At 44.8% G+C, this 71755-nt stretch overlaps 3 protein-coding genes and 2 long non-coding RNA genes across 5 annotated transcripts; 4 read left to right on the forward strand and 1 right to left on the reverse strand.

Moving 5' to 3' along the window:
- Positions 1–2846: 2846 nt before the first annotated feature.
- On the forward strand, positions 2847–9737 carry LOC111841775 (potassium channel subfamily K member 13-like). Its single transcript, XM_023807761.2, has 2 exons — positions 2847–3499; positions 7279–9737. Exons 1-2 carry the CDS (start codon positions 3166–3168, stop codon positions 8190–8192), a joined length of 1248 nt encoding a protein of 415 aa, XP_023663529.1. The 5' UTR covers positions 2847–3165; the 3' UTR covers positions 8193–9737.
- A 9247-nt stretch (positions 9738–18984) lies between these two features.
- psmc1b (proteasome 26S subunit, ATPase 1b) lies at positions 18985–25656 on the forward strand. The gene is made up of 11 exons (XM_023807768.2): positions 18985–19071; positions 19878–19931; positions 20417–20513; positions 20705–20829; positions 20918–21103; positions 21350–21478; positions 21790–21886; positions 22287–22476; positions 22696–22847; positions 23184–23338; positions 25373–25656. Exons 1-11 carry the CDS (start codon positions 19069–19071, stop codon positions 25505–25507), a joined length of 1323 nt encoding a protein of 440 aa, XP_023663536.1. The 5' UTR covers positions 18985–19068; the 3' UTR covers positions 25508–25656.
- A 5531-nt stretch (positions 25657–31187) lies between these two features.
- On the reverse strand, positions 31188–35742 carry LOC111841765 (uncharacterized). The gene is made up of 4 exons (XR_002837752.2): positions 35687–35742; positions 32838–32977; positions 32189–32254; positions 31188–31784 (listed from the first exon to the last, which is right to left on the reverse strand). It is a non-coding gene; the product is annotated as an uncharacterized lncRNA (long non-coding RNA).
- A 61-nt stretch (positions 35743–35803) lies between these two features.
- On the forward strand, positions 35804–44623 carry calm1b (calmodulin 1b). Its single transcript, XM_023807743.2, has 6 exons — positions 35804–35953; positions 40672–40702; positions 40797–40940; positions 42428–42534; positions 43003–43138; positions 43691–44623. Exons 1-6 carry the CDS (start codon positions 35951–35953, stop codon positions 43717–43719), a joined length of 450 nt encoding a protein of 149 aa, XP_023663511.1. The 5' UTR covers positions 35804–35950; the 3' UTR covers positions 43720–44623.
- Positions 44624–50705: 6082 nt separating this feature from the next.
- Positions 50706–52644, forward strand: LOC111841753 (uncharacterized). The gene is made up of 3 exons (XR_002837747.2): positions 50706–50785; positions 51111–51233; positions 52003–52644. It is a non-coding gene; the product is annotated as an uncharacterized lncRNA (long non-coding RNA).
- The last annotated feature ends 19111 nt before the right edge of the window (positions 52645–71755 follow it).

Genomic DNA, 71755 nt, shown 5'->3' on the forward strand with positions numbered 1-71755 from the left:
GTGAACCTCTGCCCTCTTCAACAAAAACAAACTAATATTTATATGCAAGACAACCGGAGGAAATCTTTCAACCCAGCTCTGCACTCTACCCTATGCTAATGCAGCTTTGTTCTGGGGCTCAGGAACACTGGCTTTCACTATATTCACCAGAGACGTCGATGAAGCGGACCAAACTGTCTGGTATTCTTCATGAATATTGGGCCCTTCCGCCTCCAGCAGCCGGTGTGTGCTTCTCATACTGTCTTGTGTGTGTTCCCTGTGCCGTCCTGTGTGTGTTCCCTGTGCCATCCTGTGTGTATTCCCAGTGCCATCCTGTGTGTGTTCCCTGTGCCGTCCTGTGCGTGTTCCCTCTGTCGTACTGTGTGTGTTCCCTGTGTCGTCCTGTGTGTGTTTCCTTTGTGCTCCTGTGTGTGTTTCCTGTGCTGTCATGTGCCATCCTGTGTGTGCTCCCTGTGCCATCCTGTGTGTGTTCCCTTTATGGTCCTGCGTGTGTTTCCTGTGCTGTCATGTGTCATCCTGTGTGTGCTCCCAGTGCCGTCCTGTGTGTGTTTCCTTTGTCGTCCTCTGTGTGTTCCCTTTGTCGTCCTGTGTGTGTTCCCTGTGCCGTCCTGTGTGTGTTCCCTGTGTCGTCCTGTGTGTGTTCCCTGTGCCGTCCTGTGTGTGTTCCCTTTATGATCCTGTGTGTGTTTCCTGTGCTGTCCTGTTTGTGTTCCCTGTGTCGTCCTGTGTGTGTTCCCTGTGCCGTCCTGTGTGTGTTCCCTTTATGGTCCTGTGTGTGTTTCCTGTGCTGTCATGTGTCATCCTGTGTGTGCTCCCAGTGCCGTCCTGTGTGTGTTCCCTGTGCCGTCCAGTGTGTGTTCCCTGTGTCGTCCTGTGTGTGTTCCCTGTGCCGTCCTGTGTGTGTTCCCTGTGTCGTCCTGTGTGTGTTCCCTTTATGGTCCTGTGTGTGTTTCCTGTGCTGTCATGTGTCATCCTGTGTGTGCTCCCAGTGCCGTCCTGTGTGTGTTCCCAGTGCCGTCCTGTGTGTGTTCCCTGTGTCGTCCTGTGTGTGTTCCCTGTGCCGTCCTGTGTGTGTTCCCTGTGTCGTCCTGTGTGTGTTCCCTTTATGGTCCCGTGTGTGTTTCCTGTGCTGTCATGTGTCATCCTGTGTGTGTTCCCAGTGCCGTCCTGTGTTTGTTTCCTGTGCTAGCAGGTAGTGCAGTGACTGATTACATTTATAACCCTAAAGGCAGCCAAATTGCTGTAGCATAATATCTTGCTGTGTCAATGGCTAAAAATGCAAGTTATTTTGGACTGAAAAAATGTCAGCCAACCAATGTGAATATAAACGGTGCAATGTTTAAGGAGGTGCAGTGTTTAGCTTTAAGTATAAACTGGTATGATACAGATCAGGTATGTGTTGGTTATTTAAGGCAGCCAATTCTACAAAGACAAAAAACGAGAATTGTGTCATAATAATCTTCTTATTGCATATAGTTTTGAAAGCATCAGGGCCGCCATTAGGCCTATTTTGGGGGACTTTAACCCCCCGAAAGAAAGAAATATGTATTTATTGGCTTACATCACAAATAGGCTTTTATATAGGCATGCCAGTACCCCCTCCCCCCTCCAAGACTCTGCCCCCCCATACATTCGTCTCTAACTACGCCCCTGCTCGTCAATATTCTCTTTTTGATTACACACGTCTTTGTCTTTGTGTCTTTGTTTAAGAAGGGAAGTTTACGTACCTTATGATGTTTGGTTGGGCTGATTTTAAGTAGGCTAAATGAGAAAAAAGACAATTTATTGATTAAAAATAGCGCCTACTACAGTAAATGACATTTACAGAAACAAATTATTTGGTCTGAAAACACGAAAAAAAATATATGGCCAGTTGAGTATTTTTTTCAATTTAGATTCTTCATCATTTCTCTAGTCTGGAATATTTTGTTCTTTTTTTCAGGAATGCGATGCGCGTTACGTGGCATCAAGGCCACTGCAAACATTTAACAAAGAAAAATCGGAGCATCCTGCTTTTTCCCCCAAAAGCCGACGTCTGGTGGATTAGCACCTGACCGGCTGCAGAAGATTTCCCGAGTGTTTGCAGTTGATTATCTTATTTTGCAATCAGATTCGAACAGTCTCAGGGTTAGTGCTGCTCTCTGTCGGCTAGAATCCGATCTCAATCCACTTAAAGGGGTCGAGGCGACAAGTGGTTGATGTCTTGCTTTCAGGTGTCAAAACGTGATATGCGGGACAAAGTAGAGAGAGGCAGGACTTTACGGAACGGTACGGAGCGCTGGCAGTTTTAACAAGTAAACAGACAACCTGTGCAAGAAATGGAAATTATAAGCAAACTACCGGTGATCACCGTGCTTCTGCTTCCTATCCCTGCAGCAAGGATGACAGATAAACAAACGCCGTTTTTAGATAGTTACAAGAAGAGCTTTTGGAGATTTTTACTGGACTCACGGAGGAAACGCGGTTGTCATTAATGACAGGATTCGGAGCAAATCTGTTCTACGTCGGTAAAGTTTGTCTGCTGTAGCCTATGGGTGGGACTGAATATTCGTTTCATTTATGGTTTATTACCAGCCAAGGTGATGGACCGGAAAACAGCGTTGTATTTGCATCTTTTTGGTGTTGAGATATGAAAAAAATCGCTGACTAGGTTAATTGCTTCCCACAGTATTGATTTTGCGATTACTGTAATTCTTCACACTTTCATATCACAATACGTAAGAATGTGGCGCATTACATAAAAACATTAAAAGACAATTGTAGCATATATAATTTAAACATTAGAATCTAGACTTTTATGGACTAATTGACAAAGGAGAGCTTTAAAAGCTTTTCGATAAATAAACAAGGCAAAAACGCAACAATTGGATTTAATGTTGCTAATCCCTTCCAGCGACGCACGTTGCAACCACGGCAAAGATGTACATGATATCAGACCAAAGTTATTGTCTGTCTCCCCCTCTGTGTATTGCCACATTTTAATTCTCCCCCTGGAGTGGACATGGTCTGGGACAGAGCTATTACTTGGTTGACATCGACATAAAGCAAAAAAAAAGAAAGAAATACAGGTGTCATTTCGACTGGCGAATTCAGGAATGGACGGTGGAGGCTTGGTGTTCAACTTGAGATAATGTGGAGCCACGATCGGATCAGCCCAACAAAATAATGGCTTGTCGTGGCTGCTGCTGCGGGCTCGGTCCATTAAACGAGGATAATGCGAGGTTCCTGATGCTGGCATTGCTCATCATCATCTACCTCCTGTGCGGAGCCGCCGTCTTCTCGGCGCTCGAGTACCCCAGAGAGAAGCAGGCGAAGGAGAGGTGGGCGCAGAGATTCGATCATTTCACCCAGAAACACAACTTGAGCAAAAAGGACCTGGAAAACTTTCTGAGATACTACGAGGAGGCTAATGTCGCCGGGATTCGCGTGGACAGCACCAGACCCCGCTGGGATTTCACCGGGGCTTTTTATTTCGTGGGAACTGTGGTTTCCACCATAGGTAAGCCATGATCCACTTGAGGACAGAGAAAATTGTCATTTTTACTACCAGAAAGTGCTAACACAGGCAATATCATGCCCAGTCGTCATAGTTACACGCTCATTAGCAGGAAAATGGAGATTGCGCTGGACATTAACATTATTGGATGTTTCACTTATAGGCGGGCTGGGATTAAACTACTTAAATGATTTTGTACAAAATACACAGTTGCTTCTTTTAAAAATATTTATTTCATTCATATAGTTGAGAAATTTGAGAATCGTTTGATTGTAAGCTTTCGCTTTAATCCTGTAATTGATGTATTCGAAATTCACACCGACAGAATAAAACTAGACTAATAAGTAAAACGCTTTCCAGTTCGCTTTAAATTTAGGCCTACTTTCAGTTACAAGGGAAATATCAACACAGATCAGATGTTTCCATTTTTACTTCTTGGTTGATGAATAACCTGCCTGTTCACGCAGGGTGTTGCGTTAAGAATCTATTTAAGAATTTCAGAATCTATTATACAAAACGCAAACGTTTGTATAACGCGAATTAAAGTAACTGATAGACATAATAAACACACATGGAATACAATAATTAGTTTAAAGACATTAAATAACCACTTTCAATGTATGGAAATATGTTTACATTTTGTGAAATGTTGGTTTAAAAAATCCAGTAGAATAGATAATATGTAACATTTTTATTTGGAAAACCAGTGCAGGGTGATGATTTAATATGACATAGTCATGTAAAGACTGTATAAAGGACTGTAAGTAATAATATAATATAGGATATGAAACACATTATATATTATTATATATTATCTGTATTTTATTGTTAACCATTAATATGTTATTCCTTATTTTATTAAAGTGTCACCTACTGTTACTGTCTCTGTTAATGCACAGTACACTATGTACTGTGTCTGCAAGTCTAACCATTTCAGTTCTCAATAACCTGCATCTGTTCTGACCAGTGCTTTAACTGAGCCTTGTTGTTTAGAACTGTCACACACATTAGTGCTTCCAACCGGAAGAAATAAAGTTGTTACATATACTTCTCCGGAAAAAAATCAAGAGACCACTCCAAATTTAAAGATAAGAAAGTCTGCATTTTTAAATCCTGGTTTAATCCTGGTCCTGCTGGCAGAAGGCTACATACTGGATGCTTCCAGGCTCAGAGTATCTAAGACTGCAGTACACAAGAATAAGGTGAAGCAGGAGACACCGGGAATAACCAGAAACCAGCCGAGTAGAGGGTGGAAGCAATTTTCTATTGGCAGAGATGACTGTTAACTTATCTGACAGTTTCTCATGAATAGGAAGATGACATTAAATGACCTTCAAAAGGAATGGGAAACATTAAGTGCAGGTGTGAAGTGCACTGCTAGGACAGTTCATGACAGGCTCCTAGAATTAGGACTGAAGCCCTTCATTAATGAGAAACAGGTAAAAGCCAGGCTGGAGTTTGCAACAAAAAAAAAGAGACATTATTCACACACACACACACACACACACACACACACACACACACTCATAAACTGAAAAATAAGTGAAACAAAAAATTGTGCTATGGTCTGTTAATTTTTTCCACAGCTGTACACACACACACACACACACACATGTAGGGTAAACATATCCTTATGGGGACCGCTTATTCATTTCAATGGGAAAAATGCTAACGCTAACTATGACAACCTTAACCCCCACCTTGCCCTAACCATAACCATAAGTAACCAAACAAAATACAAGAGTTTCTGCATTTTTAGTTTTTTCATAGCAGTCACTGATTTTTATAAAATAGAGTTTTCCCATATGGGGACCAGAAAACCGGTCCCCATAAGGGAAAAAAATGTATATTTATCACGTTATGGGGACATTGTGTCCCCATAAGGATAGATAAACCCGCTCGCACACACACACACACACGCACATACACAAAAATCAAAGAGAGTGAAAATGTATGTATCCCACCCAAGCCTCAATCATGGAGTGGTACAACAAGATCACCTCAGGTCAGGCCATGTGTTCCAGTCACACCTTGTGGAGATTCACCTTATTGTACCGGAGCACAAAATTTACAACTCATCTAAGGAGGAATGGACTGTCTGTCCTGAAATTATTATGAAAATTATAAGCTAGCTGTGACACCTCTGTTATGTGGCAATCAGTTTGTGATATTGCTCTGAGACAGTGGTATTGTCACACCCTGCTCCGTACGATCCCGATGTGTGCCACGCCCCCCTCATTACCTCGTGTTCAACCCTGATTGTGCTCGCCTGTGTCTTATTAAGTCTAGCTTGTCTTGTGTATTTAGTCCTCGTCTGAGTTAGTAGTCCCCAGTTCCGTCATTGTATTGTCTCGTTGGATGTCCGTGCCTGTCCGTCCCTGAGAATAAACCCCGTTTCCCTAATTCTGGCTGCTATTCGCCTGCTTCCTTGCTCGCCTCCCCGTCTGATGCTGACAGGTATCTGGCTCTGAATCCTTTTTAAGCCGAGCACTGAACATTGCTCTTTGATTGTGAGGCTCATAACTTACTTTGGTTAGGAGTCTAGCTTTTGGATTTGTGATTTATTTTCAAGTGTCAGTCAGGGCTGCCTGACATATGGAATTTTGCTACTAAGCTTACGGGATTTTTTCTAATTAGCCAGCATCTTGTTCGGTTAGTTTAGGTCTTGGTTAGGTCCTATGTTGGGCGACCACTACCTTATGTTTAGGATTGTTCTGGTTATCTTGTTTTTGTGAATCAGCCCCATCCTGATTCCCATGTCCTGGTTCCTGTTCCAAGTTTGCTGGTCTTTGGCATTTGCGTCTAGCTTTGGTGCCTCTCATCCTGAAGCTGGCCATCCAGTCAGCAGCCCCAAATCCTTCTGGTTACCTGCTTCCTGCAGTGTGCTCTCCAGTGGTTTCAGGAACCATGGAGCATTGTGGGTGTGTAGCCCAGTGCACCAGCTTTAGCTGAGTGGTCTCAGTCCCTGTTGTGACGTCTGCCACTCTAAAATGGACAGTCTGTTTTTCCTGTGGTTTTGTTTAGGATTGATTCACATTCCCAGAGCACCACTGTTAAAAAAAAATAAACAAATGCATGAAGATCCCAGGGGTACCTGTGTATCTGAGTGCACAAAGCCGCCATGCAAAAGCAAATCTTTCTCACGGTCACCAGTGGCAACATACTGCCTGTCGCAGTGGTGATCGGCAGCCGTGAAAATAAACACCGATCATTCTTATTAGGAGACACAACTCTCCGATCTTAACAAGCTAGAGGCTCTCTGCTTTGTGTGTGTGTGTGTGGGGGGGTGAGCTGTGCTGGCAGGTCTCTGGCTGCTCCCTCCCTTTTCTCCATCTCCCATTGGCTCAGGCTTTACCGGTTCCAGCAGCTACATAAGGATGCTTCTTTTCTGCCCTCCTTTGTGAGGGGTTGTCTCAAAGCACCTGACTTACCTCAAAACACCTACAGGCTTCATTCCTCCTTGGAGTCACTCTCATGAACTAACACTAGCCCTTGAAAGAAGAAGTTAAGCTTCCTGTAGGCTAGTGTAGGCTTCCTAGGCAAGATAAATGGAAAGATCTAAAATTAAAGTGTGCACATATGTATGTAATTTAATTCATAAATGTAGTGAGAAAATAAAGAATAATACATTTGTTGAAACATGTTGCTGTATATAGGTACATTTAATGTGTAATCTTTTAGCCAAAGATGAATTCTGACATATAAACGTGTGTGTTGACTCTGTCCAGTTGGTTTCCCAGTAGCCCTAATGTTGACCTTTGACCTTCTTTTTTGTTGCCCAGGATTCGGAATGACAACCCCCACCACCGTGGGCGGGAAGGTCTTCCTGATCTTCTATGGCCTCATCGGCTGTGCTGCCACCATCCTGTTCTTCAACCTGTTCTTGGAGCGTCTCATCACCGTGCTGGCCTTCGTGCTCAAGTCGTGCCACGAAAGGCAGAGGCGGCGGAGAGGGGTGCTGCCTCATGGCAGTCGGCAGGCATGCAGCGCCCCCGATGGCCGGGGCGAGAGCCTGGCGGGATGGAAGCCCTCGGTTTACTATGTGATGCTGATCCTGTGTCTGGCGGCGGTTCTGGTGTCCTGCTGTGCGTCAGCCATGTACTCGGCAGTCGAGGGCTGGGGATACTTTGACTCGCTCTACTTCTGCTTTGTGGCCTTCAGCACCATCGGCTTCGGGGACCTGGTGAGCGGCCAGCGGGCATCGTACGAGAACCAGGCAGCTTACCGGCTGGGCAACTTCCTCTTCATCCTAACGGGCGTGTGCTGTATCTACTCGCTCTTCAACGTCATCTCCATCGTCATCAAGCAGGTGCTCAACTGGATCCTGGGCAGGCTAACCCGACCCTGGTGTGCCCATGCTGGCACGTGTTGCCCGCGTATGGGGCTCCGCCCCCGCCGTAACGCAGTGGGGCCTCGTCGCGCCCGTATCCGCCACAACGTCTCCATCGAGACGGACGCTGTCAATGACAGTGAAGAGACGGACGGGCGTCGCATGTCTGGGGAGATGATCTCCATGAGGGACTTCCTGGCTGCCAACAAGGTGAACCTGGCCATCATGCAGAAGCAGCTCTCGGAAACGGCCAACGGGCACCCGCGGCAGTCTGGCTCTGGATCGCGCCACAATGGCTTCTCCGACGGGGTCGGCGCCCTGGCCATCATGAACAACCGGCTGGCGGAGACCAGCGTGGACAGATGACTCCACACCCCCAGTGCAGTGCAGGTCTGGGCAGTGCAGTGACGGATCGGGCTAGAATTGCAGTGCATCTGTTTGCTGAGTGTCAGCACTGCACTTGTACCCTGACCCACCAAAGTACAGCCGAAGAATCATTCGCCTTTCCTCTCTCCCCTACACGTCCTCCGATTCAGTGCCATAGGCCGCTAGTTTTCCACATTTGAGTCGTGCAGGATGGCTGAGGTTAGGTGCTTCTGCATTGTGAGAGAGTCGCCCAAAGAACTCGTTCACCCTACCAGCACTTTGCTCATTTAAATGCAAGCCAGACATTTTTATGTATCAGATATAATTGTGCGAGCTTTCAAAACAATTTATACTATGCAGCGTAGGCAATGAAAGTCTAAAAGTAGAGAGAAATTATACCTACACATGCAAAGCTAAGCTTACTTGTGATGGATTGTAAAAATACAGAGGGTAAACAAGATATTTCACAACTTTGTTTCTGTAGGGGGAAATGTACAGTAAGTACTTGCTTTATATTAGCCTCTTATATACTGAGGTAGCTAACAGTCCAGGGTCTGCAGTAGGCAAGCGATTAGCTGTTTAGTCTCAGTCTGTCTCACAGTGTGATCATCACTGAGTGTAGCAGTTCAGTTCACTCTTCATTAATGGTGCCCGAGGTGACATAAACGATTCTTAATCTACGGATCACCGGAACAAACCAAGATATCTGTCAGTTGGTCGGTCAGTCGTCGCCTGTTAATTACTCTGTCCATTCAACAGAGACGACCTGTGCAAGTGTTTATTTTTCTAGCTCTCACATTATAGCAATGGGAATAAATGGAATACTCTATAAATACTGCTGGGGAGTGTGATCCAGTGGGGGGCCAGTGGGCTCTGTAGCTGCAGAGGGACTCAGACACTGAATAATGCATCATCCACGAGGAGGACGCCACTTGTACGGCCCCTTTGAAACAGCAGAACAAAGAAGCATCCATTACGCGGTGAAACGCCCACGCCAGGCACCTCTGACATCATAAAAGCCCCGCGGACGGATGCGCAGGAAGGAGAGTGATCAGAGTGGCCCATCGAATCTTCTCCAGCCCCACAGCCCAATCACGCGACACTTGACTTGAAAAGGCGCGAGATGAGCACACTGCAAGTGGAATGTAATGAGACATTCATGAGCAATTGTGCGTGGACTCTGGTCCCTGCATGGGTTAGTGTGCACGCGAGCGTGTGTGAAAACATAAAATCTAATTAGATATTTTTATATGAGACAGCAGGCGATGTGAGGTGTTGCACTGAAATAGCTGTATTTTTACACCTGATGGTTGGTACAGCTACTCTGTCTGTTTAATCCTTGAAAAGCACATCACATGTTACCCGCTTGCACAGGAGGTCTGTTCGCAGAAAAGGCTACTGTATGTCACTTTAAGACGCGCCTGATGATATTTAAGAAATGATCCATTTGGTCCTGCCAGGAGAAAATGCTGGTCCACCTGCTGCTTTAAAAATGATGGTCACCCATAACTCTGTTTTCCACCATCAGTGTTCTCATTCTGTGCATAAATGGCTTCCACAGGGACACCAAATGGAACAGTTCTCCAAGAAATACACTGCAATGCCACCCTCTGCTAGCCTCGTGTCAAGTTTCTTTCCCCCCCGAGCCTTGCTGACACCGTAGAGTATTCCTGCCTTATTCTCAGCATTTATTATGTGTTGACACTCACTTTTTTTTTTATTAAAAAAGTGCCTTTTACATTTCTTATGTGTCAGACACCATGAAATTACAAGTTGTTCACAATCATGTGTTATTGTGAACGGGGGAAGACTTCGTATAAATGTTGCAGTCAAGTTTATCTAAAAAGATTTGTTTGATAAAATCTGCAATTTTTTTCTGCTGAGTCATATGCATCGACTTAATGTGATTGTTGTGGGAAGATGGTTTCAAGAAAGTATTTAATTGTGCAGATCACATTGATTGAACCCATTTTCATGTTTACAAAAAATAGTCGTCAGTGAAAACGGTGACAATGGCTCTGCTTTTAAACAGAGCATAGGTTGTCGACATTTCGTATTGCCTTTGTTAGACTTTTACCAAATTAATTTTCCAGGCCTCCTAAAGTTCAGAGAGTAACAGGTCATTTAGATACAGCCCAGGCCTCCACCACGATCTGCACCCACAAGTTTTCATTGTCACGTCTAGATTGTTAACCATCTACCCTAACATAAGTAAGACTGGCTGACATTGATGTTAGACGTTAGCCAATTGTACTGCTGTAGAGCAAGAGCAGAGGCTTATAGATCATTCATAATAGGTCTAATAGACACGCTTTACAGGAGGAGTAAAACACAGTACCTTTCCTTTGTTCTGAGAAGTTAGAGAATTAAGTATTTTGTTCCATGCCTTCTCCCGCTTTCATCTGGTCAGAATGCATCATATTAGTGAGGGTTCAGCGCGCCGCTTTTATGGGAATTGGTTTGCTAAGGCTGACAGCTGTTGTGCCATTTTATTTTCCAGAGAGAAACACCTTCCTTATTGTCTCAAGATGCCACAAAGAGCTCAGTGAGAAAAGGCACAGTGTAGCATTTCTGCACAGAAATGCACAATCGCACAAATGCATAATATGTCCACAAAGTGGTTTCTGTAGAACAAGCATAGCAATGTTAATGAATTATTCCACCCTAGAATCCAGGAGAATGGATGTCTGCATACCCTGAACCTACATGCCAGATATTGCAGTGCTGAGTCCACTGGTTATAAACCCCGTGAGGTGTATTGGTTTCTCACTTCAAATATTATTCTTTTGCCTTTTCACCAATACAGCCCTGACCAGCCTATAGTCCGCTGGCCTGGCTGCCATGTTGTCTATTGAATAGCAATAAATGCAGGGGAGGGGTTGGGGGGCACAGCAGGGAAAGTGAGGCTTATTAGCACGTCTTAGATATGTGCCTTCATAACTCAAACCAGCTTTCTCTCTCTCGCACACTTTCATTATGACACTGACAAACACACAAACATAGGTACAGGAACATGGCAGTCTCAGTAATAATCATTGAATGCCAAATGATCGCTTAAAGGTGGGGGTATCCATCCATCCATCCATCCATTGTCCAACCCGCTTATCCTACTGGGTCGTGTCAATAAAATTCTCGCACCGCTGAACATCCTGCAGATATTTGGCACATTGTCTCTGATGCCTCCAGCAAGCCCAGTGGAATTCTCACTCATATTCTCTGGTCTGTATAGCTGTTCTTTCAGCATTTTCAGTCAGTCTCTGTACTGTATTACAGCCATTCTTTGGACTGCATCACTGTCAAAGTGAAGATTGTATTGTTGTTAGGCTCTTTTTCATTTTGTGGACTGTTATCATCAACCTCTGGATTGCAGTGCTGTTCGTCTCGGGACAGTGTCACTGTCAGTATCTAGACTTCTAGAGAATGCTACCTTCAGTTTTTGGACAGTGTCACCAACATTCTTTTGGCTGTGTTTCTGTCAGTCTCTGGACAGCTGTGCTGTCAGTTTCTGGAGAGTGTCACCGTCAGTCACTGGAGAGAGTCACTGTCAGTCTCTGGAGAGTGTCACCGTCAGACTCTGGAGAGTGGCAATGTTAGTTTCGGAAAGTGTTACCATCAGTCTCTGGACAGTCAGTCAGTGTTACTGTCAATCTCTGGACAGGGTTACTATCAGTCTCTGGACAGTGTTACTGTCAGTTGCTGGGCCGTGTTACCGTCAATCTCTGGACAGGGTTACTATCAGTCTCTGGACAGTGTTACTGTCAGTTGCTGGACAATGTTACCATCAGTCTCTGGATGGTGATACTGTGAGTCTCTGGACTGCAGTGCTGTCAGACTGTAGAATGTCACCCTCAGTCTCGGGACAGTGTTACTGTCAGTCTTTGGGCATTGTCAGTGTTATCTTTGGACTGCAGTGCAGTCAGTCTCTGGACAGTGTTACTATCTGTCTCTGTGCAGTGTTACCATCAGGTTCTGGACTGCAGTGCAGTCAGTCTCTGGACAGTGTTATTATCAGTCTCTGGACTTCAGTGCTGTCAATCTCTAGACAGTCTCTTCATCAATTTCTGGGCAGTCTCACTGTCAGTCTCGGACAGTGTTACTATCAATCTCTGAAGGGTGTCTCCAACAGTCTCTGAAAAGTGTTACCGTCAGTCTCGATAGTGTTACTGTCAGTCTCTGGACTGCAGTGCTATTAGTCTCTGGATTCTTGTCATTTTCTGCATGGTATCCTTGTTATTCTGCATCACTCGGAAATGGAATCATGCTTTCCTAGTATAGAGTGTCTTTCTGGAAGTGTCTCTCGTGCCTGCAGCAATGAAACATCACTGATGGTCACTCTGATTACACACCTAAATTACGGCCTCTTCAGCTTTAAAACATACTTGTGTAGTCGTGCCTCTGAGAATCCATTAGCATAGCATATTGCAGATGAAGCATTCAGTTATTGTATTTTCAAGTAATTTTCTGCTAAAATTGAGCCCTGTGTCCCTGAGACTACAGTTATTCAGTTGGATAAAGCAGATGCTTAGGGTCAAGCTGTTGATTTGATTGGTTTGACTGAAAAGAATGTTTTTACATTTATGGAAATCAAAACAGAAGATTTATGCATTTCACTGGTACAGAAAGATATTAGCTATGTATTTTTAGGTGTTTAATTCTGTGTTACACTCTCCATCCAGCTTCTGTAACTGGTTGTCCTATTCAGGGTAGTGGTGAGTCTGAAACCTGTTCCAGAGACTATGGGTACAAGGCAAGGAACTATCCAAGATGGGGCACCAAACCATCACAGGGCAAACTTATACACCATTTGGTAACTCAAATTAACCGCAGCATATTTTTGGACTGTGGGGAGAGACTGGAGAAAATCCCATGATGACATACTGTACATACATGGAACTGCAAGCAGAGACTTGAACCCTGCTCCCAGCGTTGTGAGGTAACAGTGCTTGCCACTGTGCCACCACATATACCAAACCATACAAAGCAAATATTCAATGATCATTCAGTTCTGTTTCCCCTGAATGATATCACACAACGAATCTGTTCTAACGCGATTGACACATTAGTACCCAAATCTAATATGATGCAGAATCGCATTTGTGTTTGTGTGATTTTCAGTCGAAGAGAAAATCACTACACGAACTACAATAGGATATGGATGCAAAAACAGCTACTGAAATAAACGATAGTGATGTCTGATTACTGAATAAGTTGTTATTTTGAACTGGATCTTTTCAGTGAATCGGTCGAACTGGTTTTCAGATCTAAAAATATCTAACTTTTTGTTCACGCACACATTGCACAGTCTTAGATTCTAAAAAAATCTAAAAATATTTGCCAAATTATCATATAAAAACATAGCAACACTTTTTAATTCACTTACATTTACTTTTCATAGACTGCATCCATGTTGCCTTCAGTTCCCCTCCACATACCGTAATCCACTGTATATTTGTGCTGTATGCTTGCCCAGTCGCATGCTGGCTGTGGCTCACTACTCCCAACAACCTCTCTGTTAAGAAAGCACTCAAAGCATGCCCCAAAGTAAACAAAGAGCGCCATCTAATGGAGTCAGAAAATACAGCAAACGGTTCATGAAGCTTTAATAATAATAATAATAATAATAATAATAATACATAGCCCACAAGAGGCTCTCACTTAAACTCAAAGCGACAGGTATTTTAGGAACTGTAGCGACCTGGATTGATAACTGGTTAACGGATAGGAAGCAGCGAGTAGTTATAAGAGGCTCAATGTCACAGTGGGCCTGAGTTCATAGTGGGGTACCGCAGGGTTCAATTTTAGGACCACTTTTGTTCCTAATTTACATAAATGATATAGACACCAATATATACAGTAAACTGGTGAAATTTGCAGATGACACCAAAGTGGGTGGTGTAGCAGATACTGAACTAGCGGCTCAGCAGCTACAGCGGGATATTAATTTAATTAGTGACTGGGCTGACACCTGGCAGATGAAATTTAACATAGACAAATGTAAGGTACTCCATGTAGGGAGCAGAAATATAAAGTACAGGTATTTTATGGGACCTACTGAAATAAAGGTAGCTGATTATGAGAAAGACCTTGGTGTGTATGTTGATGCTTCCATGTCTCATTCTCGCCAGTGCGGGGAAGCAATAAAAAAGGCCAATAGGATGTTGGGGTATATCTCCAGGTGTGTGGAGTTTAAGTCAAGGGAGGTAATGCTAAGATTATACAATTCCTTGGTGAGACCTCACCTAGAATATTGTGTACAGGTTTGGTCACCATATCTTAAAAAGGACATAGCGGCCTTAGAAAAGGTGCAGCGTAGGGCCACAAGAATGATTCCTGGTCTTAGAGGAATGTCATACGAGGAAAGGTTATTTGAGCTAAATCTGTTCAGCCTCAAGCAAAGGAGACTGAGGGGGGACATGATCCAGGTCTATAAGATTCTAACAGGTTTGGATGCTGTTCAACCGAATAGTTACTTCAGCATTAGTTCAAATACAAGAACTCGTGGCCATAGGTGGAAATTAGCGGGAGAACATTTCAAACTGGATTTAAGGAAGCACTTCTTTAGACAGCGTGTAGTCAGAGTATGGAATAGTCTTCCTGATAACGTAGTGCAAGCTGAATCCTTGGGTTCCTTTAAATCAGAGCTAGATAAGATTTTAACAACTCTGAGCTATTAGTTAAGTTCTCCCCAAGCGAGCTCGATGGGCCGAATGGCCTCCTCTCGTTTGTATAGTTCTTATGTTCTTATGTTCTTATTTTATTTATATAGCACTTTTCATGCATTTCTTTGTAACTCAAAGTGCTTTACAGGGAGCAGACAAACAAATAAAAAAGAATAGTAAAAACTAGCAATAAAGACATAATAATACTAATCTAAAAAATGACAGCAATTTAAAAATCAATAGTAATAGAAAATAAGACAGCAACACTTAAAACAAAAACAATCAATCAGAACAAGACATAAAAAGTGATACAAATAACACAAATATAAAACAGTGAGATCTAACTAAAAGCCAGATTATAAAAGTGTGTTTTTAGCTGCTTTTTAAAGATATTGAGGGAAGAGGCCTGACGAATATTTATGGGCAGCTTGTTCCAAGTCTTAGGAGCATAAAAACAGAAGCTGCTTCTCCATATTTCTTATATTTTGCCATTGGAATGTTTAACAAGGTGGAGCCTGATGATCTTAAGGATCTATTTGGAATATACTCGGTCAGACACTCTGAAATATATGAAGGTGCTTGTCCATTTAAAGCTTTAAAAACTAATAAAAGTATCTTAATCAATTCTAAAAGAGACTGGTAACCAGTGTAGGTCTGCTAAACTGGGCGTTATATGTTCAAATCTTCTGGCATGAGTCACAACTCTTGCAGCTGCGTTTTGAACAAGCTGTAGTCTTTCAGTTGTTTTTTTAGGCAGTCCTATGAGGAGTGCATTACAGTAATCTAAACGTGAGAAGATAAACGCATGAGTCAGCTTCTTAGCATCTTCCAGATTAAGAAATGGTCTTATACGAGCTATGTTTCTAAGGTGGAAGAAGGCAGTTTTCACAACATTGTCAATGTCTGCCTTAAATGTAAGCTCAGAATCAAAAATAACTCCTAGGTTTTTTACCTCAGTTTTAGTCTGTAGTGCCAGATTTCCCAGACTATTAAGAACCTTTTTCCTCTGCATTTCATTACCAACAAGGTGAATTTCACTCTTGTCCTCATTCAATTTCAGAACATTTCTATTAATCCAGCTAACAATGCTTGCTAGACAATTCACCAGTTTACTTACCGCACTGGGATCCTCTGGTCCTACAGATATGTATAACTGGGTATCATCAGCATAGCTATGGAAGCTGACTCCGTGCTCTGCAATAATTTTGCCCAATGGCAACATATATAAAGAGAACAACCGAGGGCCAAGCACAGAACCATGTGGTACACCAAAATGAATATCATATACTCCTGCTTTTTGTGTTGGCCATCACTACCCTGGACTCTCTGCAATCGACAAGTTAGCTAGTTTGGCAAGTTCAGTTCAAGCAGTTACTAAGCAATTTTCGTGAGACTCATAAGACTCATTATCTTATAATTTATTAATACATTATTATGTCTTATTTAAAATGTACAACAGCTACATAAACAGTAAATACAAAAGTTTTCAAGAGCTAGTTAAGCTAATCTGTGCCTTCTAACAATCAACAGTTTATTACATAGACTAATAATACACTTCATCAATCATGGTAGCAAAAAGTCTGTGCCTAGGCTATATTAAATACAGGCCCCATTATTACCATAAAAAGGCCCCAATCAGATCATGGCCAAAACATATCATTTAAGAGCAGAAGGAAGTCTTAGCCTTACACGAAGCTGATCGTGCAGCCATACAAGAAAACCTTCACTACATCTGGGGTTAAATACAGAAAACCAATTTACGGCGGCTACTGGCTGACAGGCATGAAAAAAATGTAATATAACTCTTTTTCACAGAATGCATATAGCATTTTGTCTGGATAAAGTGCTTTGAAAATGGAAGGGACAAGGTTACAAAGTTACATATAAAATGAAAAATTCCATCCCATCCTTTACGAGCTTCATAAAAAGTAATGCACTGAAAATGGACTTAAAATCAGAAAATAAACATGCATTTATTTTTCTGCATCTAATTATATATAATTTCACACATATACATACAGTATATATGCATGTACGTATGTATGTATGAATTTTTTTATAGGTCTAATGAAACACATGAACAGTTCCGCAGTTTATGTCGCATAAAAACACAAGAAATTTACAAACGAGGGGAGGCCATTCAGCCCATCAAGCTCGTTTGGGGAGAACTTAACTAATAGCTCAGAGTTATTAAAATCTTATCTAGCTCTGATTTAAAGGAACCCAGGGTTTTAGCTTGCACTATATTAACAGGGAGACTATTCCATACTATAACTACACTGGGAATGACAACATGCATTAGCACACAATTATCAATACCATTACAGCTAATGCTTTAACACTCTGCAATTGGTGATATTTTATAAATAGATCATTCAAAAGGGTCATGTGAGTTTTTTTTCTCACAAGGTCCATCACTTCTTTCTTTCTTTCGTGCAGAATGCATAGTTTTTCACTGGCAGAACAGGCAGAGCTTCCAAATACTATGCCGGTCAAAAAGCAAAACCCACAGGAAAATTACAGTCCAATCCCCGCTGTGTCAGCTTGTCAGTGGCGATTAAACCCAGAGACAGAAAAATGACCCTGCCAGGCCCTTCCTCTGCCTTTAATCACTGCCGCAAGCTAAAGCGAACACTGAGGTCTATCGGCGGCTCTCATCCCGACACTTTCTATTGCTGCACCTACATCAGCTGAAACAAAGTATGAACATGAGTTCAAATACAGGTGCACCAACAGGTAAAGATAAAGGTAAAGTCTGACCCTTCAAATAGGGTGAGAAAATGTAAGTAAGAACAACAAAACATAACTAAATGAATCAGATATTGCACGATAGGCTAGCAATTTGATATGAACAACATGAATATGAACAGTCGTGTGTCCGGGGAAAGATTCTAGTGCCTGTCTGGTAAGGAGCTCTCATAATACGACAGCAAATAAATAAATGTCCACGTATCTCATAATCATTATTCTGCTATGAATCACTCCCTGGAATAGAGGGTTTGGGCTACAGATTTGACTTTTCCAACCGCAATTAATATCCCCAGGGCAAACTGCCTTCATTACTGAGTCTGATCTGACATCAGTGTGCAGTCTCAATGAATATCTTAGGCCTACTTGATTTCATACGCAAGAAAGAAGTAATGATTTCACAGCGACCTGGTTATATTCTTATTGTCACGAGATCATTATGAAGTCCATGTAAGTAATTGGGATGTGGATTAATAAATCTGACTCATCCTTGACAGGATACCACCCCATCGCCAGATACATTCATACATAATCCACAAACCACTACAGGCAATTTAAAAACACAATTTCACGTCAGTGCACGTTTTTGGGTTGTGAGAGGAAACCGGGGTACCCAGAGGACCCAAGGTAGAAAAATTAAATGAGTTTTACTGGGAAAATGTCACATCGCAATGTATTTTTAGAATAAATTAAGCCTTTTAAAAAATGGGATCAAAGCCCATTGGACCATACCGTTGCGCACACAATATGCACACATGCAGACCCCAAGTTAAAAACGTCCGACTTACGGAAACCTCGTACATGCAAACGGACTGCCATAAAGCCCATTACATTAAAAAATCGGCTTAAATACAATGGTTCGTAATAACTAACACAGGAACTAGTTTGTGGTGCTCATGAAAAACATCGCTTTAATTCGTTCGTTGGCTCGAGGTACAGTACAGTGCCCTACGTAGATACTTTTATTATTACTGTATCATTATTATGTACCGTATTATTATTTTTCCGACTGGCCTACATTCGACTTAAAGAGAGACTTGGGAACTTGGGAGCTCATTTGTGCTGCCTATACTTCAATATAGGCATAATATTTAATTCTAATACTAATGCAACACAATCCAACAGGACACAAAAATACATGATGACCGTTGTGCTATGCCAAATTTCATGTCTTTTCATATTTGGCAGGATGGTTATAATTAATGCATATATATTGAATATAATTAAAGGTCGTATTTATATAACACTTTAACAGGTTGAAGTAGAATATAAGATATCAAAGAAGTACAGTTTCCAATTAAAAGTCCATATTATTCCAGAATGTCATGCGAATGACAGAAAAAGATCGCCCTTACTGAAAAGTAAAGTTTCGCACGCATTTTTTATCTTGCAAGAGGTTCTCGCGAGTGGCTATGTTTGTCCTACTTTACTCTCCGTAGTGTGACGTATATTCAGCGAGACCAAGAACGATGGTAAGTGAGGCAGCATTTTCTGTTTTCCTGATGATTTGAAGCTATATTTACATCTGAAGTTATTATTGGAAGAAATAATTATCAAATACTATTATGTTTATAAATACGATTATTCGAAATTGGTTGTATGTTGTTTAACAGTTTCAATCAGTCCCGTTCCCTGACCATCTTCCTAACTAACCTGAAACGTCAGTTTTTCTGCATGTTCCCTGCATAGCTACTTAAGTAAGGTAGCTGTGGGATTTAATGTCGTAACATAGTTCCCTAGCTACATGAATGTCATGTTCATGGCCAGTCTGTTCGATATTTGTTGTACTCAACTTGATATTTAATTTCTGTTTATATTTCGCTATTTGTCGACTTTTGCTTGTTGGTTATACTAGCTAGCTAAGTACTGGCGTAGACAAAACAAAGATCATTGGTTAAGCTGACTGTGACAGACTAATATTAACCGTTAATTAAAAAATGCATAGCTAATGTGACGTGTAATTTGTAATAATACTAAACGTTGCATTTGACGTATGTCAAACATTTAAAGCAGGATTTTTTTGTTGGTTGTTCTACCACTAGCTAGTGTTAAGTTGTTGCTAACTCCTTACCCTTGATCTTAAACATTACATTAAAACATATTTTTAGATATCTGCATATCCACTTTGCCTGCAATACTACTCTCTGGCGGGGTTGTGTTTATATTCAGAAACAAGTCTTTGCCTTTCCGCGTTTCATTTACCTTCATCAGCGGAGGGTTATTAATGTGATGGGTTTACTTTCTGTGCGGTATATTTACAGTTTGTGTTTGATTATAGGGTCAGAGTCAGAGTGGTGGCCATGGCCCCGGGGGTGGAAAAAAGGATGATAAGGTATGGTGCCCTCTTTTCCTCCTCTGGTTTAATGACTGAATATTTATTACCATCTATGAAGATTTTATATGAAGTGTTTACTGCATAACTGCATTTGCCTCTTATAATTCTCTGTGAATCAGTTTCCTTCTAGAGAAATCAGGAATCATTTCCATCTTTTCCCAATATTGTCATTTTGGGTTGTCTTGTTCTTTGTATCCCTCTGAAAAAAAAATCTGTAAATAACTCTGCAGTGCTAACATATACTAGAGAGAACCCAATTTTCAGTTAAATGTAAGTAACAGGATTATGGAGAATTTGCTTCTTTTTGAGCAAACCACATTTTATGAAAGGTATCTGATAGTTAATCTTGTAGCATTTTTATTCTCCATCTTAAATTATGCAAATACTACGTGACTCCTTCACTGTCTTGACTTAGTGTGCACGTGCAAGATCCTTTGTACTGTTCAGATGCCAACCAATGATCCCCCCCCCCCCTTTTAAAGGATAAGAAGAAAAAATATGAACCTCCGATTCCCACCAGGGTGGGAAAAAAGAAGCGAAAAACAAAGGGACCTGATGCTGCCAGCAAATTGCCGTTAGGTACATCTCTCTCTCTCTCTCTCTCTCTCTCTTTCTCTTTCTCTTCTATCTCTGTCTTTAATGGTGCTGCTCTGGATGTGTGTAAGATCTTATGTGTAGGCCTATGTGTGTATGTATTCTCTCCTCACCTTTAACACTGTGTGTGAGAAGTGGATTCACTGTTGGGCTCTTACGTTGTTTTCTTTGTGCAGTAACCCCCCATACACAGTGTAGGCTTAAGCTTTTGAAACAGGAGAGGATCAAAGATTACCTGTTGATGGAGGAGGAATTCATCCGAAACCAAGAGCAGATGAAGCCTTTGGAGGAGAAGCAAGAGGTCTGTGCCCGGGACACCTGTTTTGCTTGAGAAATGTCCTTGTGAATGTGGCTGCTCTGTCAACTCCCTTGCCTGACATGTTTCCCAGGAGGAGAGATCAAAGGTTGATGACCTGCGTGGAACTCCTATGTCTGTGGGGACCCTGGAAGAGATCATCGATGACAACCACGCCATCGTGTCCACATCTGTGGGCTCGGAGCACTACGTCAGCATCCTATCCTTTGTGGACAAAGATCTGCTGGAGCCTGGCTGCTCTGTGCTGCTCAACCACAAGGTGCAGAGCACCCTCCCCAACATTGACAGCAGTGGTCATTTTGGGGGAGTAGGGCCCTGAACACCAGAAGCTGAGACTCATTTTAAAAGAAGCAGAACATGCACTGTATTTAGAACCATGAACAAGGAGTGACTTATAAGTCAGAAGAGCCTTTGTTTTAACCCAAATGCTGAGTAATAGAATTTGCTAAGGTTTTTAGAAAGAACAACTTGTGGCTCTGACCCACGTGGCTGCTGTGGTCCACAGGTGCACGCTGTGATTGGGGTGCTGATGGACGACACGGACCCGCTGGTCACCGTGATGAAAGTGGAGAAGGCTCCTCAAGAGACTTATGCTGATATTGGGGGGTTGGACAGCCAGATCCAGGAGATCAAGGTACAGTGTCTGTCACTGTGTGTGATACTGCGGCTGGCGGTGATTCACTCCCACTGTGTGTGATACTGCAGCTGGCGGTGATCCACTCCCACTGTGTGTGATACTGTGGCTGGTGGTGATCCACTCCCACTGTGTGTGATACTGTGGCTGGTGGTGATCCACTCCCACTGTGAGTGGTACTGTGAGTGGTAGTGATCCACTCCCACTGCGTTTGATACTGTGATGGGGAGTAATCCGCTCCCACTGTGAGTGGTACTGCGACTGGTAGTGTATCCCATGCCCACCACCAACTGTGATGTGCTACCCTGCAGGAATCTGTGGAGCTCCCCCTCACCCATCCAGAGTACTATGAAGAGATGGGCATTAAGCCTCCCAAAGGGGTCATTTTGTATGGCCCCCCAGGCACTGGTGAGTACTCTAGTGGTCTCATAGAACCTTTGAAATATTAATCAAGACAGGGTGTAAGCTCTGGATGGGGATCCTGGCCTGCTACGAGTTCCCATTAGTTAGCCTTCCTTTTTGAGTACCTTTAGCGGGATGTCAGTGCAGCTTGAATGGTCTATCAGGTGTTCCAAGTGTAAATTCCTACTTGAAAGGAAACTCAGAAACATGGAGATACTGCAGCAGTTGATGAACCTTGGTTTCTCCACCTAGATGTACAGTAACATCCTGTCACCCAACATATTTCTTTTTTATTTTCGCCATTTATTGCTGTTATTTTCATTATTTTCTCGACTGTGGTCAGTGATGGTTCTGTACCTGTGATGTCATGGGGTAATGATCATGTCATGGGGTAATGTCATCACAGGGAAGACCCTGCTCGCCAAGGCGGTGGCCAACCAGACTTCAGCTACATTCCTGCGTGTGGTGGGCTCCGAGCTCATTCAGAAGTACCTTGGTGATGGGCCCAAGCTGGTGAGGGAGCTCTTCAGGGTTGCCGAGGAGCATGCGCCCTCCATCGTGTTTATCGACGAGATCGATGCCATCGGGACCAAGAGGTGCTCAATGCCTTGATCCCCCGTCAAAGCAGTCCCTCTTACTGAAGCCGGTGCTTCCATAAAGCCTGCATAATGATCCAAATGCTTAGGGGCCTGAAGAATTCTGCTGCTTGGCAGATTGTCTTGGAATTGAACCTAATAATCCCAGCCGTGTGCTGTTTCCTATTGGGTGGAGTTGTTTACGGATCTGACATTCTGACCGGCCTGCCCCCTGCACAGGTATGACTCCAATTCAGGTGGGGAGCGTGAGATCCAGAGGACCATGTTGGAGCTCCTCAACCAGTTGGACGGCTTCGACTCACGAGGGGACGTCAAGGTCATCATGGCCACTAACCGAATAGAGACCCTGGACCCTGCCCTGATCCGCCCAGGTGCAGTCTACCAGACCGCAGACCCTTTGACCCAACGCACACCTCCCACACCAGAGATATGACCATGGTGTACACATCTTGAAATACAGCAGTACTAAAAATAGCCCCTCAAATGCAGAAGTAGAGTGGGGTCATTCCTGTGCACTGGCTTTTGTCTGTGTGTCAGGTGCTAGATGAAACATTCTGAGCTGTAAGGTTCGCTTCACACTCTGATCGCAAGGTACTCTGACTTTAAAAACCCCACTTAAAAAAGCACTAATGTGGTATGTTGCGAGATCAGAGCTCCCGTCCTTTTAGTTACCGTCGCTCATCCCGTTTGTGGGCCCCTCTTTCCAGGACGAATCGACCGCAAGATTGAGTTTCCGCTGCCCGATGAGAAAACCAAGAGGAGGATCTTTCAGATTCACACCAGCAGGATGACTGTGGCGGAGGACGTGACCTTGGATGACCTCATCTTAGCCAAAGATGACCTTTCAGGAGCTGACATCAAGGTATGATTGTGCATAGCTTATCTTTGTTAATTTGTCACAGATAAAGGCCTTTGATTTGGTGTATATATCATAACTATATCGGATACATTATATTGTAAATTGTTATATTTTTATAGTGGGGTTTTTAACTCTACTGCTTTCTTTGCTTCTTCTGCCCCCTAGTGGGAAGTTGTGGCTTAGAATTGAATCACATTAATCTGGTTAAGATCCTCAGATATGATGGACCACCAGACTCTTGTCACACCTGCTGTCTGTTAGACATGTAGCTGGCTGAAAACCCAGATCAATTTCTCACAAAATAATTGTTTTAATGTCCTGAGGAGAGAGAAATTCTTTAAAGAAACATATAGTGAACAGGTCTAGAACAGAAGGCAATCTGCAATTGTTAATTATTAGAATTAGAATTAGAATTTAGTGATCAGTGGTCATTGTCAACACACCACAGCACACAGTGCGCAACAACGAAATGTGATCTCTGCATTTGACCCATATGTGACTTTCGTGACATAGCAGGGGGCAGCTAATTCAGCGCCCGGGGAGCAGTGCTTGGGGACGGTACCTTGCTCAGGGTACCTCAGTGGTGACTTGCTGGTGGGGGATTCGAACCTGCAATCTTTCAATTACAAGTGTGCTACCCTAACCATCAAGCCACCACTGCCCATTAATTAGTAATTTCATCAACATTGCATGAAGATGCTTGTGTTGTAGTAATTTGCTAAGGATGCATTTTAAATGAATACAGCACAGAACAGGTGATGTACTGCGAAAAGTGTTGAAAATGTTTTAAAAAGGTATTTTTGTGTTTGTTACACAGTAGATCTGTTCTTTGATGATTAAATACAATATTGAAATATTTAAAAGATAAATATATAATGCTAGTACTTATGAGGAAATAAATACTTAATAAAATTTGAAGAGCAGTGCATGCCCTGCATCAGTCTATAGACCAGGGGTGTCAAGCTGCAGTCCTGGGAGGCCACAGCCCAGTGTAGCTTAGTTCTTTCCCTGTTCCACCACAAATGATTCAGCTCAACAGCTATATGGTAATTAGCACAAGAAGTTGAATCAGGTGTGTTAAATGAGGGGAAACCCAAAAATATGCAGGGCTCCGCCCCCCAGGATTGGAGTCCATCTGTGCTATAGACTATGGCGCATTAACTGCATCACTCTATAGACAATGGCGCATACTCTGCATCACTCTATAGACAATGGCGCATGCTCTGCATCACTCTATAGACAATGGCGCATGCTCTGCATCACGCTATAGACAATGGCGCATGCTCTGCATCACTCTATAGACAATGGCGCATGCCCCTTTGTCATGGTGTAGATCACAGTATGATCTTTATATCATGGTGTAGAACACAGCATGGGCCCTCTTTCACAATGTAGATCACAATGTGGTCTTTACTAGGGCTGCCACAATGAGTCGACGTAGTCGACGACCTCGACGCTGAATATGGGTCGACATCAATATTTTAAATCGACACATCTTGTTTTTATTTTAACATAATTACATTTATGATTTGTAAAGCACTTCAATTCATTATAACAAATGTTTAAATATCACTATGTAATTATGGGATTAGTTCAAATTATCACGAAACAGAAAGGTGGTTGTACACTGCAACGCACAATGGCGTACCATGCGTCTGGAGAGAGAACACACAGGAGCTATTCTAGATGATGGGCCGCCAGAATAAGCAAAACCACCCTTGTATGCTGTCTATTCGTGTTTATTAAATTAACATTAGAATGGAGAGCTTTTCAATGTCTTTTGTCCTTGTAGCTGCTAAACGCATTCATTATTAACCATAAAGTTGCCTGCCTGCTGCATTAGAATCTGAATTGAATAAGTGTTTGTGAAAATGTTTAGGCTAAAATCTAGGTTTATTCTACGTTGATTGACCGTGCCGGTGTAGATCACTGTGTGGTCTTTACATTATGGTGTAGACCACTTGTATATCTTATGTCATGTCATCTGTCTTTGGGTGATCTGTCTTTAATAGGCGTGTTGCGTTTGTCCCATCTCAGGCTATCTGCACAGAGGCTGGTCTAATGGCATTGAGAGAACGCAGGATGAAGGTCACCAACGAGGACTTCAAGAAGTCAAAAGAGAACGTCTTGTACAAGAAGCAGGAGGGAACCCCAGAGGGGCTCTACCTTTGATATCATTGCCATTTCGTGTTACAACAAAGTGATGCATTAACCCCGAGATCAGTAACCATTTTGATATGTGCATAATATGTTTTGTTCAGTACCAGACCTGATGATGGGCTGTATACTGCTTGGTAGATAATAAATGTCACAACATGAAAGCCTGTAGCACTCGATTCTTTTGCGCATTTTGACCTTTGGATAGCGTCTATTGTGAACTCCACATTTGCATTTATGGCATTTGATTATCAGCATGGTGGCTCAGTAGGTTGCAGTGTAGCCTCACACCTGGGGGCCTGGTGGGTTGAATACCACCACTGTGTTTGTGCAGTTTGCAAGGAATTCCATTTCCATCTCCCTTTCATGCGCCAACAGCCCTCGAGAAAATCACAGGGCCCTGTTTGGTATTCAGCCCTGCAGCCAATCAGCCGTACCGTCGCGGAGGGGTAATCAGCGCTGGAGAGCGCGATGCTGGAGAAGCACCGGCTTTAAGGCCCTCATCCCAGGGAGTGCTGCAGGAGTGCGAGACCCCATCAGAGTGGGGCTGCCCGTCAGGATGCTGCTCTCTTTCTTTTGTGGAAAATGTCTAGGAGGCCGAAACTTCACCACAGTACCGAACTTGCAGGTCAGAGAGCACTAACATTTGCAGAAGAGTTGCCATCTCCTCCTGAAACTGTATCTTCATCAGTGATTAATGTTCTAATTACTGATTAACAGGGTCTGCCAGTTACAAATCAAAGCTTTTCTACCTTTTCTGTCCATGGCATCTAATTACCTAATTAGCCTCTGATCCATCAGCTAATAGAGAAGGGCCTGGTGACCCAGCCTGGGACTGACCTGTGTGCAAATGCAGTGCAGCTTAATGTGATCTTATACCGGCTGGTGGTTAAGTGTGAGCTAAGCAAGTCAGTGTGGAAAGCAGTGAATGCTGGGTATCCAGAGGAAACTCACGGGGAGCAGGCGGAACTGTACACACAGCTGGGGGTCGTCAAACCTGAGGCTGCAGTGCTAAATGATGCATTGTTCAACCGCATGGGTTTATAAACCCCCTAAATAACAGTATCTGAGACCCCTATTTTCTTTGGGGTAAGGGGCAGCGGGTCGGGGGGGGGGGTGATGTGTTGTTGGTCGTTGTCTTCCTCCTCCGCAGATGACACCAATTGCTTTTAAATTTTTAGTAGCATATTCTGCAAATCATACTTTGGGAACCTATTGAATTCCTCTAGTCCAGGGGTCACCCACATGGTATGGTGCCCGTGAGCACCAGGATGCCCTCAAGGACCACACGAGTCGCCCGCAGACCTGTTCTAAAAATAGCACAACTCATCAGTGAGCAGCGTCTAAAATTTTATTTTATCCTGTTGCTATTCTTCTTTAATCACATTTGCATTTATATAGATTTGAAAATGACAATATCTAAAAAAAGCATTTAAAACATGTATATTATACATGAAGTTTAGATAAGTTTAGGAGGGCGTTTAAAACTGATAGCCCTTCATATGGCTCAATAACCGTGAAGTAGCTCTCAGTTTCAAAAAGGTTGGTGACCCCTGCCCTAGTCCTTCTGTCATGGTTTACATTGCATGGCCACTAGGTAGCTCCCTTAACCATTATTTTCACAGAATGTTTTTTATTTCTTATGAACTTTTCCTTCTTTATACTGTGATCCAAAGCCTCTTTGACCCTGTACCGATTCTCAAGAAGAAGCACTGCTGGTGTCTGGAGCACCAGCCAAAGTTGCTTCAGCTGTCCATGGTGGACTTTCTCCTTGAGCAATTACTGAACGAAGCAGAGTCATGCCGCTGATCAAGCATGACGGACACCTGTTGTTTCGTGACAGAGCGATGACACATGACCGCTTTGTAATTATTGATGTAAATTTGCATCTTGTGAATGAGTCAGGGCAATTTTTTCAGGCGAGGGAACAGACCGTGCCGAGGAGCTTCTGGAAAACGGTGCCCCTGGTGGCCAATGGTGGCAGGACGCTTAGATACTCCGCAGGGGCTAATGGTCTGATGGTCCTGGTGCATAAGCGTGAGGTGGGCGACACCCTGGACTGTGGGGGCGCCGGTCTGTTGCAGAGCAAACTCACAACCCAGGACCATGACCAGGATAGGCAGTGGGAAGATTGAGAGATGGATGAAAGATAAAAGTAAACTCCTTATACTTTACCATGTGGAAGTTCACTGATTTGAATGTAATCTATATAAAAGGATTTAGACTCTACATAGGTGGCTCTCATCTTGTATGGGTCATTGTAGATCTCTGTAGGTCGCTACATGAACCAGTCTACCACTATGAATTAACAAAATTGTAAATTAATCACAGACTAATTGCTTAAACTGATCACAAATCGCTTGGCTCCAAATATCCCCACCCATCTTCCACACCTGCTTATCCTCCACAGGGTCACTGTGGGCCTCAAGGCAGGGCACTTACTGGGCAGGATGCCAGTCCATTACAGGGGACACACTGACACAATCACACACACAATGGGAAATGTACAGGCCCCAATTCACCTACTCACATGTTTTTGGAGCGTGGGAGGAACCACACAAAAACACATCTAAATTCTGCACATGCAGAGAGACTTGGGACGGATTCAAACCACCATCCCAGGCGAAGTGGGGCTACAACGTGATCCACTGGGCCACCAGGCCATGCTAATTATAGCTCTAATTAAATAAAGATCCTTTTGTTTTCCAAACTGACCTTCACTCAGTGTTAGCTTTCTGAATATAAAGTACTTTACTGTCAGTTATTAAGAAAGCTAAATTCTGTGGTATAACAGAACTCAAGCTCTAAATGCATAACAAAGCAGAAGGTCTGGAAACATCAAAATGATGATCAGCATCCAATTTTTTTGGAATTATTATTTGCGAGCTTCACCAAAGGACGGCCGTGGCTCCACAGTCCTGCACGGTTTCCCTGGAATTCCATTTCCATCTCCCTTTCGTATGCCAACAGCCCTTGAGAAAATCTCTGGGCCCTGTTTGGTATTCAGCCCTGCAGCCAATCAGCCGTGCCGTCGTGGTGGGCTAATCAGCGCTGGAGAGTGTGATGCTGGAGAAGAGCCCGCCGTAAGGGCCTCATCCCAGGGGGTGCTGCTGCTTTCTCTCCCCCTGTCCCTCTGCTGTGTCCTCAGCTATTACTTACTGATCTCTGATCATCTCTTTTATCCCATGGTTTGAATATGTAATGAACAGAGGACGTATGCAACGGCCTTTTCATCCAAACTGCAGGATGAAACACCTGCTTCATCCTTACTGTAAAAGCAGGAGTTTCTGTTAAGGAATGATGTTAATAATCTGCTTGTGTATTCACCTTAGCCCTCCTTTTTTAATGGGTAGCATTTCCTCCTGATCGCCATTTTCCTTTGTACACGATGCCTCCTTTCATAATCTCATGCCCCAAGCTCACTGCCCTACTTTCCTCTTCTCCTTTCACCCTCCCATCTATCCTTCCTTATATGCCCTCTTTCTCCCTCTGCTGCCCGCTTCCTTCGATTACTCTGTACCTTCACCTCTTTTATCCCATTTTCTCCACCATTATCCACTCCGCTTCCATCTCCTCCCCTCCGCCACATCCTTCCATCCAGATAGTTTTTCTCCTTTGCTCTTCCATCTCTTCATCTCTCCATCTTTGCTCCCTTCTTTTACTCCTTGCTCCCTTCACTGGGGTGCTCCATCTGCTTCCTCCATTTTTTTGTCTGACCACTAGGTGGCTCTTGTGGCTGAAGTTTAAATAAACGTGGTTTAAGAAGAGCCAAACCTTTGTTTTTAACTGAGAAAAAAGGAATGAAAAGCGACACTAATGCAGACCAAGAAGGCAGGAAATCAGTTTCCATCAACACTACACAGAAGGGAATGAATACACATCACAGAGAAATTCCATGTTAAGACTAGTGACCTGGTTTAATTCTCCTGCATGCAAATCACTTGGGCTTCCTTGATAAAGCACCAGAACATCGGTGCATAAACTGGAGGCACGACCTTCTCTAATGTTCTAACTTGGTCATTCTTCAACAGCCCAGAGTCCCCTACCTCATACCCTAAGCATCCTGCCCCAGGCTCCAGGACCTTTGTGACCCTGCACTGGAAAAGCTGTTGTTGAAGATGGTGAGATTGGTGGATATAGTCCTTTCTGCCCAAAACTCTCTCTAGTCAAAATTGTAATAACCACATCCCATAAGGGGTATGGCCGTTCCCAATAGATGGAGAATCTTAGAATCCCATGTCATGTGATTCTACAAGCAATTTATGACTCTGCTTTTAATGCTTTTGGGAAACAAGAAGCTCTCCACACTGTACATATTTGGCTCCTCATCAACACCTCACATCACCACACACAGCAAATAGCTCAGTAACGTATTTTTTTCCGCTGGTGAAATTATTCACGCTTATACGTTTATATACACGAGGCTTTCTTCCTCTTTGCTCATCCTTCCTGTCTGCCATACCTACCTTTAGTTCCCTGTTTATTTAATTTTCTCCTGGCATGGAAAGCAGGAGATGATTGTAAGTGTTTACAATGTATTATGATTATGCTGATGATTAATTTCCATAAGAGTCATATCCTGACTGCCGCTCCAGATTCATTATTAAATTATGGCTTGTCCTGATATTTAGCCACCCTAAGTTCTCTTGATAGTCGCATTAATAGTAGCCATACAGGTTTGTAACTGCTGACCTGATAGCGATATTGTAGCAAAGCAGCCGGCATGATAAGATCAAGCTTCATTTGTATTGCATTTCTTTGTTTTTCTTCCCTTCACTGTCTAGCATGCTGTTTTACGCCATACCTGGATTTCTTTGAATTTTGCTCTGCATTAATTTTGCTTGTAGAAACTCAGTTTTCATTTTAATCTACAGAAACAGTATACCAACACGTTTATTTTTTATAATTATTGCTTATATTATTTGACATATCATCCAGTACTTTGTTCATTTGTAATATATTGTGCTATGGTGTATAAACAGCGTTTAAAATTACTTTGCAGGAAAGCACGTCATTGTCAATATGAACAGGCACACACACACACACACACAAACACACAAACAAACCACATAGTCCTCTACCAGTCACAGGCCAGCCTCCCTTGGATGAGATTCAGTGTCATTTTCTCTCCAGTTCTGCTCCTCCATTCTGTCATCTGTTTAAACCAGCGAGAACCTGATGACCGCTGAGGAATTTGAAGGAGAGGGACCATCTGACATAAACCCTAACACTCCAAAATGCAGAGCCAAGGCTTAACCATCTATTTCTCTGTATACTGAAAGGACCTTCCTCTGGGAGAATGAACCTAATATTGTTCATATTTATTGTTTAAAAAAAACAACATGCCCATGAGCTAGAAATGCAGCAGCTGATCGTCAAATACAGAGCTCAGTATAATTTAGTAAATCCATGATATGACTCATGATGTGTTGCCTTGCAAATATGTTTTACCGTGCCAGTTCAACCACTGCTTCAACATACTGTACTGTACGCCTAAGCCCATCAACTCCACGAAAAACACAAACCTGACCCATATCAGGTGTGGTTTATACTGGGCAAATACTTCAGACTCCTGCAAGTATTTTTTTTTTGTAGTTTTTAGTCTTCATTCAAATGTGTAAACTAAACGCAATTTAATCACAATTTGTAGGGTGACTCATGCACTTATCAATCAATCAATCCATCCATCCATCCATCCATCCATCCTTTATCCTGTACAGGGTCACCGTGAGCCTGGCGCCCACCCCAAAAAGTAGATTGGAACACCCTGCACAAGATGTCAGTGTGCCATATACAAAAGTATTTCATATTTCATATAAATTACTGAATAAAAATGAAGCTTTGAAACCCACATTTCGTGGCTTTAATATGTAATGTCAGTCACTCTCAATTTATCCCAATGACAATGAGCAACTAATGCAAAAAGGGTTCCATCCATTTTCTGCAACCGTTTGTCCTATTCAGGGTCACAGGAGATCCGGAACCTATCCCAGAGGCCACAGGTGCAAGCCAGGGGACAACCCAGGCTGGGGCGCCAACCCATCACAGGGCACACTCATACACCATTCACTCATACACCATTCACTCATACACCATTCACTCATACATGCTCAACTATGGGCAATTTGGTAACTCCAATTCACCTCAGCTTGTTTTTGGACTGTAGGGGGAAATTGGAGTATCTACAGGAAACCCCACAATGAAACGTGAAGAACATGCAAACTCCACACATGGAGCCATGGAACCCTGGTCTCAGAGGTGTGAGGCCCACAGTGCTAACCACTGCATCACTCTGCAAAAAGAATAAAACCAGCAAGTTATTGAAACACATGATCATTCCACCCACAGTCATTTTTCAAGCCCCATTTCTTCCATTACTACTAAAAAGTTACATCTTCTCTAAACACAAAAACTAGTCTTGAGATATACATGCAATTTGTTTTACTGAAGCAAATAAGATGAAAGTCTGCATGACAACCTGTCAGCATGACAACAAGAAATACAGCAATTTAACCAGCTGTAGATAAGAGATCTACAAGAGAACTTTTCCCTTCCATAATGCAGAATAAATTACACTCTTTATAGCAGATAACAGAAAGTGTTAAATCACACCTTTGAGTAGGCTTACGAATGTAAAGGCTCCATTCTTTTTTTAGGCGTTTAATAAGAAAAGCACATGACATTTAGGGAACTTACGTAAATTTTAAAAAGGCATTCACTTTCGCAGATTTCAGAAGGTAATTCTGCGACGATTCTTCACACCTGCATATTTTGAAATGCAGTCTGTCTCAGTTTCAGAGCCAGGGCTCATCTGACTTCAAACTGCACCACCGGCCAGATGGAGAACTGGTAGGTTAGAACTGCAAACCCAGCACTACACACATGTAGCGGCATCAGAAGGATTGGACATGGTATAAATCACGCTTGGGCTAACGAGGAATACCGTCAACCATGTGCAATGAAGTAACACTCCAATGATGCTTATTTGTGCTTCAATATTGTAATGGCTGGACTGAACTGAGACACTCATGGTTAGCTACCCCTGTCCACCCTAAAATTTCTAGAGAATAAATAAAACATTAAAGAAAGACATTAAGGAATGAAGCAACAATGAGGTTTATGAGCATTTTTATACTTTGAGATTTTAGATACTCCTTAGTGTTAGACCCTTTAGAGATCAGCCCATAACATTACTTCTAAAGTGAAAACCAAAGGTAACTAAGAAATGTGGTACGTTTGTGTTTGTAGTGCTCTGGTTTTATTTACGATAAATAGAACAGAGCTATAATTATGAGCTTGCTGACCTTCTGCAGAAACACGTCAGCTTAGGTGGGGGGACACCTACCACCAGGCCGCAGCCTCTGCTTTTTCGCCAGCGTGGCAGAGCCAGCGGCCAGCAGGCATCTAAGAGTCACAGCGGAGATCCGATGCCAAAACCTGTTCCATCGGTCCTCGGGGACGAGAACCATGTGGGTTATAAACCAGCTGTATGACACGAAAACAAAGTTAAGAACTTGTACTGAAAAGTCACTTTATAAATTGGATGTCAAAATGCCCCACTACAGTCCTACAGACTTGAGTATAAACTGTCTTAAACGTGCCTAAAACAGAAGCTTCTGTCTCATTATGTCGAAAGTGTTATATCCTCAATGATTGTGGCTTGTTGTCAAAAGACTCTGTTTTTGTAAATGTTCTGCTACTATAAAGCAAGAGTAAGTGTGAATGTATTTTATGTTACCTATTATTAATTATTATTACTGTATGTGGATGACAGACAGAAATCCAGGAGCCATTACTCTATATCAGTGTCCCATTTGGGGGCTGTGTCACATTACAAAAAGGGTGGGGCCAAAATGGAGGAGGGACCCCTATATGCTGAGGGTCATAAGACCTCTATGGTTTCCCCAGCTCCGTGCTGCAAAAGCACAACAGTCTTTCTAACAGACTGGCCACTCTCACCATGCACGTGCTCAGGGCTGGAGAGTAACTGCACTGCTGCCTGCAATAGCAGCCCCCACCTTCCTAACAACCTCTTCTGTCCTGACCCATCTGACCAAGGGCTTCTCCTCTTGGCGTTTAGTCAAAAGACTCCAATGCTTCACCTGCATTGAGTCTGCAGTGCACCCAGACACACTGGTGCGCTGTTTTTAACTCTTTATTTAATGAGCAGCCTGCATTATTAGTTATTATTATTATTACAACATTCCAGGTTAAATATGTGTCTCAAAAATAGAACAATTGTTATGTTGCTACTATCTGTCACTGAAATACTGTCATGGGAAATACTCACTATGATTCCAGAATACTGTGGCAGTATTTTAGTATAGCATGTGCAGGTATTCAAGCACAGAACTAGATTTAATAGTTGCAACTTGGAATTCTGGGTATTAAATATATTCAAAAACGTTGCCAGATAGGTTACCTGTGTTGTCTCGCTAAACTTTCCTCTGTATCATAATGTAGCGTTCGTAGGACAATGAGTAAAATATCATTTGAACTAGTAATTGTGTGTCTGACTTCTTGTGGTATATAAGATGTAAATGTGCTTAAAGACAAGTTCACACTATAGATTCTTTATGCCCACCGAAATAGAGACGAGAAAACAGAAATAGAAACGTATTATAAAATTAGTCAGATCTTTAATTTTTTAAATCGTTTCAATCAAATGTGTGTTGTTTTCGGTTGTTAATCCAGTGTTCGTCAATGATATTAGTTACCATTAATCTAAGGAGAGTTTAAACTCTCCGTTAAGATTTTTAAAGTTTGAGGCAGTTTCCACTTTACTGTTATGAGCAGAGAATGCTCTGTCCGTAACGAATAATCCGCTCACCTACCACGCGGTTGGACTGAACCCAAAGTATTATTTTTTTTTTATTCAACTGCGGATTCTCTAAACGAAAAACATACAACTATGCGGTTTACAGTAACCAGTATCTAGTCCCCATTGGTCTACGTTCGCCGTCCACAGGTACAGTGACTTCCGTATAGTGCGTCCAAAAATCCATGCATTCACGTAGGAAACCGTACTGAAACAGGAATCGTAACTCCTGGCCAAATAATAAACTCGTAAAAAAATGTTAAAGCGCATGAAACGGCTTTTGTCTTTTTTATGAGGTTACATTCATCCCACTTCCACCTAGCGCCACTGCTTGGCGCATTGCGGGTCTTACACGGCCAATAACTCGCGACAACACACCGTGTACAACATTGCAGGTTTCCTCTGACCAATAGGCTGCGCCGTCACAGAGAGCGTCGCGATGTCTCCGGCGTCAACCAGGAAGTATCCTTCCGCTGATATTAAATAGTGCATTGATTGAGTGAAATTGAATGCTTTACGGAAAGTAATAAATTATTGTTTGTGGTTTCCTACTGATTATACGGGCAAATGTGATATCTTAGAAATCACCCCCAGCAACAAAATGTGTGGTTAGTTGGGCATTGTTCATACTGATCATGCAATTGTTGGCACATATTGCGCAATAGTGGATCCTTAAGAGGCAAATTTATCCCATTTAGCTGCTTTCTTCAGTATGTTACGAGAATATATCCATTAAAAAGATTGACACTAGAAAACAAATTGCGGGCTAAATCCACAATTGTGAAAAGTTGATATTCACGTTAACAACTACCCAGTTCAAATACGGTCACTGCGACATGTAACTGCAACAAGTACACGTTTCTATAATTCATGCATTCAAGAAACGAGTTACAGCATATTCATTTTTGAGCTAATCATGTTTATCGGAACGATGAATAGGGAAGCCTTCTTTTAAATCTTCACTTTCATTGTTTGACTGCAAGAATTATAGTTTTTCAAAACATGAAACCAAAACTCTTGCGTGTTTGATATTAATATTCTATACAATTAATGAGTAGATAAATATATAGCATCTCTTAAATATTCTAACTGGATATACTAGTAAAATTAAAATATAAACAACATGTCATGTCTTGGGTTCAGCGCAACAGTTGACCTCAAGTGTTAGGAACCTTCCTTCGCATGCAGTCACCCCTTATGAACTTTATCAAGGAACTTGGTACTTGTACGCAGAACACGTGCTGTATTGCAAATATTCAGACTATATGAGTTCTCCCATTAATTACATCTGGACATTATTATGCATCATGTTATTCAGCACAGTGTTTATGACAGGTATTTTCGCGATTCGAATGGTTTACCGCAGCGACACTCACTTCACGGAAACGCGAGCCGGAGACAACTTCCGACGTGCTCGTCCCCGCCCTCTTTTGACGGCTCAGTGGGAGGAGCTTCGAAATGGTTCCTGCGGAACGGAAATGAGGAAGTTCGTGATGAGTGGCCGTGCGGCGGAGGAATACACATTTACGGAGATATTGACAGAAGCAGATACACACCTTCAGCCCACGGCCAGAGATTACACTCGGATCCAAGCAGCTGTCTGGTTTGCTTAGTACCTAGAGGACTTAGCTCCACTCGACATGGTATGTATTTTGAATCGATGTACTCTACTGTCATATGGGGATGGGTTTCGAATGTAAGTCATAGGTACGGGACATATAAGATAGGAATTTCATCGAAGAGAAACAAGTGTGATTTGCATGTGGTATTTCTTGTAATATGTACCTGGTTATGTTTTTTACTTACCTGGTGATTTTTTTTTATAAACGTGCAATGGCGATCGCTCAGCGTCGGTCTTATTCTGAAAGCTTGTCGTACTTAAATGAATGTTCAGGGCCATTGGGCTTCGTGAAACGGTGCTTGGCGCTGACAAAATGGAGCTGCGTTCTCCGGTGGATGTGCGCCTTCGCGGCGGTGCTGGGTGGGTGGCTGGCTGCTTCTACGTGGGACGTCCGGCTGTCTCTCTCGGGTCGTAGAGGCGATTGATGCTGCGCCCCTTTGGGATCACCGATCGGATGCAGCGCATTGCCGGGGGGGTGGGGTCAGTGAATTTACCGAGTAGATCTGGCCGGCCTGCTTATTCCCCTGCCTGTGGTGCACTCGGCAGGGCGACTGCATGTACCGCCTCGGGCTGGGCTGGGTTTTTGGGTGTTACGCCTTAAGTCCGCCGACCCGCTTGGATCTCCTGATCGAAGACGTGGACTTTGTTAGACAGCATCACGGGTACCAGCGGAGCCGAGTCCATTATATCACCTTCGCTTTTCATCGTCTATCACACCCCCCTTTTCGATGGAAAATTACAATATATATTATTAATAGGCTACTGATCACAGATGTTGGGGTTTTTTAGCCAATTAAAATTTATGTTTTACTGAGATCTTCCCTCTCATTTTAAATGAAACCTTAGTGCAGCTCAGTCTGTCCCGTCTTCCGCGGTTGGGGTCTTTGCCCACATTTACTGCACCGCCGCAGATGCGGCCGATGAGAGGGAGTAGGGACGGGATCCGGGCGGCACATGGACCTGCGCTGCCCGGTACGCACCGTTTTCGATGGAGGTTTGTAGGTTAGACGGCTTTTCATGGGGGGTAGTTGCTGTACATGGCGTAACTCTGAATGCGTGCTGCGAGCATCATTCGAGAGACTAGACATTGATTTCCGTATCTTAAAATGCAGAGTATGCCTTGTCCACCCTCGCTGCTGTCTGCTCTTATACGATCAGGTGTACTCGTGAACTATACTGTGCTTGGTTTTAATAGTCTGGCTTGATAACACAGACAATCTTGTTATGTGTCGATTTCGCATCTTGTTTGTCGACATGAGTTATAAGGCTGTAATCTCATTGAGGATTATCCCTCAACATGCACCTTTCCGGACCTGGTAGTGTCAGAGTTTATTAGGAAACCCTTAAAACACATTGTAACTTGTAATATATTAATCACTTGGGGATTTGATTTCAAAATGAAATTCTGGTGTTACGTGGCCAAGCAATAAGCTGCTAGAAGCATTTCGACTTTGCAGCCCTCGTTATTCCTAACAGCACTTTTTAGTCAATAGAAGGGTTTTGAGTAAAGAGAAAAACCAGGCAAAAAATGGCTTCTCATTTAAAACTATATGCAATAGCTGAGGCAATGCATACTGTATACCTCATTTTTGGGAAATAATATTTTTTTTTTTCTTTGGACAACATTATTCTGAAGATTCCTTGGCTTCAGACGAATTCAGCCTCTCTATCCTCCCAGTTTTTAAGGATTTCGTACAAACAGAAACTTTGCCCAGGCCATTACCCATTTGGGTGACAGACGTAGTACTTGGGAACCTTTTGGAAGATCTTTAAACATTCTCTAAAGTCACACAGCTAACATCTTACACTTTCATTTGTGTGACCTTTCAGTTTTTTTTTTTTTTTTTTAATTAATTGTCTGGTAACTTTCCCAACTTTGGTCAAATCCATCACATAAAAATAAGACCCATTCAATGACTGATTATTATCCCATTAGTGAGATCTCTCAGTGGCAGATCTGGCCAGAATTGACGTATGAAGATTTTTCAGCGTGATGCTATAGTGTGAAATTGGTAATGGGCTCTAGGTGTTCAATCAGTGCATTGCGTAGCTTTAACGTCTCAACTCCAGTCAACAGAGGAGACTTCTGGCAAAGAGCAGGACAATGAGTAGCCGCTGCTGTTCTGGTTTTCAGACGGGTTTTCTTTTCCCCTAAATGAACTCCACTTCTCTGACTAGCACAGCCACCCGATTGTTTGGGTGACACTTTCAACAGTCTTGTAAAGCTAAATGATTTTTGAAACCTTATCACTAGAACAAGTGAAAGGAATCCGTTTAGCCAGGCATGACTCTAGGGGAAAATGACTCCAGACATCATTGATTGTTGGACATCAGTGCTGCTGTCTTGCAAACTGCTTATACGTGCAGATTCTGTTTCACAAGCAACTTTTAAACTTTGATCTATCTGTAAATATGACAAACAAGCTTATGGATTTTGCTTTTGCTCAAAGCCGTGAGCAAAACTTGCTGCTTGTAGCTGTGTTTGTATTATGTTTTATTAAGAGGAACCAGTCTGAGCTCTCTATGCTTTGTTAGATGTAGTGGTTACTCCGGTCTTTGTTCCTAGTTTAAATGCAGTTTTCCCTTGAAGCCTCTTTTTCTGGCAGTTCTGTTAGGCATTTATGAGGTCAGATTCTATACAGAAAGTAGCATTTCTTAAGGCCATGGGGTCAGCAGCAGATGTGCAGGAGGTTGATCACCCCCAAGAGTCAGAGGTTGGCAATCTTAAGAACCGTGACCCCTCCCCGATTCTGCTTTAACCATTTATCCTCTGCATTGCAAGCCTGAACACTATGGCAGGAAATGCAAGGCATGAAGAATAGGGCACTCTGGAAGGGGTGACGTGCTGTTAAATTTAACAGTAAAGTTGTCTTGTCCTTCTGTTTCTCAGGCATAGTAAGGCCTGTGTTCCTGTCCCTTGACTGTGGGGAAGGTTTTTTTCTTCCCTATCTCTCTTCCTCGTTCACATGGCAGAAATTCAGGCCGATGAGCTGTTCCACTCAGTATATCTTCCCCCCGAAAAATACCTGTGCACACGGTCCGGAGCATAAGCTGTAACCGATGCTGTTTTAAAGAGGTCAGAGGGCCAGCGGGTGTTATAGTGGCACCACATTATACCCCTCACCATGTGCCACATCCTGCATACCCCTGTATCTTTAATCATTTAACACCTGGTGACTCCAGGCTGCAATGGGGATTGGGGGCTCGGGGGTAGGTGGGGGGGGTGGGGGGTGCACCCAGCTGGGCAAGTCGCCAAGAGCACTAAATCACGCATGAGAGGATGGGGAATGGGAGCGTGAAGGAGCGAGATCTGCCCCCTCTCCTGCAATGCAAAAAATGCAGAAACGTGGGGAAGAAATTCCACTGCAAAGACAACCGTCGCCAACGCCTCGTTGTCCGTGTAAGCGGCCTGCTGAAAGAGCAGCGTGTTTGCAGCCTGACGTAATGAGGGAGCAGCGGCGCATCCAAAGCCGCTCGCATTCCTGACAAGTCGCACTCATTTGTGTCGCTTCATGTCTGGATTAGTCATCAGGTAATACCGATTTTTATTCCTTAGTTCCAGCACAGTGTTTAGGCCTAGCATAATACCGAAGTGAAATGAATGTGGGTGAACAGGTGGCCGAAAGACTCATTCCAATTTTGATTTTAGTCTATTTCTCAGCAAAATTTTGGGAGAGAGCCCAGGATGCAGTCAGAGGGATTTTGGAAGCAGGTGGTGGCTCTTCTGTTTGTGTTCCTCAGAAGCGTCTGCCATGTGCTGCCACCCCCCGTCACCAGGGGGCAGCACAAGTGTCATAACGTGGCCTGTAGGGTTACTCTGTCCAGTAGGTGAGGAGCTACCTGCAGGTTATGTCGTCTCGCCTTGGGGTCGCCAACTGGGACTGTGCTTGTCATATGCTAGACCTGTCTCACAAAGCCCAAGATATTCTAAATGGATGTTTTCCAACCCGGTCCTCGGGAACCTCCAGACGGTCCTCGTTCTTGTTCCCTCCCAAATCCCTATGAGGGAGAAATATATCGTGGACAGTCTGGGGATCCCTGAGGCCTGGGCTGAGAGATACTCCTCTTAATGACCCTGGGGGGGTCATTCTCGTTGGTGTCCCATATGTCAAGAAAGCAGAATCTAGGTAATGGTCAGAGTGCAAAGAAAGTCCGGTCTGTCCTGACCGTCCTCTGTGCAGGACCCGCAGTGGCCTGTTTCATGCTGAGAATTAGTGCTTTTTGGTAAAACTATTCATGCCATCTTCTCTGGCCGCAGCAAGGTCATTAAAGTCAAGCACATTCTGATGCTTCTCTCTGATGGTAGCATAGCACAACACAACTGGCTCCTTATTTTCTCTCTATGCCAGGATGGTGACTTATGCAACATCTTCCAGATATGAAATGGTACTTTACACTCTTATCTGGGCCTCTCTGGGCCTCTCGGAACAGTTTATTCATTAATGCTGCTTACAGCTCATAAGGCACTGTGGCATTGGGGTATTAGGTGATGATAGAAACCCTTTAGGCTGATGTGCCCTTCAGTGTGAGCTTTGACCTAATTCTCTCCAGTAACAACATGTAAATCATTTTGGGGTGCCTCTGAAATGACTTTTATAACCTTCAAGTTCAGTGTGCATCAGTGTGCTTTTATTTTAGTTTTTATGCATCTGAACCGTATGGGGAAGACGAGCAGGAAAAGCAAAGGGTTGTCTTGACTGGTGAAATAAGTCCTGTCTCTCTCTGGTTTTGCTCTTTCAGGCTGACCAACTGACAGAGGAGCAGATTGCAGGTAAGAGAACCTATCTTAATGATCTAGTTAACACTTTCGATGTTTGGGGTTACCCTGTTAAACCGTGTATGTAATCATATTCCCCCCTCCCCAGAATTCAAGGAGGCCTTCTCCTTGTTTGATAAGGATGGCGACGGCACCATCACGACCAAAGAGCTGGGCACGGTGATGAGGTCGCTGGGGCAGAATCCCACTGAGGCAGAGCTGCAGGACATGATCAACGAGGTAGACGCAGACGGTGAGTGCCAGGCTGCTCGGTGGCACCGGGGCACCGTTTTTGCATCGAATCTCCGCCCAGTTACCCTGCCCAGACTTACTGTCTGCCAACGGTGGCTTGCTCCTCTGATGTCAACATAAGATACGGTGCTGTGCTATTCTTCAAGAGTCGACTGACAACAGGTGTTCCTGTTGGCTGCCGCCCAATTCCGGATTAGCATAATGAATGCAGCTGACCGATTGGCTGACAGCCAGGATCCCGCCCACTTTCCCCCAGAGTTGGATAGATCCTGAACTGGCCTGGGACAGGGGTACTTGGGTGTGGCTGTCAGGGTGCGATGAGCCTCTCTGACTGCTGCGTGCCTCAGACTTTGCAGCTTACTACAGTCCTGGCAGTATCCATTAGCATTAGCGTTTCTGAAGTGCTTCCACACTGTATGTGGTGCTCTCAGGTGACACAATGTCCAGGATTATCCAGAACATGCGTGACTGTGAGGAGTTTTTTTTTTTTTTTTTTTTAATCATTAAATAGCACTTTCAGGAACGCTATTACCTAGCGAATCAAAACCGCTATGTGCTGAGCTTAATTTGATATGTATACTAAATTTGGAGATGGTTTCTTTTCTAGGTCAATCAAATTAAACATTTGGTCAGTCATTAATCTGGAAGTGAATTGCGTCGTGCACTCGCGTCGTCGTCGTCCTGATGTTTTGGGGCGCTTGTTGTCGAGCATCGCTGCCACAGTAACACCCTTGCGGCATGGCATAAGCCCCGTTTCCTAAACCCCTCACTGTAAGGTGCTTGCTCTCAATGGAATGCCATGTCACATGCTCACCCTGAAACTGGATGGCTGGCGAGCGCGCTGAACATAGTGATTGTTGCCATGGGGATTGGGGTGTTGGGAGAGGGGGGGTGTCTGGCTGTTTTACGTGAAAAGGCCCAAATCTATCCAGCAGTACTCTGTGTTCAGATCTAAAGATTCATCACTTGGATGCATGAGGAGTCCATACTGCTGTATGCCCTTTGTGTGTGAGTCAGAAGCAACCAGTTCCTGTTTTTGCCAGATATGGAGGAATGGGGTGTTGGCCCTATGCTATGCTATGCTTTGCTAGTCATAATGGCTTCTATGAAATCCAACTGCCCCTGGCCTCTGATGGCAGAAGCCCACCCCCTCTCTCCATAAAGTCATTGATTTTGGCAGTACCCAGCTGGGTGGTGCCTTTACGTTTCTTGGAAGTTCCACTCACATGTGGCCTTTTTGGGAGGCAAAGTCCCGAGGACTTTGGCTGAGTTGCGTTGCTCCGTTCTGAGAATCCCGCCACTTTCAACAGAGCCGCCTCAGCAACAATTTCACTGCCAAGCACAGGATCTTAAGGCAAAATCTGACTCTGAGACAGTGAACAAAATCCGTAGGGTACCTTCTGTGTGTATTCTGATCTAATGCCTAACGAGGGGGTTTAGCAGTAATGCTAACAGAGGAAGGCTAACGAGACTTCTCTCATCTTCCAGGTAATGGCACAATCGACTTCCCGGAGTTTTTGACCATGATGGCCAGGAAAATGAAGGACACTGACAGTGAGGAGGAGATCCGCGAAGCCTTCCGGGTTTTCGACAAGGTGTGTGATTCCTACCATCCACCGGCTCCACCTTGGCTCTTTTGGTGCCCTGCCTTTGACTGAAGGTCGTCTTCCTCTGTAACGTTCACACACACCTGCTTCTTCCCGCAAGATGGAAGAATCCTCAGGACAAAGGAGGTGGTATTGTGTTGACTGTACTGTGACCTCAAACCTGGAGGCTTAAATCCCAGAGGAGAATGTGTTGTACCGTTACATTACTTTAATTGCAGTTAGATGGATGATGATTTGAGCTGAAAAGTGGCTCTTGATTAAATTATTTTCAAATCAGATTTGTAATGCTTAGTAAATCCACCTTGAGGTATCGTGTAGCTTAGGTTCTAGTGTTTACTTTTTTGACTTGTTACAGTCAGAGGTATAAGTTAGTTTTATTCTGCTTGGTTGAGCTTCCTTTACTGCCATGCCCCTTTGTGGCCGACACTCGCCATTGCATGTCACTCCCTCCTGCAGGACGGCAACGGCTACATCAGCGCTGCTGAGCTGCGCCACGTCATGACCAACCTGGGGGAGAAGCTGACGGACGAGGAGGTCGACGAGATGATCAGGGAAGCGGATATCGACGGGGACGGCCAAGTCAACTACGAAGGTAAGACAAAGTGTTGGCTGAGCAGCCTTCCACCCCCCCACCCCCCTTTCTGAATAGTCTGCCTTTCCCCCACGCTCCTCCTCGACTCTCTGACTTGCCACCATCCTCCCAGTTATCAGTCCCTTGGTGTGGATCGCCGTGCCATTATGGCATGTCATCCCACTTCAGACCAGTGGATCTGGAGCAGGTGCTGGTGGGCTGAATGGTCTGCTGGTCTTCCCACCTATTTTAAACCTTGGTAACCTCAGTCTTGAGGACCATCTGACATAATCAGGTTAGTATAGTGATCAGCTCCAGTAGGCCGAGCCAAACGCACTACCGTCCCAACAGGATCAGGGCCACTTCCCCATCTGCTAGGGGCCAAAAACTCCAACAAATTTGGAAACATGAGCCCAATCCCTCCCTTTCACACTAGCGATAGCGAGATGGATAGCGAGCGCTAACAGTAATAATTCACAGCTCACTAGAAGTACTCCCTCGCCCCCCCCCAACCCCTCTTTCCTGTCAGATATCCAGCATTAACTCCTGCATCTGTGCATTTGTGTTTTGCAGAATTTGTACAAATGATGACTGCAAAATGAAGCTCTCCAGATCTTTCCTTGCGCCTTCTTCGAAGGGAAAAAAATAATCAAATGTTTTACTTACCTCTTGCAAAAATGTTCATTTATTCATACTGTTTCTGTATAGAATACATAAGTGAATGTTGGGGGGTGGGGTGGGGGACTTGTGTCCATGCTGGGAAAAGATTAAGAAGAAGGGTCTGCATGAAATTCTAGTTGTCCTGTCCCCAAAGATCAGTATAGCCTCAGTGATTAAAAAATAACCAACTATACTACCTTGAAAACAAACAAAAAAAATAGCAGTTGGCAAACTTGAGTTCCATTTGCTAGTGACTGGGCTGGCCGTGTTTTTCTTCTTCGTTTCCTGCATGCAGCTTGAGGTCGGGGTGTTCTCTGGCACTGCTAACGTGCTAACGTGCTAATTCAACAGCAGGGTTAGTGTCCTCAGCATGGTGCAGGAGGGATTTTGAGATTTAAAAAAAAAAATGCTTGGAGAGAATCAGGGTGGGAATCAGGCTTAAGGAATTTGAGACTTTGTGTGTTAAAACTTTTTTTTTTAATGAAGGGGGAAAAAAGATTAGACATTTGGCATGTTGGTTTCTTCTGAAGACTACTTCCTCATTGTGGCTTGTATGAGGGTATGGGGTGGTGCAGGTGTTGAAATGATGTCACAGTTGCTTTTTGCATTAAAAGTTTAAAAAAAAAAAACAAAAAAAAAGTCTCTTGCGAAGAGGGATCCTGGTCGACTTTCCCGTTTTATATCTTCTGTTCTGACAACCTGAGTGTGTTGATTTCGTCTTGTATGTCTGCAAAGCGTAGGATTTCAGCACAAGTATTCTAGGCTGTCTGTCTGAATAAAGTTTACATCCATTCCAAGTTGTACATGCTAGTTTTTTTCCCCCCCAATAAAAATCCATCAACTTTATGAGCTGTATTGCGTATTATTTATTCATTCCACCAAGTTTGCTTTGCAAATAGCTTAATTGATAAGTACAGTTGCTCCTTGAGTATGACGAGCCTGACTTTTTTTTTTTTTTTTTTTTTTCCATTGAATTATACAGGAAGTATGAACCGATTTTGCAGAGAGGCAGAATGCTCAGTGTTTGGGGTCGTGCTCATTTCTCCATGATCTCCATCTCTGTCATGAATTCTTCACTGCTAGCATTAGCCATAGCAGCTTTTTCCTCTTTCCGAGCAGAGAGGTCTCCTTGTACGGGCTGGGTGCCATCGCTTTGGCCTAGAGGGAGCCCTGCACCTGTTCCTTTCCATAGTTTCCATCTGACTTTTAATCCTGGCCGCTTTGGCCGGAGAGTACCTTCTTGAGGTGTGCTTTCCCACTTTCCTCCCTTCAGTGAACAGCCAGGTAGTGTCCCTTCTACTCCGATCAGTGACCTCAAAGGAGTCCCCTAAACCAGCAAGTTCCTGTTCCAGAGCCTTCCTCCTCCCTCCGGCGGTCTGAGGCTATGGCGCATGTCGTGGCGATCTGCAAGCCTGCGTGCTTTTTACTGGCACAGCCTCCTCTTGTTCTCAGGAACGTCTCGTCTTTGGTAATCCGCCAGTTTGCCCGGGCAACCGCGCCACGCTGGACTGGGACACTGGGGTTTCGAACAGGCATGTGGGAGTTTAGTTGGACAAAAAAAATGTTCTATATGTGGGGCTTTACCTAAGACTCTGAACTGATTTCTCTCTCTAGGGATACAGACCTAGTTAACTTTCTTCCCTCCAATGGTGTGTGTTACATAATGGAGATTAATAATAAACCTGTCATGGGTGGTATCTGGGAAAAAAAAAATGATTGTTTGTCTCATCTTTGCTTCATAATTCCCCTGATGGATACCAGATTCCTGTTTCAGCTGGAAAGCGGCGGTATATCAGCCTTAGTTATCTGACACCTGCCTGCTCACCTGCATGTGTGTCTAGAAAATACGGTTGCTGAGTCATAGTTTTTTCATCTAGTTCTGAACAATGGCTGGTGTCATCTTCAGTGCTTCTGTACTGTGCTGAGACACACTGATTGCCCAGACAGAGAGGGATGTTTTTGTTTGTTTAGTCTGCCTCACTTCTCTCATCTTGTTGTCGATTGATGGGGTTGGTGTATCGTTGGGGAGTCATGCCAGATCTTTCTGTGACTGGAGCCAGTCCTTTAATGGGCAACATTCTCTTTTTTTTTTTGGTGGGGAAAAGAGGGGGTGAGTAACATGGTCTAGTGGTACCCCTTATCAAGGTTAATGATAGTTCTGAAACCCCAGGAAACCTCTTCCTTGGCCATTGTTCCCAACTGGCATTGCTTGAAGGTCCAACAGACCCAGAGGAATCCCTGTCCTTCCCGTATGCCTCCAGGGGCACACTTTCCAAAAAAGGATGAGAAGTTGACCCTTCGAACAAAAATGTGCATTTACCATAGCCACGAGGACGAGACACCTACATAAATTCGTGTGAGGCTTCACTGCTACCCAACCACAACCAATCATTCTGCTCAATTTTCAAGAAACACCACAATTAGCTCATTCAACCACTGAGCTGCTCAGCCTTCGTCTGCTAATACTTGATAATATACTGCCTGGCCAAAAAAAAAATCACAGTTTGAATTTAAATCAGCAATAATCATTGGATCATTATTACAGTTCAGCAACATTATGCAGCAATAAAGTGAAGTCAGCTGAGTACCTGAATCTACTGAACGGCCAGGTTATCCCAGCAATGGATTTTTTCCTTTCCTAATGGCATGGGCATATTCCGCGATGATAATGCCAAGATTGATCAGGCTCGAATTGTCAAAGAGTGGTTCAGGGTGCATGAGGAATAATTTTTGCACATGATTTGGCCACCAAAACCCCACTGAAAGTATTTTAGATGTACTGAAGAAGACTTTACAGACTGATTCAACTCACCTATCATCAAAACAAGATCTCAACCAGAAATTAATGCAAATCTGAATTTAAAAAATGTTAAGATGTTGCATAAACACATGGAAACAAAATGTTAGTTTGTGACAATATTTTTGGCCAGGCAGTGTAGTCTTTTGTCCATAGTGGATACTCCTGTATTTTGCACATGTCCCATAGATCCCTAGTTGGTTTGTTGGGTTCTTAGAATGTTTTGTAATGTATTTTGTAGTTTCTACTAAAATGCTAACCTGCTACTGTTGACTTACTGGAAGCTCAGTCTAGCAGCACTTAAGTATGGTTGGCAGGTGAATGCCTCACAAACTGCCAAGCAAGTCTCTGCTAAATTAATAAATGCGAATGTGTTAGCATTTAATGGATATTTCATGATTATGGGTCTGCTGTGTGTCTTGACTCTCGTGTCTTACAGTATGCAGGTCTACCTAAGCACATTAGCACTCCGCTGTACTAATGAATTATTGAATCGGATTTGGCCTTGCCTCTCGGTACTGAGTTTGGGAACTCGTGACGTTAAAGAGAGCAGGAATAGCTGCACACTACTGTGGCCTGACAAGAGCACAGGAGACGGCCGCGTGGGCGTGACAGGCCTGCGCACCCGTGGGAGCGGCTGCAGCGGCTCCTGGCAGATGCAGACTCCCGCAGAGTATCTGCTCTGACGTGTCGGGGGATGCAGAAAGATCTGAACGCGGGGCCTCGGGCCTGTGATTGAGCCTGTGCTCATGCTGCCGATTTACCATCGCAGTGGGCTGCCTTCTGGGTCACAGCTCCAATATGCCTCATTTCTGCTGAGGATCACCTCCTCAGTCACCAGCCCAGGATTTATAGCCCGAATCTGTGAGCCTACGCAGCACAACGAGGGTGGCAGTGATGGCAGACCCTTTGTCAACACCTGTCAGCTAGGCTAGAACTCCCTGTGCTTATTTGTAGTTTTATTATAACCTAATGCGTTAGGCACAGCAGGGGCCGGGATTTCCTGCTGCAGTCTGCATCCTCATTGGTTGGATTGGGCTCATGGGAGTCCAAGCAACTAGAGTGGCGGGACTAACCAATGAGATGTTTTGGTCCTGCCTCCTCTATTTGCTTGGACCCACCTTCTCTGCAATTTGATTGGTCATCTTTCTGAACCAATCATTTTTCCTTCTGCCCTCAGAATATTATTGTGTAAGTAAAGTTTTTGTCCTGCCTCAATTGTTTTTCCTCAACATGTCTTCTGTATGTCCCTAATGCCCCTTGCCCTGGACCGAGCCAAGTGCTCCAGTGGAGTGGTAGCATTAATAGGCCATGGAGGATAGTAGGTGACTCCCACAAAATGAGAGCTGTTACTAGAATAATCCCGGCAAATACCACTTCCATGCAAACCACGGTAGGTTCAAACCTTGGAAAAGACCTCAGTCTGAAAAACACTTAATCCGAATTCCCTCAGCAAACATGTTCAGCTGTGCGATACATCAAGAAATCATAAGTGGTCATGACTAAAAGCATCTAAGAAGCGGGCAGTGAAAGAAGGAGACAGCGTGCAGCACCTGTGTCGCTGCTTAAGGAGTCGGCTGCGCTCGCTTTCTGGCACTTCCCGGGAGATCATGCTGCACGTCATATTACTAATGCAGTGGGTGTAGGCCACTTCTCTGTGAAATCTCTCTCCTGATCACCCTCCCCAAGAGAACGAAGTTGCTCACTGCGGGTCACGGGCAATTTCAGAACACCGAGCAGCTCTACTTACGCTTAAGTGTTCAAACCACTGTAGTATAATAGTGAGAATTCCCACGCACGCCAACAAGCACGCTGCTCGTTATTTAACCCTCATTTTTCGTTCCGAATACATTTTTAAGCAGATACTCACCATCTCAAACATACAGGAACAGCGAGCAGCGGACACTGCACACGGGCATATGGCAGGAAACAGACGTGCAGCATTTGACAGTCAAGGGAGGCAAAGTTCAACACAAGGTGAATACTTGTATGATGTTCAATATTACTGCTATCCTTCTAAATATTAATTAGGTAACATCTTTATTTAAATATTTATGTTTGGCATTGCGGGTAAAATTAAGAATCCACACACAATCTAACCAGACCCACCGTACATAATTACTGGGCCCAGGGCAAAATTAGGGCCCCAGTGATGCACAATTCCGCCCACCTGCACCCTCTCCTGCCCCCCCCAGTTGTCCCCCCGAGACAGCGGGCCTGGGTTTAACAACCGCACCATACTGGGGACTTGAGCCAAAAACCTCCTGGTTACAAAGCCTTGTTACTTTCACCACACTAAACACTGCTGACTCATAGGTGTTGGGTGCATCCTCCCAGCAGGAGACAAAAGAATTACATGCATGCCCTTCTCCTCCAACAGGGAGGCAAGATATAACCCTGCAAGCACGGCTGGCGTCCATGATCCCTGCCAACTGCGGCCCGCGATACCTCCAGGGACTGAGCTGCAGATTCACCAGCACCAGCAGAATCACCCATCTCATCAGCTGTCGCCTTCTCACTAGACCGCCCCCCCCCCAGTAAGAAAGCCACTCATCACTGTCTTACAGCGGAAGACATTCTGGCTGGTCAGAAATAAGTAGGTTATTCTGAAAACTCATTTCATTCCAGCCTCAAATGGCACCAGCTTGCAGTGTCACATAAATGCGTTTGAGGTCTGAAGGATCACAGGAAGGACCCACAGGAGGTGTCAGGAGACGGCGTGGTGTGCTAACGGGCACTAAATATGCCCAGTGCCTGGTCTCCGTGGCATCCGGCTCTGCAAGACCACCGCCACCCGCCTCGCCTCCCCGGGCTGGCTAAGCTCACAGCAAATTCCTTTTGATGTACAGTAAGCCTCTGTGGGTGCATTCATGCGCTTTTCTGATCAGAGAAGAGCTGCAGTCATCCTCCTGCTGTAACTATACGTGCTGGCCATATGAAACACCTCCCCCCATGCAAAAAACGGTGTCTTGTAATTCTATACATGGTAGGGATACAAGATGTCCAAAAGAAAGCAAACCAGATATCCCTCCATAATTGGAAAATTTAAATCTTTTTTCGTTAGCATGAACCCCCAACCCCAGCTTGATAAATTATATTGTATTGATAGGGGTTGTGTTTTTCTTGGTTCTAGCCAAGTTGACAAGGTGAAAATCTATTGACAATCACCTCTGTGTCTTTGTGGCAGATGGCTGTCCACGTTGCCCCCACTATGTTCCCATTCTGCCCCCCCCCCCCATCCTCTCTATTTCCCCAGCGGGTCCCCACTCTGTCCCCCTATATCCCCATTCTGTCCCATATGTGCCCATTCTGTCCCCTTTATGTCCCCAGCAGGTCCCCACTCTGTCCCCTCTATGTCCCCAGCAGGTCCCCACTCTGTCCCCTCTATGTCCCCAGCAGGTCCCCACCTTTCCCTGCTTTGTCCCCCCTATGTCTCTGTCACCAGCAGGCAGAGGACACACACCTTCCTCCAGCCTCTGCGATGCTCCTTTAGCAGGCTTTTTGGGACGGGGGTTTGGAAGAGGACCCTGGCATGAGTAACATGATTTGGGCTCCCAGGGATGGGGTCATTTGGGTATAGCTGTAGGGGCAGGCTGCTGCTGATTTCCCCGATTCCCCTGCTCGCTTGTGCCAGCCCTGGTTGGTAACCTGAGGGTTAGGGATCCGTTTACCATGCGTAACCCGGTAGCCCGGCTGAGGAGTGACCCCGGGGCAGCCGCCGACGCCAGGCTGTGACCTCAGGTCACACCTGCTCCCCGCAGGACCGCAGCTGTCTGAGTGCTTTGGGAAGGGTGGCGTCGTATCACAGGCGAGCGCTGAACCCTGAGTCACTGCGAACTGAGCCAGACGGCCCCCCACTCCCCGGCCCCCGCTTTTTATGTGACTGTCCCTTTAAAGCATCCCTGTGTCTGGATGATGGCCTCCATAGCACCGAGCCCCTCAGGGACTCAGCAGCGCTGCAGACCGGACGCTCAGTGACATGCGGGGGACAGGTGAGCTGATGTGTCACAGCTGTCCCGGATCTTGTTGTGTGTCGAGCAGTTAAGGGTGTCGGGAGGGGGGAAGGCTTATTCTTACAGTAATGCACTTCCTTCCTCATTACACAGAGAATCCAATAAGCCTGGGAGGCTGACGTCCCACTGAGAGACAGTGATGAAAAGGGATAAATGGCCGAGGGCTTGGAGTGAGACAGCCAGCTGCAGCTGTGTGGGGTGGGTGGGGGGGGGGAGGGAGGGGGGGGGGATTGATTACCCTGGTCCTGCGGCATCATAAATCCTCCCCAGCACTGTGGACTGGGTGTGCCATAAGCAGACCTACAGATGCACTGTCAAGTGCATCTTCTCAAGTACACCAGTGGGATGAGATACTGGCCACCAAATCAGACCACACAGGCGATTCACACTAGTTATTATTAAACATTCTGTACGTCAAGCTATTTCATCCGTTTTTCATTTAGTTCTGCTACCCGTGTAAGCTACCCAGGGTAACAATATAAGCAGAGTAATATTTCTATCTGTCTTTCATTACTTGGTGCAGGGTTATGGTGAATATGCAGCTTATTCCAGCATGGACAAGGCAGAAAGTCACCTGGACAGGGTGTCCCTCAAAGGCTCCACACTTAAATACACAACAATATGTTGAGTTAGAGACACCAGTATGGTAAGTAACCACAGTTGCAGAGGACCACTAGATCACCTTGACCAATGCTTGCACGTGGATGCCACCCCTTGTGGAAAAAAAATGACAAAACCCATCTCCTCTGAAAATGCACCATCTCCCCTCAGCATCTACCTGCAGTGTTCTGCATGATTACACTCCTGTAAAGGGAAACCTCTGGACTATATCAGGAGGATACAACTGGCAGACTCTTGTCTGAAACAATCACCCCCCGCAAACGATTTGATCCCCCTTGACATATTTTTACAACTTGACCACTTACGATGACCCCTGGCCCCGGTGTGACCCAAAGCTCCCCTGAGCTCCAGCAGGAGTTTGTCAGCTCGATGGAGACACTACTGCAGCTGACTTCTGTGTTTCTTATTACTGGAGCCAAACACACAGGTGTCTGCCTCGTGGCCCCAACAGGAAACGTGATCCTCGTGCTTCACAGTCAGGAGCCCCTGCATCTCTTGTGTCAGCGGCTAGGATTTTTCTAGATGGTTCCCTTGGCTGTATCCTGCACTCTGTTGCGTCCTGTCATGAGCGCTGAGGTGCACAGGCATGGTGGTCAGGGGGACACTAGCGCACTCCACTGGAGAGATGCTTCCATGATGGATGTGCCATTTTGCCAGCTTGATAGAGCCATCATTGCAGCCTGGCTGCCCTTTAATCTCAGGCCATCCATCACCATTGAACTATTGCAGTGGATCATGTTGCATTTCTATTCTACTTAATACACACTGTTCTATTAACCCCCTTTTTGTTTCAGCCTCCAGTGAAGGAGCCAGAGGAGGGCACAGGCCAGGATACACTCTGGGCAGAAGGCCTGTCCATCACTGGGCACACTCCGGGCAGAAGGCCTGTCCATCACTGGGCACACTCTGGGCAGAAGGCCTGCCCATCACTGGGCACACTCCGGGCAGAAGGCCTGTCGATCACTGGGCACACTCCGGGCAGAAGGCCTGTCGATCACTGGGCACACTCCGGGCAGAAGGCCTGCCCATCACTGGTCACACTCCGGGCAGAAGGCCTGTCGATCACTGGGCACACTCCGGGCAGAAGGCCTGCCCATCACTGGTCACACTCCGGGCAGAAGGCCTGCCCATCACTGGGCACACTCCGGGCAGAAGGCCTGTCCATCACTGGGCACACTCTGGGCAGAAGGCCTGCCCATCACTGGGCACACTTCGGGCAGAAGGCCTGTCCATCACAGTGCACAAGGAAAGGGGCACTCTGTATGGGATGCCAGTCCATCATGTGGCACGTAATTACACACAGTAACCCATTTGAGGTAATTTTGAGATGCCTGGCTTTGGATTGGGAAGAACAGGCAAATTAAACATATAGTTAATGACATCGGTATGTGGTTCCTTTTACCATTCTTCAGTTCTGCGGTGTTGTTCTTATATAATGCTCTCTGCTGGCCATAAACACCACCAGCTTCGTGCACATCAGTGAAACGGGAGTGTATATTATGGGACATGTGATGTCCTCCTGAGCATGACACTTCACCCAAACTGATACAGGACAAATCCCAGCTGTTCCAGTAACTTGATGTTATCAGTGTTTTTTAATATATCTTAAATAAAACACTGATAAGTGAAGTGTGGCTGGGGGGGTGGGGGGGGTGAGCGGTTCAAAAGCCAACTTTGAAACCTACAGGACCTGTAGGGTCACATTCTTCTGCAGATGCAGATCAGTCACACATGTTATGCTCCCTTTGCCCGCCCCCCCCCCCAAACCCCCCCCCCCCCGCCTACCCCCTTCCTTACTCACCAGTTACGATCTGGACGGGTTTATTAAAACACAGTAAGACCTAGAATGGCCCATGGATACACAACTGCCAGGCAGCCACCATTAAATACTAATAACGACTAAAAATGTCATTCCAAAATGACACAAAATATTTCTCTGTGACTATAGATTGCTGCTTTACAATTAGGTAAAGTATTTATGGAATCAGTTTCTGACAAAATCTCTTTTAGATATGCCAGTTCTACTAATATTTACAAGTCCAGAAAAAAACATTCAAAATGAGAGGTCATATAATCCATTTCAGATCTGTCTAGGGAATAAACAAGGTGAATGATGAAAGAGTTCATTATGCTCCTCGTGGCTGGGACTGCCGGGGACTTGATTAAAATGCATTCATTTTCATACTGGTATTTTAATGCTGGCATAATCTACACAGGGTCACTTTTAAGATGTGAAGCGGTCTTTCTGCTTAGCATAACGGCGCTAGCTCCACTTCTGTCAGCACTCACTCCTTATGTCTTACACAACCTCAGAAATTTAGGTCCAAGCAGACCCACAGCTGTGGTAGCCCCATTTTAAAAAGCGTGTGAATTGTTTTGATCCATCCATCCATCCATCCATTCGTCTTTTAGCCATTTATTCAGAGCAGGCACAGAGGTCTTTGCAGGCAGTACAGGGCACATGGCCGAAGTACAGACAGGATGGGATCCCCTCCATAAATGTCTATATCCTGGCTTTAGCATTTGAGGGTGCCCCATGGACTCTGTAATTCCGAGCAGTGTGGCGTCCGCTCATCATGGTAAACACGCCCTCCCTTCCTCTCCCGTACAGCCGAAACCAGGCAGCGAGCCGTGGAATTTTCTGGAGCTCTAGCAAACAAAAAGCATTTGTCTCATTCACAGCCAGAACAAACGAAATGCTTCTGCCATTGTTAACGAAACCACCCCCCTTACTCCCCCCCCCCACTGCCTCTGGAGTTGTCCATCAGCACTTTTTGCGGGGGTGGTGGGGGGGGGGGTGGGGTGTAAGTTTGCCTGACCCAGGCCTCGCCGCTCCAGCGAGCTTCTTGACGGGAGGGGCCCATTATGTTTGGGAGCCCTCTGTTATTCCGGGGTGCTGCAGCGCACTCGAGTGATGCGATCAAGGAGGGCAGCTGATGATTAAGCCCCTGCCTGCCCTCTTTATCCGGGCAGCCGAGGAAGGAGCCTCTCTAGGACGCTGTGCTTAGATAGCACATCCCCGCGGGCTCCAGCTACACAAACCAATTAGGAGGCGAAAGCGCAGCACCTCAGCCCCGATTAGCAGGCACGCCTCCCTGCAGGAGCCAGGTCAGCTGAGGACTGGCGGCAAACTCTCACCCCGTCCCACCGCGCGGCAGCCAACTGGCGCACTTCCCCGGGGGGGGGGGGGGGGGCGTAGCGGTGAGCTCAGCGGCCAGCCAATGGGCTGCAGTTTCCAGCGAATGGGCCGCAATATCTGTGGGGGGATCATAGTGGTTAGCTTAGTGGGAGCTGGTCTGCTGGAAGGAAGCTGAGGTACCAAGCAGAATGGGTAGCTGGCTGGTGGTATAGGGGTGCTGTGTGCTCTGCCCTGCCACGACCACACAGCTTCTGAATGCCCCCCCCCAACACACTTTTAATTCAGGTAAAACAGTGCAGCCTTCTTGAGATCATTGCTTTGCCTCCATGCATCTCCTTTGTCTCTCCAAGAAATAAACGACGGACCAACAGGTAGAATGGAGCATCATCCATCTTGTTTGTTCTAAAAATGCAGATATTCAGAACATGGGCATTTGCAGCCATAAAAAAACTGTATTAAGTCTGTATTACCATAGTGGATTCCTGGTATGTCCCCTCATCTCCAATGTCCACAGTCAGCTCAACCTTAACTCTTAGCCCAGACCAATGGACCAATGGAGATGCCCGGTTCTGTTAAATCCTGCCCCCAGACAGCCTGAGGGACACAAACGCAGTGACTGACTCCAGTTTCCATCAGGCTTTTGCATTTTCAATAACAGGTCCCTCCTCCACCTTCGTTATTTACTCCAAGCCAAGACTTATAACCCCAAATCTCTGTTTGTTAATGGGCACCCCCACCTCGGCACCCTTTCCATCTGTCATCACGCCATCATTCTTTGCTTTGTCTTCGTTATGGAGCTGGTGTTTTCTTGCGGTGCCTCCCCTCTCTTTTTTAGATACCTTGGAACACCCCTATGAATCTTCCCCATCTGAGCACTGGCGCATGAGGAAGGCCCACAATTGATGCGATATTCATCGCTGGAGGTAAATCTCGAAGCAGGGAAAATGCAGGCTAAGCAAACGCAGGCGTTTCGGAATCAGCCGCAGAACCTTTTATTAAGCGGGTGCTTTTGGCAGCTGATTCACTCTCTGCGGTGAAATCTTCTAAAGCCCGACTCGACCGAAGAGATAATTTGCACATATTTTGATTATGTACAGCCCTTGTCAAGACTCCAGGGTCTGGGCCGGTGGTTCTCCTTCTGCGATGATACATGCTGGCTGGTTCTGATACTTGGCACAAATTTGGACTAATCTAAATATTTATCACTGAAAGAAATGGAAGCTATGGAAGAATATCTTATGACCTCATCTTATGAGAGATTATCTTAGTGAACTTGATGGCTCATTTGGACAGTATCAGAAGGCAGATCCTGGGATTGAATTGTAGATATTGACCCAATGAAGAAGCTTTAAATCTGTAAACTATCCCCTTATAAGAGATTATGAGAGCATTATGGATGGATGATGTTTGGGGGAATGGTGTGAAAAAATGACATAGAGTGTGACCAAGATGATGGAGAAACAGTGGAGCCCTGTTGGATCCTGGGTACGGAGTGTGAGCCTGAATGGTCAGTATCCATAGTGCGGGGCCTCATCTGTCAGAGTGACAGCCCACAAGCAGAGTGACGTCCCGCTGTGTGGCCCATGGGTGACACTGCTGAGGACAGCGATAAAGTGTTCTGCTGCTGGAGCTCAGCACTGCTCACAACTTGTGTCCTTTTTGACTTGGCTGCCCACAGGACGTTGTGCTGTCATCACTCAGGAACATCCCACTGTCGGTGTAGGGGGGTACTGGCACTGTTCTGTCAACATTATGTTCCATCACTCAGGAACATCCCTCTGTCAGCGTAGGGGGGTACTTACATTGTTCTGTCAGCACCCAGGAACATCCCATTCTCAGTGTAGGGGGGTACTGACACTGTACTGTCAGCATCATGGTCCACCACCCAGGAACATCCCACTGTCAGTGTAGGGGGGTACTGACACTGTTCTGTCAGCATCATGGTCCATCATCCAGGAACATCCCTCTCTCTGTGTAGGGGGGTACAGACACTTTGCTATCAGCATTATGGTCCATCACCCAAGAACATCCCATTCTAAGTGTAGGGGGGTACTGACACTTTGCTGTCAGCATCATGGTCCATCACCCAGGAACATCCCATTCTCAGTGTAGGGGGGTACTGACACTGTTCTGTATGCATCATGGTCCATCACCCAGGAACATCCCATTCTCAGTGTAGGGGGGTACTGACACTTTGCTGTCAGCATCATGGTCCATCACCCAGGAACATCCCATTCTCAGTGTAGGGGGGTACTGACACTGTTCTGTATGCATCATGGTCCATCACCCAGGAACATCCCATTCTCAGTGTAGGGGGGTACTGACACTTTGCTGTCAGCATCATGGTCCATCACCCAGGAACATCCCATTCTCAGTGTAGGGGGGTGCTGACACTGTTCTGTATGCATCATGGTCCATCACCCAGGAACATCCCATTCTCAGTGTAGGGGGGTACTGACACTTTGCTGTCAGCATCATGGTCCATCACCCAGGAACATCCCATTCTCAGTGTAGGGGGGTACTGACTGTTCTGTATGCATCATGGTCCATCACCCAGGAACATCCCATTCTCAGTGTAGGGGGGTACTGACACTTTGCTGTCAGCATCATGGTCCACCACGAGGAACATCCCACTCTTGGTGTAGGGGGATACTGACGCTGTGCTGTCAGCATCATGGTCCATCACCCAGGAACATCCCATTTTTGACACAGTTTCTCAACCCTGTGTGTTTTTATTTGCTATCCATTCATTTCTTACGTATTGCTTTTCAATAAATATTTCAGTTTCTTGTTTCTTATTGGGCCATCTCTTTGGATTTCCAGACCAAAGCATCTTTAGAAGTCAGCCTTCTGGTTACATCAGCCTCTCATCTGTCCCACTCCGGCATGCAGCCGCTTTGTACAGCAATTTGAAGAGCGGCCGGTTGGCAGGTTCCCACAGCAGAGGTGCTGAAGTCCATAGCCTCGCGCCAGCAGCGCGTGCCGGGGATTATACGAGCGCGGTCTGCTCTGACAGCTCACGGCCAGGGAGATCTCAAAATAAAGTGTCTGTCGAGCCATCACAGGCAAGCACAGTGAGATAGCAGCCAGCGGTGCTGATGTGGGGGGGGAGAGGGGTCGGCTGGGAGACTCTGCTGACAGAGAGGCTCACAAAAGCAATGTCACTCTGAGAGAAGATTTTTAGTCAGTTACTAACAGGACAGAAAATATGACAGACAGACTATGGGTGAAAAAAACAGCACTACAGAGGATAATCCGCAGTGATAGTTATTAAAAGACAGCATGTTTCTTTTTAATATTTAAGGAGGAATTCCCATGGAAACTGTACCATACATCCAACTAATTAAACGATAAACTTACCCGGAAACAACTACAGTTGTCAGCATGGTATTTGTGCAGAGGCCCCCGCGGAGATTCAGAGGACAAGCTTCTGAAGGGCGAGTGGGAATGCTGCTGAGCTGAATGTACACCACAAACCCCGGGCCACTTAAAGCACAGCAGCCCCAAAGCAGGCTGGGAAATCGGAATGGCAGATATATGGGAACACTGTGGCTGAGAGAGCAAGTCCTTCAGCTAGCAGCTTTTTGAAAAGTGAAAGATGTACAGGTGATGTGAAGGTTATCTAAACTCTAGAACAATGTTTCCCAATCTGGTGCTCAGGGACTGGGAGGGAGCAAAAATGTGGACTTTCTGGTAGGGGGACCGGAGGGAGCAAAAATATATCAACCGTGGGTCCCTGAGGACCGGATTGGGAAACACTGCCCTAAACAGAAAAGTAAGCTGAATAGGGTGACCATGGTCCCACCTGAGCCTGATTACCTGCTCAAAATGACCAACCTGACTGTCCTCTAGTCAGGTGATTAACCTGAAAGGTGCCCATGCATATACACATGGCTGCATGCTTACTTAACCCCAAATGAACCAAGCGCATGAAACACACACACACACAGGTGTGTAATTATATCTTTGTGGGAACTCTCCATTCATTTCTATGGGTAAAACTTTAATCACAACACGACAACCTTAACCTTAACTTTTTTTATTGCAGTCACTGGAAAATGATCCCCACGACATCAACAAAAGAGGTCCCCACAATATCATTCAAACATTATCCACACACACACACATACACACACACACACACACACACACACACACACATAATAATGATAATGATAAACACACCTAAACACAAACAAAATATCATACATGCTATAATATGAAAGAAACACACCCAAATACCTCGATCTCACACACTAACATGTAAATGCCTGCAACTAAGCCAAAAGCCAGGCTTCACCGAGACCTGTTGGTGATCAATGGCCTGTGCTATCTAACCTTAAGGACAACAGAACAAGCTATGTGAACAGCAGCTGTGCAACTGACTGATTATCAAATGACATTTGACACCAGTCTGCTGTGAAAGAGTCTCCTGTCCAACTCGATCTCCTCTCAAAGACGCCTCTGTGCTCTGCGCTTCCACTCTTAGCTGTTTAGGCCCCAGTCTAACGTGGGAGTGGACAGCACCAGCAGCCCCGAGCCGTGGTGCCTGCCCCGGTATCCGTCTCCCTCAGCCCCCATCGCTTTATTGAAGTCAGTCTTTCGGTCATTGCTGCACTCCTCGCAGTCTGTGAGGCGAATGTGAGGCGCTGTTTAACAAGTCACTCTGAAATCCACAAGCTTGGCTACTCCAAGACAGAGCGCTTTCAACCACACCTGTAAGTTTCAGTGCAGGGTTTTGTAAAAGGATCAAATACAACTCTCTGTTCATTTTTTCATTCCTGTGCAGACATCATATGCCATATATATTATTATCAGTAACCTCACCGAATAATGAATACTGCACTGTATGTAGTATAGTATTCTGTTATAATTAACATGTTTGCTGTTTTAGTTCATACCTCTTATAAAACATTGAGTGACATATAATTTAAGCACCCAGAGTGGTGGAAATGAATCTTCACATGGTGAAAGGTCATGTGGCTGCATCGCAATGATTTTAACATCAGATCAAACAGACAACAGAGTTGGCAGTATGGGCACACTGCTGGTCCCATGTCAGTAGGGTGTGGCACCCCTCCCCCTCCCATGCCAGTAGCGTGTGGCCCCCCCCCCCGGGCTTGGATGCATGCGGGGATACCATGCGGGAGGGAGCCGTACAGCAGTTGCATCCTCTCCTGCGGCAAGTCGTCCCACAGCTGTTGTAACTGGCCCTCGAGATCCTGCAGACTGGCACTGGGTCTGCGTTGCATTAAGGAAAGATCGGGGGGACCTAGCTGGTCACGGGAGGACCTCAACATGATGCAGGCAGCTCATAGACACACATGCCATGTGTGGACGGCCATTGTGAGGGTGATATTTAAGGAGAAGTACCACTCAGTTGGCACCACTTCAAATGCAGCACAGCGCAGCTCTGCACTGGTGTTCACAGCAGCCTATGTATGGCACAGTGAACCCGTAGTCTGGCTGATGCCAGTGGTCGAGACACAGTACAGGATTACATGGGGTGTTGTACAGAGTCCAATACCTGTGTCTGAATGGCAGGTGCAGAGGTCATGGTTTCTATAATGCTTGGAACACAATACAACAATAATCCCTTGGTGTGGTCTTGGGCGACCGGAACCTTAACAATTTGTGTGGGTGTCCTCACGTGTCCATTGGTTCCAACATCGGGCGACTGTGACATTTGCATGCCCCTCATGCCGGGCAATTGCACAATACGAGCTCCCGGCCTCATGCAAACCCACAATGTGACCCCTATCAAACTCCGTCAAGTGCTGGTAATGCTGTCTAATGCGTCTATGTGTCTGGTGACTAGACGTGCCAGCTCCTTGCATATTGAATCATTTACATACCCATCGCTTCTCTGCACGTGTACCAAATTACATCCAAATTGGACCATTACTTCTGGGGGCTAAACTTTTTTTTGTCACTGAGCGCATTTATCTGATAAGACACAGTACAGGTACTTATCTGTCCTTCAACCTGCTCATGCAGTACAGAGGCACAATGAGCATAGAGCCTATCGCAGGCAGCAGAGGGCACATGGCAGGGGGTGCCCTGGAGGGGATGCCAGTCCAGCGCAGAGCACACACACACACACACACACACACACACACCGGTTTGTAATTATATCTTTGTGGGGGCTCTCCATTCATTTCTACGGAGTAAACTCTAATCACAACATGATGACCTTAACCCCTACCCGGCCCTAACCTTAACTATAAGCAACCAAACAAAATATGAGACTTTTGGCATTTTTACTTTTTTTTGATTGCTTTCACAGATCCTCATGGGGACCTGAGAAATGGTCCCCACAACGTCAAAAAAACTCCCCACAAAGTAATATAAACCTAATCCACACACATGCACATACACCACAGGCATTCATGCAGCTGTATATTTTTACTATTGTGCTGCACACATGTACAACAGCTAGTAACAGTGTTCATAGCGATCCTGTCTCCTTGCTGTCTAGGGGTTGTCCATCCATCCATATTCTGCCACTTATCTAGAGTTGGGTTGCGGGGGCAGCGGTCTAAGCAGGGACCTCAAAGGCCTTCCTTTCCCCAGCCACCTCCTCCAGCTCCTCCAGGGGAATAGCAAGGCGTTTTCAAGCGTGTGGTCTGCCCTGGGGTCTCCTCTTGGTGTGCCCGAAATACCTCCCCAGGGAGACGCCCAAACCACCTCAATTGACCCCTCTTGATGCGGAGGGGCAAGGTTCAACTTCGAGCTCCTCCCAAATGTCCAAGCCCCTCACCTTATCTCTAAAGCTGAGCCCAGACACTCTGCGAAGGAAATTAATTTCTTCCTTTTGTATCTGCGATCACATTATCTCGCTCGCTACCCAAAGCTCATGACCATAGGCGAGAGTAGGAACATACAATCACCGGTAAATCCATAGCTTTTCTTTCAGTTCAGCTTCCTCTTCACCATGACTGAGTGGTTCTGCTTCCACTGCACCAGTCAGCCTGTCGATCTCCTGCTATCTATCTATCTATCTATCTATCTATCTATCTATCTATCTATCTATCTATCTATCTATCTATCTGTCAATCCATCCATCCATCCATCCATTTATATACTGTATATAGCATTGTCATTCCTTCATTTTGAATTCCTTCCATCAGATGATTCTTATTCACCTGTGACTCTTCTTATCAGTATGTTCTTCCCAGGTACAAACAAAAGCTTCTCTTAGCTTCCGTTTAGCTTTCAGCATTCCACTCGCAATTATCTCTGCATTTCAGGCACAGTGATTGTGTTTTTTTCAAACCCACACGTACTGAAGGTGTCCCATAAGGAATGCTCGTCTCACCAAAAATGAGATATGTATCGTAAACCCCACACAGGGCATGCTTTTCCAGCGGATCCACTCATCAGGGGACCTTAAGGCCACCCTTGACATGCTCTGAGAAGGACACCAATGCCCCTGAATGGAGTTCCCCCTGACACCGGCCCAGCAGACCACACTAATGTCACCGGCTATTTCCCTGCTGAGCCAAAATCCCACTGCTCTGTGATCTGAGGGATAGGGGGCCGGGTCACTGATCTGATTGGTTAGGGTGTACATGCATGTGAGGATGGTGGGAGAAGGTGGGTCTTCTCCGCAGAGGGCACTGGGACCTGGAAGAAGATCTGATACAGAGCAAACCCTAATCTGATTATACAGGCACCTTTGATGCAGCCCCCGGTGTGAGACCTTCCCATAAACTAGGCAGGAAGACCCGGGTCTCCCTGGCATCTCTGGGTTATCAGAGAGGGGTCGTGTGCCACGGCAGACAGATGGCAGGTTACAGCCTTTCACAGGAGCTGACATTAGCGGCGACATATGAGCTTTTCGTTGTCTTCTTCTTCCAAAGAATCCCAATCGTTACGATCTGGTATTATGTAAGGGTCATTTACATAAGCTTCCGCTGGTGAACTGTGGGTACTGTTTTGTTTGCTATATGCACAAACCTTTCAAGAAGAGAGCGTCTTTGAGCAAGGAAGGAATATTTAACCAAAATGTTTGATGTAGCTATTCTATGACAGGACTTAATGAACACATTTTTATGATTGTTATTTAGGGATTTGTATCAGATAATGAAAATGAGCAGGGCTTGGGTCCATGGTGGTTTATTCACTTTATTACTTTCATTTGATTGGACGCTGCACTGGTATGAAGGAACATTCTAGACTCCCTGTCTGAATGAATGTCCATAATATAGATTTTAGCCCAGCTGAATGGTTATTAAACAACCTTCATATCTCATTTTCTTTTGTGAGTTTACTGACAGACATGAAATGATATTAAAAATCCAGATAATACCCCTGCCCTAATCCCAGTGTATCATTCATCTGAATATAGCTCATACAGGTCATTTACCTGTCATTTGGCATTGTACATATTTAACATGTAGCTGTCATTGCGTGTAGTAGAAACACTAGGTTAGGTGACCTATTGTCCAAAAAGAGACACAATCAGCACAGAATGTGTCCTGCTGGGGCTGGAATTTACCACTGAGGGTATTTACTGTCAAAAAATATGCCAGACCAGAGGTCACACTTCATCGCACAGTCTAGCAACCCCAGAAAAGCCGCCCCAGTCGGCTGACCCTGGACTGCAGACGGCCTCCTCAAAAGGCTGACCAAAAGGCTGTATAAATTCAGTGGCTGTCTTGTATTCTTTAAAAACAGCGTTGCTCACATTGCCTGGGAGAGCTGCCTGTTTCACAAAGGTAATTTCAAGGCCCTTATCTTAGCATGCCTTTGAGCCCCGCCTGGCCAGGTGACCTGTTCCCTTTTTAATGGTTACACTTATGGGATTGAGTCTGACAGCCAATGGCTCGTAAACCGCTTAGCAGCCCCGTAAATACAGTTCAGTTAAGTTTGATGGAGCTGGCATGCGTTCTCATGGCTTTTACAATGCATATTACAACCCCCCCCAACATTAGCTAATTCTTCTGCTCTTGTAACACTTTATAATTTTTTACATTTACATTAGAACATTTTCCCCTCATATTTTGGCTGGGATCAGATGTGAACCAACCCAGCTGTGCTCATAAAGTGAGAAATCGCTGCACGTTCATTCTAGCAGAAATGCCTTTTGTATTTTGGCAAAAATAGAGTTAACACTGCTTAACTGCTGAGTAATTATAGCTCTGTCTAATAACCCGTCCTCTGCAATAAACAATTGTGTCCCTGCGAGTTAATTACCACCCTATCCCTATGTTTGATACAGAAAAATACGATCCAAGGGGCTCTCAAACACGGGGCACTAATCAGAAAAAAATAATTGTTAGTTTAGCTTTTGATTTAATGTCGCCCTTAATTGGCTCTACAGAATATAAATGAATTTACGGACATCTTTATTTTATGTAGCAACATGCATGATCTGGCTCATATGTAAAATGGTGAAACAAGACCGAAACAGCTTCCCACCAGTGGTCCAATGCAGGGCTGAGGGGGGCATTTTCCTGGTAACATACGGAAGAAGGTAGGGAAACATCCAGGGCAGGATGTCTGTCCATCATAGGACACACACATAAATCACACACTGGTCTAATCCCAATGTTCACACTCACAGACTGATGGACTTTGTGGTGCATTACCACTAAGTCCTTCAGCATTTAGAGTCAGGCATGGACTGGCCATCAGGAAGTTCATGAATTTTCCAAGTGGACTGGTCTTGTGAAGGCTGGCATTTTTGCCTTTAAGAATGCAAGGCAAAATATACCAAGAGTGACTCCACCGTGCCCAAAAAAAATGTATCAAGGGGATCTCCAACGAAGCCGGCTGGTGGCTTCCCGGACTGCTTTTTGTTGCCAGCCCTGCTTAGGGTTGTCCCACTGTCAAATCATCAAGTGCTTGTGGGCTCTCTTGCAGACATTTTGAGCCCTTTACGCACACTTACCCTAAGTCCACATTTCTGCAGACTTTGCCTGAGGGAATTACCCACAGTTCATAGCGTTGTGATGTGAATCATGGGGGTTGCCAAGGGACACCCAGAAGTGTGAATGGTGAACAAACAATTTCTTTTAGCTATTGGTTAATGATTCTGCTTTGACAAAAAAGCTGTAAATTGATTATTTGATGATTCCGCTCTGTAAGGCAAGAGCCTGAAGCACATCCAGATTAGACATTTGGTCCTTTAAGTGCCTTGGCCGTCAAGAAGGTGTAAGTCTTAATATAAAAAGTCCCAAACTAATGTGGTACAGTGGGTAGTGCTGTTACTTCACACATGTACTGTAGGATTGAGGATTTGAGTCCATGTTAGGAGTCTGCATGTATCACAACATGTTTTGGCGTTGTCAAGGTAACATAATATGTTGCAATGTGCTGTCCCATTCCTATTTACACCATTTCAAGTCCTTGCAGGCTTTTGCACTCAGTCATCTTAGGGGGAACATTGGGATCGGGCCACTGCGGTTATCCAGTGGCACCATTTCACCCGTTTACCACGTCTTTGGGTTGCTGTAAGAAACTCACACAACTGGGAGAGGATTTAAACCCCCAACCCTGGCATTTTAAGGTGACATGCTACCCACTGCACCACCAAAATGTGCTTGTGCTATATAAATAAATCTACAGATGCAGTGCAGATTGAGGCACATGTCGATTTCCAGTAGGTCATAGATATGGTGATTATTTGTTCAGTATCAGTGAATGATTCTTTACAATCAGCAATAGTGGCTCTTGCTGATTAACTCCACCCATGAGGATGGTGGTTGATACCTGATAACATTATGGAACATCAGGCTACTATTTGATCCTCCATCCATCCATCCATCCATATTCTGTCTGAATACAATCTCAGGCAGCCTAGGGCCCACCCTAGATGGGATGAGAGTCCCTGACAGGGCACACACTCCATGGGTGACGCTGAGACACCAATTCACTGACACAGTATGGAGGAAACTGGAGCTCTAAGAGGAAACCCTTGCAAGGATATAACCTCCACACACGCAGAGCTGGGAGCTGAAATCCACTGCCCAGCCTCGGAGGTGTGAGACCACTGTGTCTCAGCATCCGCAGTTAAACAAGCTGGACCAGCTACGGGTTTAGCAGGAGCAGGTTCGCTTGCGGAGGGAGTGGCTCTTAGAACAGGCTGTATGTGTGAGCATTGGTGATGTCATCCCACAGCCTGACAGGAAGTGGAAAAAAGGCTCAGTGCCGGTAAATAAAATAAAGCTTGCTGTGATTATGAGTGAACCCTCATCATCATCATCATCATTATCATCATCATCATCATCATTTTGAAGTTTCAAGCTTGACATGTTGCAGATGGTAGATTAATCTTTAATGAAATGGTCTTTTCAGTTGTAATCCATTTCTGCCTCTGGTTTCAAACACTGTCTTATAAGAAGGCTGTGGATCTCTTTGGAGACCGCTAACGAGACAAAAACCAGGAGGAAGGCACAAGGGACAAACAAACAGATTTCAATCATTTAAAATCCGAGCAAGTGACTGACAGCCGAACTCCGTTAAAACGATTATTCAGGTTGAAAGTAAGAGGAAAGACAAGCATCAGTTCTTTTAAGGTTTTAATTCGATCATCTTGCTCCAAGCTGTGAAACCGCATGAATCTAGAGACATTCGTGTAAGACATTCAGAGCAGACCATCTATAAGTCAGGCAGCATTGTTCTGATGAGGCTGATTCAGTAATAAGTGAGTACAATTATCTGCAGAGATCCCTACAAAAGAGATGCCAGCTGATTAGTTCCATGACAGAAATAGTTCTTTCTGTGGGCGATATACATCTATGGCAGGTAGCGTTTTATCTATATGAGAACACTATTGAGTCAATTAAGCTTTCAGCAGGCTGGAAGGCATGTGTGGAATTTTTGGGTGGGGGTTAGCTTAGGAGAACTGGTGGATGGGGGGGCCTGTCTGTCACACCTGCATTAAGTAAGACCCTGCATTGTCTAAATGAGCCATCATTGGGATTTTTGGGAAGGCAGTGGAAAAATTCCAGATATGCAGCACTGCGCTGAGCATAATGCAGAATGCTGATGCTCTCACAGCGGATGCTGATGCTTTCACAACACTGTCCCGTGCTTTAGTCTACGCCTGCAAATTAGCAGAGTACCATTTTAGATTTCACTGTGGATTGTCCTGGGATAAACCCGGAAGCAGGACAAGGTTCTCTTTTGGTCTGACACACTGGCAGAATTCACTGTGATTCCATAAACTGACAGATATACTCAATACTCAAATATACTAAAATATTACCCTTTCACTATACCTTGGTGAATTTTCATTCATTAATTTCAGCAAAATCTGCTCCAAAAATATTGTCAACTGTTTCATATTTTGCAGACGAGGCAAATTGGAAATCCAGATGCCATGGAAATGTGTGCTTGATAAAAGTCAGCCGCATAAAATGACTCATATCTAAGTTCCAATGTGAAAAGGTGATTTAGCCAAAGGCAATTAACACTCAGCCTTCAGCTGGTGCTCTAAGCTTTCAGAAACTCAGAGTGGCATCCAGCTAAACCGCAAAAAGGCACACATCTGCAAGCCTGGGACTCTCTCTGCTTTGGTCACTCTCCTCTTTATGGGAAACATTTAATCCCCATTGATCCTTCGCTCCAGAAAGAGGCCTATAACTTTTGCTGTTAAAAACAACCATGTGACTGACTGATGGCCAATCAGAGGTCCACAACAGATCACTAATCGCAAACCAATACAAATCTAGTCTCTGTGAAGAAAGATATATTGTGACCCTAAGAAGAGCCGTTCCAATACTGTACATACTTTCATTCAGTTTGAGATTTTATCATGCTGAGAGATGTACAACAAAAAGAAAAAGTACTAAGTCGTGTTTATCACTTGATATATTCCTGAAGTATGAGGACAGTGGTGCTAACAGGTATCATACAAAATGAATGTCTCTCTTTCACTGACTTAATATTTTCTTATGTTTTTTTTTTTTAATCCTGAGAGACCAAGGATCACAGCACATTAAACAAAATGAAGAAAATTAAAGTGTAATATATAGCCATGTGTGAACAGCACCTGATAAGCCTCTTGCAATATGGAGAAATAAAATTACCTTATGATAAAAGGCTTAAAAAAGCATTAATAAACCTAAACAGTGCAGGTTCATAGGAATACAAGGGAAATTGATGTTCTAGCAACAGTGGCCATTTATTAGTTCTACACCAATGGTCTGCAAACTGAAATACTTTTCTCTCCTTGTTAAACATTCATGAGCATTCTTGGTTTACTTTGAGCAAAGCTTATGGAAACACAAATGGCAACAAATAAATTAAACATGAGGGTTCCTGTGACAGCTCAATGGGTCGGATTGTGGACTTGTGTCCTAATGGCTGTCGGTTCGCATCCTGTTGGTTCCTGGTACTCTGGTTTTCTCACCAACCAAAACCCTTCAGATGGAGTGAATGGAGGCCTCCAAAGGCCTGCACTGAATGAGCACCCGATCGTGCTCAAGGCAGGGACACAGCTCGTGTGGGTGGTGCATCCATTGCTGGAAGCCCAGGGGTTGGGTAGCCATGCCCGCCCCACATCAAAATAGTAAAAACAAAATATTCCTTTTTTTCCACGTGCAGCCATAGAATAGATATGGTGCAGCCACCCCAAAAACATAACTGGCCACTGATGGTTGCCCCAGTCAAAACTTTGTGGTGACACCACTAAGCATGCAGACTGGTAATTCAGAGACACCAGGAGGACATCAAGCCAAAAAGACGTGATGCATGAAAACTCCTAACATGGATTCAAATTCCCAGCCCTCCCAAAGAGGTGTGATGTAACAGCTCTACCCACCGTATCACACTGCTACCATGCTGAATAAGTAGTAAGGAAGTTTGATAGTTCTTTTCTAATATCTTAAATAATGACAGGTTTTAAGTGCCTATTTCATCATTTCAGAATATGCCCAGTAATGGAATTTACCTTAACAACATAACAACACATCAGATTATTTAAGAAAACAGCGGCAAAGCTGAAATTTGCATTGTCAGCTGGGTTTAGGGGACACGTTGTAGTGCCAAAGGAACAGCACCCAATCTGATATCAGATCCTAAGGTACAAGACTTCGGGACCCTTGAGAAATGTTCCTATGTCGTTAATAATTAAATTCCACCAGTGACTGACTGCATGCAGACTCCACTGACCCCAAACAGCTCACACAAGAGGCTTTAGAGCACAAAAATAGTGAAAAACAAGACAAGTGCTATTTGGCACTACTGTCCAGCTACAAAATTAATTCCCTCACGCAAAATAGTTGTTTTGTCAGCAGACTTATCATTATTTATAACCAAGCATTGGATGAAAGCTTTCATGAAAGTATTCCAGTTTATTTATTCATATTTTCACAGTTATTCATATGAATTAATTGAACAACAAGGCAGGCAGGTTCATTGAGGGAATCTATGGTCAGGGGCACCGCAGAGGAGGGAAAGTTGGTATGATCTCAAGGACCCTGGAGTTACAGGAGCCTAAAAAATCTGGACCTACAGTTTCTCCCAGAACATCAATAACAATCTAAATCGGTACCGATGACAAGAGCACAAGCTAACAGAATCAGCCTTTGATCATGCTTCAGGACACAGAAAGAGGGTGTGAAAATCCTTGGCATCATAACCAGGCCAAGCGCAGGGCAGATGGGTATCTGACTACAGGAACTACATTCCATAGAAGCTCAGGCTGTAAAGTGGGGGCTGAGCAGCTCATAGACTCTTAGCTGTACAACTCAAATTTATGGTGCGATGGTTTTCAGCCGCGTCTAATAATTCTTCTCTTGAAGTTGTTATTTGAATAATCACCTTGCAGCTTCAGGCGTCAATCGGCCGAGATGTTCAAGGTTCCAGTTCCCAAAGACAGGAGCTGAGATCCCTGTGATAATACATCACACGGCCTCTGTTTATGGATGTGTAGGTGAAAGGATGTTCCGCATCAGCACAACACCGCTTTCAGCTCCGTTTATATAACTGTGTGGACCGGTTCTGTAACACTGCTAATTGTCTCTGATTGTGTGGTTAAATATTCATGTCTCTTCAATCCTCTCCAGGTTCTCATGTCTCTCAGTCACGGTCAGTATAGACCACACAGCGATGAGACGAGAAGCCAGGCCCCGCGGCAGTGAAGCAGCAAAGTGGGCGTGATCCCAGTGCCAGCCTGGGGCTTTACAAGGCATCTGTGGCTCGGCAGCGGGTACATAGCGTGGCCCAGTTCTGTCAGCATACGGCATGACTCACCGCAGTCATCTGGAGGCGCGGACAGGTGCCGGAGGAGCTCTGTGATTCGACCGCTGCAATGAGTCAGCTGACGGACTCCGACTGACCGCCACTTGGGTGGCAGAGATTAGCCAGAAGGCGATTGCTGCACACACGGCGAACGGTCCCCACACGCAGATGTCGTCATCTCACAGCCGTATATTATCTTTAACCGAAAATTTCCAAAACACATTTCAAATGTTTCTCCAGAGACAGAAATGAATCAGATGATCCATATTTATTGCAAAGTGTTCCCTGAATGTCATTATGCTGCTGTTTAAAAATGTTTATATCAAGAGGTTTAAACAGCCGACTACAAACATTAATCCATGCTTCTTATCTACTGTACCTCCTATCTAAAAGGCTCAGCAATGTGCTGAACAAACAGCATGTTTTGTGGGGATTTCTGCCCTAAACAGAACATCCCTAAAAAATACAGAGCACTCAACATATTTATTCTGATGAAACAAAACTGTAGCCCCTCTCATTGGCCACCCACAAACAAACACAGAGACTCAAATAACTCCAGACTGTAGGCAGGTAAAAACAATTTAGTGGAAACAATAACTAAAGATATGCAGAGGTTAAAGGGGCAGTGGAAAATAAAGACCAGGAAACAAACACAAAAAAAAGAACGAAAAAAGGATTTTATTTCAGTAAAATAAATCTCAGGGAGGAGCCTCCACAAAAGATAGACCAGTATCAGTATAACAGCTGTATGCCTATACTGTGATGTTTATTAGACCATATCTTCACAATGGCAGGTCCTGCAAGCCTCAGAGATAGTTAAAAACCAGGTTCAGGAATGAAAACAGAGAGAAAAGAGATCCTTGACACCACATCTCTCTCATGCTTTTACTCCTGCAAAAAAAGGCTTGGATCATACCTGGTGTCCCTCACTGTGACCCTTTATGTGTTAGCCCCTCTTGGATCATACCATGTCCATGCTCCTTGCTTTGGAGTCCTCTCTGTGGACAGAACCAATGAAAGGTGTAGGGGTTGGAAGAATCAAAGGGCAAATACCAAAATATCTAGAGGGAATGAGATAGTTACCTGTTTTTTTCTGGGCCTGCAGGAGCTCTGTTAGAACATGCAGGGAGAAGGCCCAGATGTCTGCATAGCTGAGGATTTGGTCAGACACTGTGTGTTACAGCTAAGGTTCCTGGAACAGCAGAAGGCCTTTTGATGATGATGATGATATTGAACATAATGATATTTATTTGCTCATTCTTAAAGGGACACCGGCATAAAGAGGGTCATTCTGCATGCCATCTTTGATTATTGCATTATTTAATTGCTCAGGAAATGGCTTTTATCCAAAGCAGTTTACATAGCATCCAGTTCATACTTAACCCATTTACCCAGCATGATACATTTGCCGAGGCAATTCAGGTTAAGTACCATGCTGAGGGCGATGATAGCGGGGCACCACCTGCATCCCTAGAAAGCGCTGGAAGCACAGGCAGACATACAGTTATATCAATTGTCACTTTGCTCCTGTTCTACTCAGAGCCGTTGATGTCACCTCACACAGGTTCTATCCAGTCCCTGGCACTGCACTAGTCGTCTCTCCCCGGCCTCCTCGCTTCACAGACCCCCTAGACCAGTGTTTCTCAATCTAGTCCTCAGGGACCCGCAGACTGTCCATGTTTTTGCCAGGAGCTGGGAGGGAGCAAAAATGTGCACTGTTTGGTAGGGGAGCTTGGAGGGAGCAAAAACGTGGACCGGCTGTGGGTCCCCAACGACCGGATTGGGAAACACTGCCCTAGACTAAGGAAAAAGGAACTTAATAAAGACCCAGGAAATAAGAAGTGAGTCCCTAATGTTCTAACAGGAATTTTTTGATTCATTTGGGTTTTCAGAGCCTGCAGCACAGCTCACACACCGTGACTCATTCTCTTCAGAACATTTTAACCCTCTGATATCCCTTCTTTTTCCTCAGCCTATAAGAAGGGATGCTCAGCATGGTGCTTCAGTAAGGCCCACTAAAATGGCATCTTTCATGATGCCCCTGTCATCTGATGGCAGAGCACCTGTAAATGGACAGGAATTGGGTCAGTTAGTGCTGGACAACCACCTGTGTGGTGAACTCTGTCAAAGTACTATATTATTGCAATGATTGTTTCTAATTCTGTTCAATAAAATTCCAAAAAACTCTCTCCCACAAAAACCAAGACCCCCACGTG

Source organism: Paramormyrops kingsleyae, chromosome 19, assembly GCF_048594095.1.
Source record: "Paramormyrops kingsleyae isolate MSU_618 chromosome 19, PKINGS_0.4, whole genome shotgun sequence".
NCBI classification, from domain to species: domain Eukaryota; kingdom Metazoa; phylum Chordata; class Actinopteri; order Osteoglossiformes; family Mormyridae; genus Paramormyrops; species Paramormyrops kingsleyae.

Excerpts from the sequence above, each read along its gene's own strand:
- calm1b (XM_023807743.2), top strand. Across the intron at positions 40,703-40,796 it reads GACAGAGGAGCAGATTGCAG|AATTCAAGGAGGCCTTCTCC; the intron begins GTAAGAGAACCT and ends CCCCCTCCCCAG. Across the intron at positions 40,941-42,427 it reads CAACGAGGTAGACGCAGACG|GTAATGGCACAATCGACTTC; the intron begins GTGAGTGCCAGG and ends CTCATCTTCCAG.
- LOC111841775 (XM_023807761.2), top strand. The coding sequence starts at position 3,166 with ATGGCTTGTCGTGGCTGCTGCTGCGGGCTCGGTCCATTAAACGAGGAT. Across the intron at positions 3,500-7,278 it reads AACTGTGGTTTCCACCATAG|GATTCGGAATGACAACCCCC; the intron begins GTAAGCCATGAT and ends TTTGTTGCCCAG.
- psmc1b (XM_023807768.2), top strand. Across the intron at positions 19,932-20,416 it reads GTGGAAAAAAGGATGATAAG|GATAAGAAGAAAAAATATGA; the intron begins GTATGGTGCCCT and ends CCCCTTTTAAAG. Across the intron at positions 23,339-25,372 it reads TTTCAGGAGCTGACATCAAG|GCTATCTGCACAGAGGCTGG; the intron begins GTATGATTGTGC and ends GTCCCATCTCAG.